The 68814-nt window shown below is 50.4% G+C and overlaps 2 protein-coding genes across 2 annotated transcripts; both read left to right on the top strand.

The window, feature by feature from the left end:
* The first annotated feature begins 38663 nt into the window (after nt 1-38663).
* Nucleotides 38664-49184, top strand: LOC141919005 (hydrocephalus-inducing protein homolog). Its single transcript, XM_074813984.1, has 13 exons — nt 38664-38753; nt 39281-39493; nt 40175-40384; nt 40447-40608; nt 41380-41587; nt 41851-42069; nt 42543-42796; nt 42980-43178; nt 44853-45133; nt 45480-45699; nt 46538-46730; nt 48554-48704; nt 49128-49184. The coding sequence occupies exons 1-11, from the start codon at nt 38701-38703 to the stop codon at nt 46634-46636; spliced, it is 2118 nt and encodes a 705-aa protein (XP_074670085.1). The 5' UTR covers nt 38664-38700; the 3' UTR covers nt 46637-46730; nt 48554-48704; nt 49128-49184.
* On the top strand, nt 47900-51276 carry LOC141919004 (hydrocephalus-inducing protein-like). The gene is given in 7 exon segments (XM_074813983.1): nt 47900-47974; nt 48366-48704; nt 49128-49358; nt 49983-50206; nt 50387-50423; nt 50696-50885; nt 50888-51276. Coding segments are annotated over 7 exon segments (1377 nt in total). The 3' UTR covers nt 51169-51276.
* Nucleotides 51277-68814: the final 17538 nt, after the last annotated feature.

Here is a 68814-nt window from a genome sequence, read left to right as displayed (position 1 = left end):
TCAAAGCACTGCAGGACATGCCTGAGAGGAGTCTTGGGTGGGTTCTGGAGCAAAACTCTTGCTTTACAGGAGAAAAAAAATCCTGGGTATCTTCCTTGGAGGAGTCTGGGGTTGCAACCCAGGATTAGGCCTGCCTTAAAGCTGGCGTCAAAGCACTGCAGGACATGCCTGAGAGGAGTCTTGGGTGGGTTCTGGAGCAAACCTCTTGCTTTACAGGAGAAAAAAAATCCTGGGTATCTTCCTTGGAGGAGTCTGGGTTGCAACCCAGGATTAGGCCTGCCTTAAAGCTGGGGTCAAAGCACTGCAGGACATGCCTGAGAGAAGTCTTGGGTGGGTTCTGGAGCAAAACTCTTGCTTTACAGGAGAAAAAAAATCCTGGGTATCTTCCTTGGAGGAGTCTGGGGTTGCAACCCAGGATTAGGCCTGCCTTGAAGCTGGGGTCAAAGCACTGCAGGACATGCCTGAGAGGAGTCTTGGGTGGGTTCTGGAGCAAACCTCTTGCTTTACAGGAGAAAAAAAATCCTGGGTATCTTCCTTGGAGAGTCTGGGTTGCAACCCAGGATTAGGCCTGCCTTAAAGCTGGGGTCAAAGCACTGCAGGACATGCCTGAGAGGAGTCTTGGGTGGGTTCTGGAGCAAACCTCTTGCTTTACAGGAGAAAAAAAATCCTGGGTATCTTCCTTGGAGGAGTCTGGGGTTGCAACCCAGGATTAGGCCTGCCTTAAAGCTGGGGTCAAAGCACTGCAGGACATGCCTGAGAGGAGTCTTGGGTGAGTCCTGGAGCAAAACTTTTCCTTTTCAGGAGAAAAGACATCCCAGGAAGCTTCCTTGGGGGAGTCTAGTGCTGCTACCTGAGACCTCAGGTCCCTAAAGCAGAGTCGAAGATACTGGGAGCTGCCTGGGAGGAGTGTGGTGTGGATGTTGGAGGTAAGAGCTTTCCCCAATACTAAAAAATATTCCATGTGTCTTCCTTGGAGGAGTCTAAGAGTTTTACCTGGGATCTCAGGTCCCTGAAGCAGGGCTCAAGACAGTGTGGACATGTCTGTGAGGAATCTTGGGCAGATGCCAGAGAAGAGAGCGTCCTTTGAGGGAAAAAATCCTTTGGGTATCTTCCTTGGAGGAGTCTGGGGTTGCAACCCAGGATTAGGCCTGCCTTAAAGCTGGGGTCAAAGCACTGCAGGACATGCCTGAGAGGAGTCTTGGGTGGGTTCTGGAGCAAACCTCTTGCTTTACAGGAGAAAAAAAATCCTGGGTATCTTCCTTGGAGGAGTCTGGGTTTGCAACCCAGGATTAGGCCTGCCTGAAGCTGGGGTCAAAGCACTGCAGGACATGCCTGAGAGGAGTCTTGGGTGGGTTCTGGAGCAAAACTCTTGCTTTGCAGGAGAAAAGAAATCCTGGGTATCTTCCTTGGAGGAGTCTGGGGTTGCAACCCAGGATTAGGCCTGCCTTAAAGCTGGGGTCAAAGCACTGCAGGACATGCCTGAGAGGAGTCTTGGGTGGGTTCTGGAGCAAAACTCTTGCTTTACAGGAGAAAAAAATCCTGGGTATCTTCCTTGGAGGAGTCTGGGGTTGCAACCCAGGATTAGGCCTGCCTTAAAGCTGGGGTCAAAGCACTGCAGGACATGCCTGAGAGGAGTCTTGGGTGGGTTCTGGAGCAAAACTCTTGCTTTACAGGAGAAAAAAAATCCTGGGTATCTTCCTTGGAGGAGTCTGGGGTTGCAACCCAGGATTAGGCCTGCCTTAAAGCTGGGGTCAAAGCACTGCAGGACATGCCTGAGAGGAGTCTTGGGTGGGTTCTGGAGCAAAACTCTTGCTTTACAGGAGAAAAAAAATCCTGGGTATCTTCCTTGGAGGAGTCTGGGGTTGCAACCCAGGATTAGGCCTGCCTTAAAGCTGGGGTCAAAGCACTGCAGGACATGCCTGAGAGGAGTCTTGGGTGGGTTCTGGAGCAAACCTCTTGCTTTACAGGAGAAAAAAAATCCTGGGTATCTTCCTTGGAGGAGTCGGGTTGCAACCCAGGATTAGGCCTGCCTTAAAGCTGGGGTCAAAGCACTGCAGGACATGCCTGAGAGGAGTCTTGGGTGGGTTCTGGAGCAAACCTCTTGCTTTACAGGAGAAAAAAAATCCTGGGTATCTTCCTTGGAGGAGTCTGGGGTTGCAACCCAGGATTAGGCCTGCCTTAAAGCTGGGGTCAAAGCACTGCAGGACATGCCTGAGAGGAGTCTTGGGTGGGTTCTGGAGCAAAACTCTTGCTTTACAGGAGAAAAAAAATCCTGGGCATCTTCCTTGGAGGAGTCTGGGTTGCAACCCAGGATTAGGCCTGCCTTAAAGCTGGGGTCAAAGCACTGCAGGACATGCCTGAGAGGAGTCTTGGGTGGGTTCTGGAGCAAACCTCTTGCTTTACAGGAGAAAAAAAATCCTGGGTATCTTCCTTGGAGGAGTCTGGGGTTGCAACCCAGGATTAGGCCTGCCTTAAAGCTGGGGTCAAAGCACTGCAGGACATGCCTGAGAGGAGTCTTGGGTGGGTTCTGGAGCAAACCTCTTGCTTTACAGGAGAAAAAAAATCCTGGGTATCTTCCTTGGAGGAGTCTGGGGTTGCAACCCAGGATTAGGCCTGCCTTAAAGCTGGGGTCAAAGCACTGCAGGACATGCCTGAGAGGAGTCTTGGTGGGTTCTGGAGCAAAACTCTTGCTTTACAGGAGAAAAAAAATCCTGGGTATCTTCCTTGGAGGAGTCTGGGTTGCAACCCAGGATTAGGCCTGCCTTAAAGCTGGGGTCAAAGCACTGCAGGACATGCCTGAGAGGAGTCTTGGGTGGGTTCTGGAGCAAACCTCTTGCTTTACAGGAGAAAAAAAATCCTGGGTATCTTCCTTGGAGGAGTCTGGGGTTGCAACCCAGGATTAGGCGTGCCTTAAAGCTGGGGTCAAAGCACTGCAGGACATGCCTGAGAGGAGTCTTGGGTGGGTTCTGGAGCAAACCTCTTGCTTTACAGGAGAAAAAAAATCCTGGGTATCTTCCTTGGAGGAGTCTGGGGTTGCAACCCAGGATTAGGCCTGCCTTAAAGCTGGGGTCAAAGCACTGCAGGACATGCCTGAGAGGAGTCTTGGGTGGGTTCTGGAGCAAACCTCTTGCTTTACAGGAGAAAAAAAATCCTGGGTATCTTCCTTGGAGGAGTCTGGGGTTGCAACCCAGGATTAGGCCTGCCTTAAAGCTGGGGTCAAAGCACTGCAGGACATGCCTGAGAGGAGTCTTGGGTGGGTTCTGGAGCAAAACTCTTGCTTTACAGGAGAAAAAAAATCCTGGGTATCTTCCTTGGAGGAGTCTGGGGTTGCAACCCAGGATTAGGCCTGCCTTAAAGCTGGGGTCAAAGCACTGCAGGACATGCCTGAGAGGAGTCTTGGGTGGGTTCTGGAGCAAACCTCTTGCTTTACAGGAGAAAAAAAATCCTGGTATCTTCCTTGGAGGAGTCGGGTTGCAACCCAGGATTAGGCCTGCCTTAAAGCTGGGGTCAAAGCACTGCAGGACATGCCTGAGAGGAGTCTTGGGTGGGTTCTGGAGCAAACCTCTTGCTTTACAGGAGAAAAAAAATCCTGGGTATCTTCCTTGGAGGAGTCTGGGGTTGCAACCCAGGATTAGGCCTGCCTTAAAGCTGGGGTCAAAGCACTGCAGGACATGCCTGAGAGGAGTCTTGGGTGGGTTCTGGAGCAAAACTCTTGCTTTACAGGAGAAAAAAAATCCTGGGCATCTTCCTTGGAGGAGTCTGGGGTTGCAACCCAGGATTAGGCCTGCCTTAAAGCTGGGGTCAAAGCACTGCAGGACATGCCTGAGAGGAGTCTTGGGTGGGTTCTGGAGCAAAACTCTTGCTTTACAGGAGAAAAAAAATCCTGGGTATCTTCCTTGGAGGAGTCTGGGGTTGCAACCCAGGATTAGGCCTGCCTTAAAGCTGGGGTCAAAGCACTGCAGGACATGCCTGAGAGGAGTCTTGGGTGGGTTCTGGAGCAAACCTCTTGCTTTACAGGAGAAAAAAAATCCTGGGTATCTTCCTTGGAGGAGTCTGGGGTTGCAACCCAGGATTAGGCCTGCCTTAAAGCTGGGGTCAAAGCACTGCAGGACATGCCTGAGAGGAGTCTTGGGTGGGTTCTGGAGCAAAACTCTTGCTTTACAGGAGAAAAAAAATCCTGGGTATCTTCCTTGGAGGAGTCTGGGTTTGCAACCCAGGATTAGGCCTGCCTTAAAGCTGGGGTCAAAGCACTGCAGGACATGCCTGAGAGGAGTCTTGGGTGGGTTCTGGAGCAAACCTCTTGCTTTACAGGAGAAAAAAATCCTGGGTATCTTCCTTGGAGGAGTCTGGGGTTGCAACCCAGGATTAGGCGTGCCTTAAAGCTGGGGTCAAAGCACTGCAGGACATGCCTGAGAGGAGTCTTGGGTGGGTTCTGGAGCAAACCTCTTGCTTTACAGGAGAAAAAAAATCCTGGGTATCTTCCTTGGAGGAGTCTGGGGTTGCAACCCAGGATTAGGCCTGCCTTAAAGCTGGGGTCAAAGCACTGCAGGACATGCCTTAAGAGGAGTCTTGGGTGGGTTCTGGAGCAAACCTCTTGCTTTACAGGAGAAAAAAAATCCTGGGTATCTTCCTTGGAGGAGTCTGGGGTTGCAACCCAGGATTAGGCCTGCCTTAAAGCTGGGGTCAAAGCACTGCAGGACATGCCTGAGAGGAGTCTTGGGTGGGTTCTGGAGCAAAACTCTTGCTTTACAGGAGAAAAAAAATCCTGGGTATCTTCCTTGGAGGAGTCTGGGGTTGCAACCCAGGATTAGGCCTGCCTTAAAGCTGGGGTCAAAGCACTGCAGGACATGCCTGAGAGGAGTCTTGGGTGGGTTCTGGAGCAAAACTCTTGCTTTACAGGAGAAAAAAAATCCTGGGTATCTTCCTTGGAGGAGTCTGGGGTTGCAACCCAGGATTAGGCCTGCCTTAAAGCTGGGGTCAAAGCACTGCAGGACATGCCTGAGAGGAGTCTTGGGTGGGTTCTGGAGCAAACCTCTTGCTTTACAGGAGAAAAAAAATCCTGGGTATCTTCCTTGGAGGAGTCTGGGTTGCAACCCAGGATTAGGCCTGCCTTAAAGCTGGGGTCAAAGCACTGCAGGACATGCCTGAGAGGAGTCTTGGGTGGGTTCTGGAGCAAACCTCTTGCTTTACAGGAGAAAAAAAATCCTGGGTATCTTCCTTGGAGGAGTCTGGGGTTGCAACCCAGGATTAGGCCTGCCTTAAAGCTGGGGTCAAAGCACTGCAGGACATGCCTGAGAGGAGTCTTGGGTGGGTTCTGGAGCAAAACTCTTGCTTTACAGGAGAAAAAAAATCCTGGGTATCTTCCTTGGAGAGTCTGGGGTTGCAACCCAGGATTAGGCCTGCCTTAAAGCTGGGGTCAAAGCACTGCAGGACATGCCTGAGAGGAGTCTTGGGTGGGTTCTGGAGCAAAACTCTTGCTTTACAGGAGAAAAAAAATCCTGGGTATCTTCCTTGGAGGAGTCTGGGGTTGCAACCCAGGATTAGGCCTGCCTTAAAGCTGGGGTCAAAGCACTGCAGGACATGCCTGAGAGGAGTCTTGGGTGGGTTCTGGAGCAAACCTCTTGCTTTACAGGAGAAAAAAAATCCTGGGTATCTTCTTGGAGGAGTCTGGGGTTGCAACCCAGGATTAGGCCTGCCTTAAAGCTGGGGTCAAAGCACTGCAGGACATGCCTGAGAGGAGTCTTGGGTGGGTTCTGGAGCAAAACTCTTGCTTTACAGGAGAAAAAAAATCCTGGGTATCTTCCTTGGAGGAGTCTGGGTTGCAACCCAGGATTAGGCCTGCCTTAAAGCTGGGGTCAAAGCACTGCAGGACATGCCTGAGAGGAGTCTTGGGTGGGTTCTGGAGCAAACCTCTTGCTTTACAGGAGAAAAAAAATCCTGGGTATCTTCCTTGGAGGAGTCTGGGTTGCAACCCAGGATTAGGCGTGCCTTAAAGCTGGGGTCAAAGCACTGCAGGACATGCCTGAGAGGAGTCTTGGGTGGGTTCTGGAGCAAACCTCTTGCTTTACAGGAGAAAAAAAATCCTGGGTATCTTCCTTGGAGGAGTCTGGGGTTGCAACCCAGGATTAGGCCTGCCTTAAAGCTGGGGTCAAAGCACTGCAGGACATGCCTGAAGAGGAGTCTTGGGTGGGTTCTGGAGCAAACCTCTTGCTTTACAGGAGAAAAAAAATCCTGGGTATCTTCCTTGGAGGAGTCTGGGGTTGCAACCCAGGATTAGGCCTGCCTTAAAGCTGGGGTCAAAGCACTGCAGGACATGCCTGAGAGGAGTCTTGGGTGGGTTCTTGGAGCAAAACTCTTGCTTTACAGGAGAAAAAAAATCCTGGTATCTTCCTTGGAGGAGTCTGGGGTTGCAACCCAGGATTAGGCCTGCCTTAAAGCTGGGGTCAAAGCACTGCAGGACATGCCTGAGAGGAGTCTTGGGTGGGTTCTGGAGCAAACCTCTTGCTTTACAGGAGAAAAAAAATCCTGGGTATCTTCCTTGGAGGAGTCTGGGGTTGCAACCCAGGATTAGGCCTGCCTTAAAGCTGGGGTCAAAGCACTGCAGGACATGCCTGAGAGGAGTCTTGGGTGGGTTCTGGAGCAAAACTCTTGCTTTACAGGAGAAAAAAAATCCTGGGCATCTTCCTTGGAGGAGTCTGGGGTTGCAACCCAGGATTAGGCCTGCCTTAAAGCTGGGGTCAAAGCACTGCAGGACATGCCTGAGAGGAGTCTTGGGTGGGTTCTGGAGCAAACCTCTTGCTTTACAGGAGAAAAAAAATCCTGGGTATCTTCTTGGAGGAGTCTGGGGTTGCAACCCAGGATTAGGCCTGCCTTAAAGCTGGGGTCAAAGCACTGCAGGACATGCCTGAGAGGAGTCTTGGGTGGGTTCTGGAGCAAACCTCTTGCTTTACAGGAGAAAAAAAATCCTGGGTATCTTCCTTGGAGGAGTCTGGGGTTGCAACCCAGGATTAGGCCTGCCTTAAAGCTGGGGTCAAAGCACTGCAGGACATGCCTGAGAGGAGTCTTGGGTGGGTTCTGGAGCAAAACTCTTGCTTTACAGGAGAAAAAAAATCCTGGGTATCTTCCTTGGAGGAGTCTGGGGTTGCAACCCAGGATTAGGCCTGCCTTAAAGCTGGGGTCAAAGCACTGCAGGACATGCCTGAGAGGAGTCTTGGGTGGGTTCTGGAGCAAACCTCTTGCTTTACAGGAGAAAAAAAATCCTGGGTATCTTCCTTGGAGGAGTCTGGGGTTGCAACCCAGGATTAGGCCTGCCTTAAAGCTGGGTCAAAGCACTGCAGGACATGCCTGAGAGGAGTCTTGGGTGGGTTCTGGAGCAAACCTCTTGCTTTACAGGAGAAAAAAAATCCTGGGTATCTTCCTTGGAGGAGTCTGGGGTTGCAACCCAGGATTAGGCCTGCCTTAAAGCTGGGGTCAAAGCACTGCAGGACATGCCTGAGAGGAGTCTTGGGTGGGTTCTGGAGCAAAACTCTTGCTTTACAGGAGAAAAAAAATCCTGGGTATCTTCCTTGGAGGAGTCTGGGGTTGCAACCCAGGATTAGGCCTGCCTTAAAGCTGGGGTCAAAGCACTGCAGGACATGCCTGAGAGGAGTCTTGGGTGGGTTCTGGAGCAAAACTCTTGCTTTACAGGAGAAAAAAAATCCTGGGTATCTTCCTTGGAGGAGTCTGGGGTTGCAACCCAGGATTAGGCCTGCCTTAAAGCTGGGGTCAAAGCACTGCAGGACATGCCTGAGAGGAGTCTTGGGTGGGTTCTGGAGCAAAACTCTTGCTTTACAGGAGAAAAAAAATCCTGGGTATCTTCCTTGGAGGAGTCTGGGGTTGCAACCCAGGATTAGGCCTGCCTTAAAGCTGGGGTCAAAGCACTGCAGGACATGCCTGAGAGGAGTCTTGGGTGGGTTCTGGAGCAAACCTCTTGCTTTACAGGAGAAAAAAAATCCTGGGTATCTTCCTTGGAGGAGTCTGGGGTTGCAACCCAGGATTAGGCCTGCCTTAAAGCTGGGGTCAAAGCACTGCAGGACATGCCTGAGAGGAGTCTTGGGTGGGTTCTGGAGCAAAACTCTTGCTTTACAGGAGAAAAAAAATCCTGGGTATCTTCCTTGGAGGAGTCTGGGGTTGCAACCCAGGATTAGGCCTGCCTTAAAGCTGGGGTCAAAGCACTGCAGGACATGCCTGAGAGGAGTCTTGGGTGGGTTCTGGAGCAAAACTCTTGCTTTACAGGAGAAAAAAAATCCTGGGTATCTTCCTTGGAGGAGTCTGGGGTTGCAACCCAGGATTAGGCCTGCCTTAAAGCTGGGGTCAAAGCACTGCAGGACATGCCTGAGAGGAGTCTTGGGTGGGTTCTGGAGCAAACTCTGCTTTACAGGAGAAAAAAAATCCTGGGTATCTTCCTTGGAGGAGTCTGGGGTTGCAACCCAGGATTAGGCCTGCCTTAAAGCTGGGGTCAAAGCACTGCAGGACATGCCTGAGAGGAGTCTTGGGTGGGTTCTGGAGCAAAACTCTTGCTTTACAGGAGAAAAAAAATCCTGGGTATCTTCCTTGGAGGAGTCTGGGGTTGCAACCCAGGATTAGGCCTGCCTTAAAGCTGGGGTCAAAGCACTGCAGGACATGCCTGAGAGGAGTCTTGGGTGGGTTCTGGAGCAAACTCTTGCTTTACAGGAGAAAAAAAATCCTGGGTATCTTCCTTGGAGGAGTCTGGGGTTGCAACCCAGGATTAGGCCTGCCTTAAAGCTGGGGTCAAAGCACTGCAGGACATGCCTGAGAGGAGTCTTGGGTGGGTTCTGGAGCAAAACTCTTGCTTTACAGGAGAAAAAAAATCCTGGGCATCTTCCTTGGAGGAGTCTGGGGTTGCAACCCAGGATTAGGCCTGCCTTAAAGCTGGGGTCAAAGCACTGCAGGACATGCCTGAGAGGAGTCTTGGGTGGGTTCTGGAGCAAACCTCTTGCTTTACAGGAGAAAAAAAATCCTGGGTATCTTCCTTGGAGGAGTCTGGGGTTGCAACCCAGGATTAGGCCTGCCTTAAAGCTGGGTCAAAGCACTGCAGGACATGCCTGAGAGGAGTCTTGGGTGGGTTCTGGAGCAAACCTCTTGCTTTACAGGAGAAAAAAAATCCTGGGTATCTTCCTTGGAGGAGTCTGGGGTTGCAACCCAGGATTAGGCCTGCCTTAAAGCTGGGGTCAAAGCACTGCAGGACATGCCTGAGAGGAGTCTTGGGTGGGTTCTGGAGCAAACCTCTTGCTTTACAGGAGAAAAAAAATCCTGGGTATCTTCCTTGGAGGAGTCTGGGGTTGCAACCCAGGATTAGGCCTGCCTTAAAGCTGGGGTCAAAGCACTGCAGGACATGCCTGAGAGGAGTCTTGGGTGGGTTCTGGAGCAAAACTCTTGCTTTACAGGAGAAAAAAAATCCTGGGTATCTTCCTTGGAGGAGTCTGGGGTTGCAACCCAGGATTAGGCCTGCCTTAAAGCTGGGGTCAAAGCACTGCAGGACATGCCTGAGAGGAGTCTTGGGTGGGTTCTGGAGCAAACCTCTTGCTTTACAGGAGAAAAAAAATCCTGGGTATCTTCCTTGGAGGAGTCTGGGGTTGCAACCCAGGATTAGGCCTGCTTAAAGCTGGGGTCAAAGCACTGCAGGACATGCCTGAGAGGAGTCTTGGGTGGGTTCTGGAGCAAACCTCTTGCTTTACAGGAGAAAAAAAATCCTGGGTATCTTCCTTGGAGGAGTCTGGGGTTGCAACCCAGGATTAGGCCTGCCTTAAAGCTGGGTCAAAGCACTGCAGGACATGCCTGAGAGGAGTCTTGGGTGGTTCTGGAGCAAAACTCTTGCTTTACAGGAGAAAAAAAATCCTGGGTATCTTCCTTGGAGGAGTCTGGGGTTGCAACCCAGGATTAGGCCTGCCTTAAAGCTGGGGTCAAAGCACTGCAGGACATGCCTGAGAGGAGTCTTGGGTGGGTTCTGGAGCAAAACTCTTGCTTTACAGGAGAAAAAAAATCCTGGGTATCTTCCTTGGAGGAGTCTGGGGTTGCAACCCAGGATTAGGCCTGCCTTAAAGCTGGGGTCAAAGCACTGCAGGACATGCCTGAGAGGAGTCTTGGGTGGGTTCTGGAGCAAACCTCTTGCTTTACAGGAGAAAAAAAAATCCTGGGCATCTTCCTTGGAGGAGTCTGGGGTTGCAACCCAGGATTAGGCCTGCCTTAAAGCTGGGTCAAAGCACTGCAGGACATGCCTGAGAGGAGTCTTGGGTGGGTTCTGGAGCAAAACTCTTGCTTTACAGGAGAAAAAAAATCCTGGGCATCGTCCTTGGAGGAGTCTGGGGTTGCAACCCAGGATTAGGCCTGCCTTAAAGCTGGGGTCAAAGCACTGCAGGACATGCCTGAGAGGAGTCTTGGGTGGGTTCTGGAGCAAAACTCTTGCTTTACAGGAGAAAAAAAATCCTGGGTATCTTCCTTGGAGGAGTCTGGGGTTGCAACCCAGGATTAGGCCTGCCTTAAAGCTGGGGTCAAAGCACTGCAGGACATGCCTGAGAGGAGTCTTGGGTGGGTTCTGGAGCAAAACTCTTGCTTTACAGGAGAAAAAAAATCCTGGGTATCTTCCTTGGAGGAGTCTGGGGTTGCAACCCAGGATTAGGCCTGCCTTAAAGCTGGGGTCAAAGCACTGCAGGACATGCCTGAGAGGAGTCTTGGGTGGGTTCTGGAGCAAAACTCTTGCTTTACAGGAGAAAAAAAATCCTGGGTATCTTCCTTGGAGGAGTCTGGGGTTGCAACCCAGGATTAGGCCTGCCTTAAAGCTGGGGTCAAAGCACTGCAGGACATGCCTGAGAGGAGTCTTGGGTGGTTCTGGAGCAAAACCTCTTGCTTTACAGGAGAAAAAAAATCCTGGGTATCTTCCTTGGAGGAGTCTGGGGTTGCAACCCAGGATTAGGCCTGCCTTAAAGCTGGGGTCAAAGCACTGCAGGACATGCCTGAGAGGAGTCTTGGGTGGGTTCTGGAGCAAAACTCTTGCTTTACAGGAGAAAAAAAATCCTGGGTATCTTCCTTGGAGGAGTCTGGGGTTGCAACCCAAGATTAGGCCTGCCTTAAAGCTGGGGTCAAAGCACTGCAGGACATGCCTGAGAGGAGTCTTGGGTGGGTTCTGGAGCAAAACTCTTGCTTTACAGGAGAAAAAAAATCCTGGGTATCTTCCTTGGAGGAGTCTGGGGTTGCAACCCAGGATTAGGCCTGCCTTAAAGCTGGGGTCAAAGCACTGCAGGACATGCCTGAGAGGAGTCTTGGGTGGGTTCTGGAGCAAAACTCTTGCTTTACAGGAGAAAAAAAATCCTGGGTATCTTCCTTGGAGGAGTCTGGGGTTGCAACCCAGGATTAGGCCTGCCTTAAAGCTGGGGTCAAAGCACTGCAGGACATGCCTGAGAGGAGTCTTGGGTGGGTTCTGGAGCAAAACTCTTGCTTTACAGGAGAAAAAAAATCCTGGGTATCTTCCTTGGAGGAGTCTGGGGTTGCAACCCAGGATTAGGCCTGCCTTAAAGCTGGGGTCAAAGCACTGCAGGACATGCCTGAGAGGAGTCTTGGGTGGGTTCTGGAGCAAAACTCTTGCTTTACAGGAGAAAAAAAATCCTGGGTATCTTCCTTGGAGGAGTCTGGGGTTGCAACCCAGGATTAGGCCTGCCTTAAAGCTGGCGGTCAAAGCACTGCAGGACATGCCTGAGAGGAGTCTTGGGTGGGTTCTGGAGCAAAACTCTTGCTTTACAGGAGAAAAAAAATCCTGGGCTATCTTCCTTGGAGGAGTCTGGGGTTGCAACCCAGGATTAGGCCTGCCTTAAAGCTGGGGTCAAAGCACTGCAGGACATGCCTGAGACGGAGTCTTGGGTGGGTTCTGGAGCAAAACTCTTGCTTTACAGGAGAAAAAAAATCCTGGGCATCTTCCTTGGAGGAGTCTGGGGTTGCAACCCAGGATTAGGCCTGCCTTAAAGCTGGGGTCAAAGCACTGCAGGACATGCCTGAGAGGAGTCTTGGGTGGGTTCTGGAGCAAAACTCTTGCTTTACAGGAGAAAAAAAATCCTGGGCATCTTCCTTGGAGGAGTCTGGGGTTGCAACCCAGGATTAGGCCTGCCTTAAAGCTGGGTCAAAGCACTGCAGGACATGCCTGAGAGGAGTCTTGGGTGGGTTCTGGAGCAAACCTCTTGCTTTACAGGAGAAAAAAAATCCTGGGTATCTTCCTTGGAGGAGTCTGGGGTTGCAACCCAGGATTAGGCCTGCCTTGAAGCTGGGGTCAAAGCACTGCAGGACATGCCTGAGAGGAGTCTTGGGTGGGTTCTGGAGCAAACCTCTTGCTTTACAGGAGAAAAAAAATCCTGGGTATCTTCCTTGGAGGAGTCTGGGGTTGCAACCCAGGATTAGGCCTGCCTTAAAGCTGGGGTCAAAGCACTGCAGGACATGCCTGAGAGGAGTCTTGGGTGGGTTCTGGAGCAAACCTCTTGCTTTACAGGAGAAAAAAAATCCTGGGTATCTTCCTTGGAGGAGTCTGGGGTTGCAACCCAGGATTAGGCCTGCCTTAAAGCTGGGGTCAAAGCACTGCAGGACATGCCTGAGAGGAGTCTTGGGTGGGTTCTGGAGCAAACCTCTTGCTTTACAGGAGAAAAAAAATCCTGGGTATCTTCCTTGGAGGAGTCTGGGGTTGCAACCCAGGATTAGGCCTGCCTTAAAGCTGGGGTCAAAGCACTGCAGGACATGCCTGAGAGGAGTCTTGGGTGGGTTCTGGAGCAAAACTCTTGCTTTACAGGAGAAAAAAAATCCTGGGTATCTTCCTTGGAGGAGTCTGGGGTTGCAACCCAGGATTAGGCCTGCCTTAAAGCTGGGGTCAAAGCACTGCAGGACATGCCTGAGAGGAGTCTTGGGTGGATTCTGGAGCAAAACTCTTGCTTTACAGGAGAAAAAAAATCCTGGGTATCTTCCTTGGAGGAGTCTGGGGTTGCAACCCAGGATTAGGCCTGCCTTAAAGCTGGCGTCAAAGCACTGCAGGACATGCCTGAGAGGAGTCTTGGGTGGGTTCTGGAGCAAAACTCTTGCTTTACAGGAGAAAAAAAATCCTGGGTATCTTCCTTGGAGGAGTCTGGGGTTGCAACCCAGGATTAGGCCTGCCTTAAAGCTGGGGTCAAAGCACTGCAGGACATGCCTGAGAGGAGTCTTGGGTGGGTTCTGGAGCAAACCTCTTGCTTTACAGGAGAAAAAAAATCCTGGGTATCTTCCTTGGAGGAGTCTGGGGTTGCAACCCAGGATTAGGCCTGCCTTAAAGCTGGGGTCAAAGCACTGCAGGACATGCCTGAGAGGAGTCTTGGGTGGGTTCTGGAGCAAACCTCTTGCTTTACAGGAGAAAAAAAATCCTGGGTATCTTCCTTGGAGGAGTCTGGGGTTGCAACCCAGGATTAGGCCTGCCTTAAAGCTGGGGTCAAAGCACTGCAGGACATGCCTGAGAGGAGTCTTGGGTGGGTTCTGGAGCAAAACTCTTGCTTTACAGGAGAAAAAAAATCCTGGGTATCTTCCTTGGAGGAGTCTGGGGTTGCAACCCAGGATTAGGCCTGCCTTGAAGCTGGGGTCAAAGCACTGCAGGACATGCCTGAGAGGAGTCTTGGGTGGGTTCTGGAGCAAAACTCTTGCTTTACAGGAGAAAAAAAATCCTGGGTATCTTCCTTGGAGGAGTCTGGGGTTGCAACCCAGGATTAGGCCTGCCTTAAAGCTGGCGTCAAAGCACTGCAGGACATGCCTGAGAGGAGTCTTGGGTGGGTTCTGGAGCAAAACTCTTGCTTTACAGGAGAAAAAAAATCCTGGGTATCTTCCTTGGAGGAGTCTGGGGTTGCAACCCAGGATTAGGCCTGCCTTAAAGCTGGGGTCAAAGCACTGCAGGACATGCCTGAGAGGAGTCTTGGGTGGGTTCTGGAGCAAAACTCTTGCTTTACAGGAGAAAAAAAATCCTGGGTATCTTCCTTGGAGGAGTCTGGGGTTGCAACCCAGGATTAGGCCTGCCTTAAAGCTGGGGTCAAAGCACTGCAGGACATGCCTGAGAGGAGTCTTGGGTGGGTTCTGGAGCAAACCTCTTGCTTTACAGGAGAAAAAAAATCCTGGGTATCTTCCTTGGAGGAGTCTGGGGTTGCAACCCAGGATTAGGCCTGCCTTAAAGCTGGGGTCAAAGCACTGCAGGACATGCCTGAGAGGAGTCTTGGGTGGGTTCTGGAGCAAACCTCTTGCTTTACAGGAGAAAAAAAATCCTGGGTATCTTCCTTGGAGGAGTCTGGGGTTGCAACCCAGGATTAGGCCTGCCTTAAAGCTGGGGTCAAAGCACTGCAGGACATGCCTGAGAGGAGTCTTGGGTGGGTTCTGGAGCAAAACTCTTGCTTTACAGGAGAAAAAAAATCCTGGGTATCTTCCTTGGAGGAGTCTGGGGTTGCAACCCAGGATTAGGCCTGCCTTAAAGCTGGGGTCAAAGCACTGCAGGACATGCCTGAGAGGAGTCTTGGGTGGGTTCTGGAGCAAAACTCTTGCTTTACAGGAGAAAAAAAATCCTGGGTATCTTCCTTGGAGGAGTCTGGGGTTGCAACCCAGGATTAGGCCTGCCTTGAAGCTGGGGTCAAAGCACTGCAGGACATGCCTGAGAGGAGTCTTGGGTGGGTTCTGGAGCAAACCTCTTGCTTTACAGGAGAAAAAAAATCCTGGGTATCTTCCTTGGAGGAGTCTGGGGTTGCAACCCAGGATTAGGCCTGCCTTAAAGCTGGGGTCAAAGCACTGCAGGACATGCCTGAGAGGAGTCTTGGGTGGGTTCTGGAGCAAACTCTTGCTTTGCAGGAGAAAAAAAATCCTGGGTATCTTCCTTGGAGGAGTCTGGGGTTGCAACCCAGGATTAGGCCTGCCTTAAAGCTGGGGTCAAAGCACTGCAGGACATGCCTGAGAGGAGTCTTGGGTGGGTTCTGGAGCAAACCTCTTGCTTTACAGGAGAAAAAAAATCCTGGGTATCTTCCTTGGAGGAGTCTGGGGTTGCAACCCAGGATTAGGCCTGCCTTAAAGCTGGCGTCAAAGCACTGCAGGACATGCCTGAGAGGAGTCTTGGGTGGGTTCTGGAGCAAACCTCTTGCTTTACAGGAGAAAAAAAATCCTGGGTATCTTCCTTGGAGGAGTCTGGGGTTGCAACCCAGGATTAGGCCTGCCTTAAAGCTGGGGTCAAAGCACTGCAGGACATGCCTGAGAGGAGTCTTGGGTGGGTTCTGGAGCAAAACTCTTGCTTTACAGGAGAAAAAAAATCCTGGGCATCTTCCTTGGAGGAGTCTGGGGTTGCAACCCAGGATTAGGCCTGCCTTAAAGCTGGGGTCAAAGCACTGCAGGACATGCCTGAGAGGAGTCTTGGGTGGGTTCTGGAGCAAAACTCTTGCTTTACAGGAGAAAAAAAATCCTGGGCATCTTCCTTGGAGGAGTCTGGGGTTGCAACCCAGGATTAGGCCTGCCTTAAAGCTGGGGTCAAAGCACTGCAGGACATGCCTGAGAGGAGTCTTGGGTGGGTTCTGGAGCAAAACTCTTGCTTTACAGGAGAAAAAAAATCCTGGGTATCTTCCTTGGAGGAGTCTGGGGTTGCAACCCAGGATTAGGCCTGCCTTAAAGCTGGGGTCAAAGCACTGCAGGACATGCCTGAGAGGAGTCTTGGGTGGGTTCTGGAGCAAAACTCTTGCTTTACAGGAGAAAAAAAATCCTGGGTATCTTCCTTGGAGGAGTCTGGGGTTGCAACCCAGGATTAGGCCTGCCTTAAAGCTGGGGTCAAAGCACTGCAGGACATGCCTGAGAGGAGTCTTGGGTGGGTTCTGGAGCAAAACTCTTGCTTTACAGGAGAAAAAAAATCCTGGGTATCTTCCTTGGAGGAGTCTGGGGTTGCAACCCAGGATTAGGCCTGCCTTAAAGCTGGGGTCAAAGCACTGCAGGACATGCCTGAGAGGAGTCTTGGGTGGGTTCTGGAGCAAAACTCTTGCTTTACAGGAGAAAAAAAATCCTGGGTATCTTCCTTGGAGGAGTCTGGGGTTGCAACCCAGGATTAGGCCTGCCTTAAAGCTGGGGTCAAAGCACTGCAGGACATGCCTGAGAGGAGTCTTGGGTGGATTCTGGAGCAAAACTCTTGCTTTGCAGGAGAAAAAAAATCCTGGGTATCTTCCTTGGAGGAGTCTGGGGTTGCAACCCAGGATTAGGCCTGCCTTAAAGCTGGCGTCAAAGCACTGCAGGACATGCCTGAGAGGAGTCTTGGGTGGGTTCTGGAGCAAACCTCTTGCTTTACAGGAGAAAAAAAATCCTGGGCATCTTCCTTGGAGGAGTCTGGGGTTGCAACCCAGGATTAGGCCTGCCTTAAAGCTGGGGTCAAAGCACTGCAGGACATGCCTGAGACGAGTCTTGGGTGGGTTCTGGAGCAAAACTCTTGCTTTACAGGAGAAAAAAAATCCTGGGCATCGTCCTTGGAGGAGTCTGGGGTTGCAACCCAGGATTAGGCCTGCCTTAAAGCTGGGGTCAAAGCACTGCAGGACATGCCTGAGAGGAGTCTTGGGTGGGTTCTGGAGCAAACCTCTTGCTTTACAGGAGAAAAAAAATCCTGGGTATCTTCCTTGGAGGAGTCTGGGGTTGCAACCCAGGATTAGGCCTGCCTTAAAGCTGGGGTCAAAGCACTGCAGGACATGCCTGAGAGGAGTCTTGGGTGGGTTCTGGAGCAAAACTCTTGCTTTACAGGAGAAAAAAAATCCTGGGCATCTTCCTTGGAGGAGTCTGGGGTTGCAACCCAGGATTAGGCCTGCCTTAAAGCTGGGGTCAAAGCACTGCAGGACATGCCTGAGAGGAGTCTTGGGTGGGTTCTGGAGCAAACCTCTTGCTTTACAGGAGAAAAAAAATCCTGGGTATCTTCCTTGGAGGAGTCTGGGGTTGCAACCCAGGATTAGGCCTGCCTTAAAGCTGGGGTCAAAGCACTGCAGGACATGCCTGAGAGGAGTCTTGGGTGGATTCTGGAGCAAAACTCTTGCTTTGCAGGAGAAAAAAAATCCTGGGTATCTTCCTTGGAGGAGTCTGGGGTTGCAACCCAGGATTAGGCCTGCCTTAAAGCTGGCGTCAAAGCACTGCAGGACATGCCTGAGAGGAGTCTTGGGTGGGTTCTGGAGCAAACCTCTTGCTTTACAGGAGAAAAAAAATCCTGGGCATCTTCCTTGGAGGAGTCTGGGGTTGCAACCCAGGATTAGGCCTGCCTTAAAGCTGGGGGTCAAAGCACTGCAGGACATGCCTGAGACGAGTCTTGGGTGGGTTCTGGAGCAAAACTCTTGCTTTACAGGAGAAAAAAAATCCTGGCATCGTCCTTGGAGGAGTCTGGGGTTGCAACCCAGGATTAGGCCTGCCTTAAAGCTGGGGTCAAAGCACTGCAGGACATGCCTGAGAGGAGTCTTGGGTGGGTTCTGGAGCAAACCTCTTGCTTTACAGGAGAAAAAAAATCCTGGGTATCTTCCTTGGAGGAGTCTGGGGTTGCAACCCAGGATTAGGCCTGCCTTAAAGCTGGGGTCAAAGCACTGCAGGACATGCCTGAGAGGAGTCTTGGGTGGGTTCTGGAGCAAAACTCTTGCTTTACAGGAGAAAAAAAATCCTGGGCATCTTCCTTGGAGGAGTCTGGGGTTGCAACCCAGGATTAGGCCTGCCTTAAAGCTGGGGTCAAAGCACTGCAGGACATGCCTGAGAGGAGTCTTGGGTGGGTTCTGGAGCAAACCTCTTGCTTTACAGGAGAAAAAAAATCCTGGGTATCTTCCTTGGAGGAGTCTGGGGTTGCAACCCAGGATGATTAGGCCTGCCTTAAAGCTGGGGTCAAAGCACTGCAGGACATGCCTGAGAGGAGTCTTGGGTGGGTTCTGGAGCAAACCTCTTGCTTTACAGGAGAAAAAAAATCCTGGGTATCTTCCTTGGAGGAGTCTGGGGTTGCAACCCAGGATTAGGCCTGCCTTAAAGCTGGGGTCAAAGCACTGCAGGACATGCCTGAGAGGAGTCTTGGGTGGGTTCTGGAGCAAAACTCTTGCTTTACAGGAGAAAAAAAATCCTGGGTATCTTCCTTGGAGGAGTCTGGGGTTGCAACCCAGGATTAGGCCTGCCTTAAAGCTGGGGTCAAAGCACTGCAGGACATGCCTGAGAGGAGTCTTGGGTGGGTTCTGGAGCAAACCTCTTGCTTTACAGGAGAAAAAAAATCCTGGGTATCTTCCTTGGAGGAGTCTGGGGTTGCAACCCAGGATTAGGCCTGCCTTAAAGCTGGGGTCAAAGCACTGCAGGACATGCCTGAGAGGAGTCTTGGGTGGGTTCTGGAGCAAACCTCTTGCTTTACAGGAGAAAAAAAATCCTGGGTATCTTCCTTGGAGGAGTCTGGGGTTGCAACCCAGGATTAGGCCTGCCTTAAAGCTGGGGTCAAAGCACTGCAGGACATGCCTGAGAGGAGTCTTGGGTGGGTTCTGGAGCAAAACTCTTGCTTTACAGGAGAAAAAAAATCCTGGGTATCTTCCTTGGAGGAGTCTGGGGTTGCAACCCAGGATTAGGCCTGCCTTAAAGCTGGGGTCAAAGCACTGCAGGACATGCCTGAGAGGAGTCTTGGGTGGGTTCTGGAGCAAAACTCTTGCTTTACAGGAGAAAAAAAATCCTGGGCATCTTCCTTGGAGGAGTCTGGGGTTGCAACCCAGGATTAGGCCTGCCTTAAAGCTGGGGTCAAAGCACTGCAGGACATGCCTGAGAGGAGTCTTGGGTGGGTTCTGGAGCAAAACTCTTGCTTTACAGGAGAAAAAAAATCCTGGGTATCTTCCTTGGAGGAGTCTGGGGTTGCAACCCAGGATTAGGCCTGCCTTAAAGCTGGGGTCAAAGCACTGCAGGACATGCCTGAGAGGAGTCTTGGGTGGGTTCTGGAGCAAAACTCTTGCTTTACAGGAGAAAAAAAATCCTGGGTATCTTCCTTGGAGGAGTCTGGGGTTGCAACCCAGGATTAGGCCTGCCTTAAAGCTGGGGTCAAAGCACTGCAGGACATGCCTGAGAGGAGTCTTGGGTGGGTTCTGGAGCAAAACTCTTGCTTTACAGGAGAAAAAAAATCCTGGGTATCTTCCTTGGAGGAGTCTGGGGTTGCAACCCAGGATTAGGCCTGCCTTAAAGCTGGGGTCAAAGCACTGCAGGACATGCCTGAGAGGAGTCTTGGGTGGGTTCTGGAGCAAAACTCTTGCTTTACAGGAGAAAAAAAATCCTGGGTATCTTCCTTGGAGGAGTCTGGGGTTGCAACCCAGGATTAGGCCTGCCTTAAAGCTGGGGTCAAAGCACTGCAGGACATGCCTGAGAGGAGTCTTGGGTGGGTTCTGGAGCAAAACTCTTGCTTTACAGGAGAAAAAAAATCCTGGGTATCTTCCTTGGAGGAGTCTGGGGTTGCAACCCAGGATTAGGCTGCCTTAAAGCTGGGGTCAAAGCACTGCAGGACATGCCTGAGAGGAGTCTTGGGTGGATTCTGGAGCAAAACTCTTGCTTTGCAGGAGAAAAAAAATCCTGGGTATCTTCCTTGGAGGAGTCTGGGGTTGCAACCCAGGATTAGGCCTGCCTTAAAGCTGGCGTCAAAGCACTGCAGGACATGCCTGAGAGGAGTCTTGGGTGGGTTCTGGAGCAAACCTCTTGCTTTACAGGAGAAAAAAAATCCTGGGCATCTTCCTTGGAGGAGTCTGGGGTTGCAACCCAGGATTAGGCCTGCCTTAAAGCTGGGGTCAAAGCACTGCAGGACATGCCTGAGACGAGTCTTGGTGGGTTCTGGAGCAAAACTCTTGCTTTACAGGAGAAAAAAAATCCTGGGCATCGTCCTTGGAGGAGTCTGGGGTTGCAACCCAGGATTAGGCCTGCCTTAAAGCTGGGGTCAAAGCACTGCAGGACATGCCTGAGAGGAGTCTTGGGTGGATTCTGGAGCAAAACTCTTGCTTTGCAGGAGAAAAAAAATCCTGGGTATCTTCCTTGGAGGAGTCTGGGGTTGCAACCCAGGATTAGGCCTGCCTTAAAGCTGGCGTCAAAGCACTGCAGGACATGCCTGAGAGGAGTCTTGGGTGGGTTCTGGAGCAAACCTCTTGCTTTACAGGAGAAAAAAAATCCTGGGCATCTTCCTTGGAGGAGTCTGGGGTTGCAACCCAGGATTAGGCCTGCCTTAAAGCTGGGGTCAAAGCACTGCAGGACATGCCTGAGACGAGTCTTGGGTGGGTTCTGGAGCAAAACTCTTGCTTTACAGGAGAAAAAAAATCCTGGGCATCGTCCTTGGAGGAGTCTGGGGTTGCAACCCAGGATTAGGCCTGCCTTAAAGCTGGGGTCAAAGCACTGCAGGACATGCCTGAGAGGAGTCTTGGGTGGGTTCTGGAGCAAACCTCTTGCTTTACAGGAGAAAAAAAATCCTGGGTATCTTCCTTGGAGGAGTCTGGGGTTGCAACCCAGGATTAGGCCTGCCTTAAAGCTGGGGTCAAAGCACTGCAGGACATGCCTGAGAGGAGTCTTGGGTGGGTTCTGGAGCAAAACTCTTGCTTTACAGGAGAAAAAAAATCCTGGGCATCTTCCTTGGAGGAGTCTGGGGTTGCAACCCAGGATTAGGCCTGCCTTAAAGCTGGGGTCAAAGCACTGCAGGACATGCCTGAGAGGAGTCTTGGGTGGGTTCTGGAGCAAACCTCTTGCTTTACAGGAGAAAAAAAATCCTGGGTATCTTCCTTGGAGGAGTCTGGGGTTGCAACCCAGGATTAGGCCTGCCTTAAAGCTGGGGTCAAAGCACTGCAGGACATGCCTGAGAGGAGTCTTGGGTGGGTTCTGGAGCAAACCTCTTGCTTTACAGGAGAAAAAAAATCCTGGGTATCTTCCTTGGAGGAGTCTGGGGTTGCAACCCAGGATTAGGCCTGCCTTAAAGCTGGGGTCAAAGCACTGCAGGACATGCCTGAGAGGAGTCTTGGGTGGGTTCTGGAGCAAAACTCTTGCTTTACAGGAGAAAAAAAATCCTGGGTATCTTCCTTGGAGGAGTCTGGGGTTGCAACCCAGGATTAGGCCTGCCTTAAAGCTGGGGTCAAAGCACTGCAGGACATGCCTGAGACGAGTCTTGGGTGGGTTCTGGAGCAAAACTCTTGCTTTACAGGAGAAAAAAAATCCTGGGTATCTTCCTTGGAGGAGTCTGGGGTTGCAACCCAGGATTAGGCCTGCCTTAAAGCTGGGGTCAAAGCACTGCAGGACATGCCTGAGAGGAGTCTTGGGTGGGTTCTGGAGCAAACCTCTTGCTTTACAGGAGAAAAAAAATCCTGGGTATCTTCCTTGGAGGAGTCTGGGGTTGCAACCCAGGATTAGGCCTGCCTTAAAGCTGGGGTCAAAGCACTGCAGGACATGCCTGAGAGGAGTCTTGGGTGGGTTCTGGAGCAAAACTCTTGCTTTACAGGAGAAAAAAAATCCTGGGTATCTTCCTTGGAGGAGTCTGGGGTTGCAACCCAGGATTAGGCCTGCCTTAAAGCTGGGGTCAAAGCACTGCAGGACATGCCTGAGAGGAGTCTTGGGTGGGTTCTGGAGCAAAACTCTTGCTTTACAGGAGAAAAAAAATCCTGGGTATCTTCCTTGGAGGAGTCTGGGGTTGCAACCCAGGATTAGGCCTGCCTTGAAGCTGGGGTCAAAGCACTGCAGGACATGCCTGAGAGGAGTCTTGGGTGGGTTCTGGAGCAAACCTCTTGCTTTACAGGAGAAAAAAAATCCTGGGTATCTTCCTTGGAGGAGTCTGGGGTTGCAACCCAGGATTAGGCCTGCCTTAAAGCTGGGGTCAAAGCACTGCAGGACATGCCTGAGAGGAGTCTTGGGTGGGTTCTGGAGCAAAACTCTTGCTTTGCAGGAGAAAAAAAATCCTGGGTATCTTCCTTGGAGGAGTCTGGGGTTGCAACCCAGGATTAGGCCTGCCTTAAAGCTGGGGTCAAAGCACTGCAGGACATGCCTGAGAGGAGTCTTGGGTGGGTTCTGGAGCAAACCTCTTGCTTTACAGGAGAAAAAAAATCCTGGGTATCTTCCTTGGAGGAGTCTGGGGTTGCAACCCAGGATTAGGCCTGCCTTAAAGCTGGCGTCAAAGCACTGCAGGACATGCCTGAGAGGAGTCTTGGGTGGGTTCTGGAGCAAACCTCTTGCTTTACAGGAGAAAAAAAATCCTGGGTATCTTCCTTGGAGGAGTCTGGGGTTGCAACCCAGGATTAGGCCTGCCTTAAAGCTGGGGTCAAAGCACTGCAGGACATGCCTGAGAGGAGTCTTGGGTGGGTTCTGGAGCAAAACTCTTGCTTTTACAGGAGAAAAAAAATCCTGGGCATCTTCCTTGGAGGAGTCTGGGGTTGCAACCCAGGATTAGGCCTGCCTTAAAGCTGGGGTCAAAGCACTGCAGGACATGCCTGAGAGGAGTCTTGGGTGGGTTCTGGAGCAAAACTCTTGCTTTACAGGAGAAAAAAAATCCTGGGCATCTTCCTTGGAGGAGTCTGGGGTTGCAACCCAGGATTAGGCCTGCCTTAAAGCTGGGGTCAAAGCACTGCAGGACATGCCTGAGAGGAGTCTTGGGTGGGTTCTGGAGCAAACCTCTTGCTTTACAGGAGAAAAAAAATCCTGGGTATCTTCCTTGGAGGAGTCTGGGGTTGCAACCCAGGATTAGGCCTGCCTTAAAGCTGGGGTCAAAGCACTGCAGGACATGCCTGAGAGGAGTCTTGGGTGGGTTCTGGAGCAAAACTCTTGCTTTACAGGAGAAAAAAAATCCTGGGTATCTTCCTTGGAGGAGTCTGGGGTTGCAACCCAGGATTAGGCCTGCCTTAAAGCTGGCGTCAAAGCACTGCAGGACATGCCTGAGAGGAGTCTTGGGTGGGTTCTGGAGCAAAACTCTTGCTTTACAGGAGAAAAAAAATCCTGGGTATCTTCCTTGGAGGAGTCTGGGGTTGCAACCCAGGATTAGGCCTGCCTTAAAGCTGGGGTCAAAGCACTGCAGGACATGCCTGAGAGGAGTCTTGGGTGGGTTCTGGAGCAAACCTCTTGCTTTACAGGAGAAAAAAAATCCTGGGTATCTTCCTTGGAGGAGTCTGGGGTTGCAACCCAGGATTAGGCCTGCCTTAAAGCTGGGGTCAAAGCACTGCAGGACATGCCTGAGAGGAGTCTTGGGTGGGTTCTGGAGCAAAACTCTTGCTTTACAGGAGAAAAAAAATCCTGGGTATCTTCCTTGGAGGAGTCTGGGGTTGCAACCCAGGATTAGGCCTGCCTTAAAGCTGGGGTCAAAGCACTGCAGGACATGCCTGAGAGGAGTCTTGGGTGGATTCTGGAGCAAAACTCTTGCTTTGCAGGAGAAAAAAAATCCTGGGTATCTTCCTTGGAGGAGTCTGGGGTTGCAACCCAGGATTAGGCCTGCCTTAAAGCTGGCGTCAAAGCACTGCAGGACATGCCTGAGAGGAGTCTTGGGTGGGTTCTGGAGCAAACCTCTTGCTTTACAGGAGAAAAAAAATCCTGGGCATCTTCCTTGGAGGAGTCTGGGGTTGCAACCCAGGATTAGGCCTGCCTTAAAGCTGGGGTCAAAGCACTGCAGGACATGCCTGAGACGAGTCTTGGGTGGGTTCTGGAGCAAAACTCTTGCTTTACAGGAGAAAAAAAATCCTGGGCATCGTCCTTGGAGGAGTCTGGGGTTGCAACCCAGGATTAGGCCTGCCTTAAAGCTGGGGTCAAAGCACTGCAGGACATGCCTGAGAGGAGTCTTGGGTGGGTTCTGGAGCAAACCTCTTGCTTTACAGGAGAAAAAAAATCCTGGGTATCTTCCTTGGAGGAGTCTGGGGTTGCAACCCAGGATTAGGCCTGCCTTAAAGCTGGCGTCAAAGCACTGCAGGACATGCCTGAGAGGAGTCTTGGGTGGGTTCTGGAGCAAAACTCTTGCTTTACAGGAGAAAAAAAATCCTGGGCATCTTCCTTGGAGGAGTCTGGGGTTGCAACCCAGGATTAGGCCTGCCTTAAAGCTGGCGTCAAAGCACTGCAGGACATGCCTGAGAGGAGTCTTGGGTGGGTTCTGGAGCAAACCTCTTGCTTTACAGGAGAAAAAAAATCCTGGGTATCTTCCTTGGAGGAGTCTGGGGTTGCAACCCAGGATTAGGCCTGCCTTGAAGCTGGGGTCAAAGCACTGCAGGACATGCCTGAGAGGAGTCTTGGGTGGGTTCTGGAGCAAACCTCTTGCTTTACAGGAGAAAAAAAATCCTGGGTATCTTCCTTGGAGGAGTCTGGGGTTGCAACCCAGGATTAGGCCTGCCTTAAAGCTGGGGTCAAAGCACTGCAGGACATGCCTGAGAGGAGTCTTGGGTGGGTTCTGGAGCAAACCTCTTGCTTTACAGGAGAAAAAAAATCCTGGGTATCTTCCTTGGAGGAGTCTGGGGTTGCAACCCAGGATTAGGCCTGCCTTAAAGCTGGGGTCAAAGCACTGCAGGACATGCCTGAGAGGAGTCTTGGGTGGGTTCTGGAGCAAACCTCTTGCTTTACAGGAGAAAAAAAATCCTGGGTATCTTCCTTGGAGGAGTCTGGGGTTGCAACCCAGGATTAGGCCTGCCTTAAAGCTGGGGTCAAAGCACTGCAGGACATGCCTGAGAGGAGTCTTGGGTGGGTTCTGGAGCAAAACTCTTGCTTTACAGGAGAAAAAAAATCCTGGGTATCTTCCTTGGAGGAGTCTGGGGTTGCAACCCAGGATTAGGCCTGCCTTGAAGCTGGGGTCAAAGCACTGCAGGACATGCCTGAGAGGAGTCTTGGGTGGATTCTGGAGCAAAACTCTTGCTTTACAGGAGAAAAAAAATCCTGGGTATCTTCCTTGGAGGAGTCTGGGGTTGCAACCCAGGATTAGGCCTGCCTTAAAGCTGGCGTCAAAGCACTGCAGGACATGCCTGAGAGGAGTCTTGGGTGGGTTCTGGAGCAAAACTCTTGCTTTACAGGAGAAAAAAAATCCTGGGTATCTTCCTTGGAGGAGTCTGGGGTTGCAACCCAGGATTAGGCCTGCCTTAAAGCTGGGGTCAAAGCACTGCAGGACATGCCTGAGAGGAGTCTTGGGTGGGTTCTGGAGCAAACCTCTTGCTTTACAGGAGAAAAAAAATCCTGGGTATCTTCCTTGGAGGAGTCTGGGGTTGCAACCCAGGATTAGGCCTGCCTTAAAGCTGGGGTCAAAGCACTGCAGGACATGCCTGAGAGGAGTCTTGGGTGGGTTCTGGAGCAAACCTCTTGCTTTACAGGAGAAAAAAAATCCTGGGTATCTTCCTTGGAGGAGTCTGGGGTTGCAACCCAGGATTAGGCCTGCCTTAAAGCTGGGGTCAAAGCACTGCAGGACATGCCTGAGAGGAGTCTTGGGTGGGTTCTGGAGCAAAACTCATGCTTTACAGGAGAAAAAAAATCCTGGGTATCTTCCTTGGAGGAGTCTGGGGTTGCAACCCAGGATTAGGCCTGCCTTGAAGCTGGGGTCAAAGCACTGCAGGACATGCCTGAGAGGAGTCTTGGGTGGATTCTGGAGCAAAACTCTTGCTTTACAGGAGAAAAAAAATCCTGGGTATCTTCCTTGGAGGAGTCTGGGGTTGCAACCCAGGATTAGGCCTGCCTTAAAGCTGGCGTCAAAGCACTGCAGGACATGCCTGAGAGGAGTCTTGGGTGGGTTCTGGAGCAAAACTCTTGCTTTACAGGAGAAAAAAAATCCTGGGTATCTTCCTTGGAGGAGTCTGGGGTTGCAACCCAGGATTAGGCCTGCCTTAAAGCTGGGGTCAAAGCACTGCAGGACATGCCTGAGAGGAGTCTTGGGTGGGTTCTGGAGCAAAACTCTTGCTTTACAGGAGAAAAAAAATCCTGGGTATCTTCCTTGGAGGAGTCTGGGGTTGCAACCCAGGATTAGGCCTGCCTTAAAGCTGGGGTCAAAGCACTGCAGGACATGCCTGAGAGGAGTCTTGGGTGGGTTCTGGAGCAAACCTCTTGCTTTACAGGAGAAAAAAAATCCTGGGTATCTTCCTTGGAGGAGTCTGGGGTTGCAACCCAGGATTAGGCCTGCCTTAAAGCTGGGGTCAAAGCACTGCAGGACATGCCTGAGAGGAGTCTTGGGTGGGTTCTGGAGCAAACCTCTTGCTTTACAGGAGAAAAAAAATCCTGGGTATCTTCCTTGGAGGAGTCTGGGGTTGCAACCCAGGATTAGGCCTGCCTTAAAGCTGGGGTCAAAGCACTGCAGGACATGCCTGAGAGGAGTCTTGGGTGGGTTCTGGAGCAAAACTCTTGCTTTACAGGAGAAAAAAAATCCTGGGTATCTTCCTTGGAGGAGTCTGGGGTTGCAACCCAGGATTAGGCCTGCCTTAAAGCTGGGGTCAAAGCACTGCAGGACATGCCTGAGAGGAGTCTTGGGTGGGTTCTGGAGCAAAACTCTTGCTTTACAGGAGAAAAAAAATCCTGGGTATCTTCCTTGGAGGAGTCTGGGGTTGCAACCCAGGATTAGGCCTGCCTTGAAGCTGGGGTCAAAGCACTGCAGGACATGCCTGAGAGGAGTCTTGGGTGGGTTCTGGAGCAAACCTCTTGCTTTACAGGAGAAAAAAAATCCTGGGTATCTTCCTTGGAGGAGTCTGGGGTTGCAACCCAGGATTAGGCCTGCCTTAAAGCTGGGGTCAAAGCACTGCAGGACATGCCTGAGAGGAGTCTTGGGTGGGTTCTGGAGCAAAACTCTTGCTTTGCAGGAGAAAAAAAATCCTGGGTATCTTCCTTGGAGGAGTCTGGGGTTGCAACCCAGGATTAGGCCTGCCTTAAAGCTGGGGTCAAAGCACTGCAGGACATGCCTGAGAGGAGTCTTGGGTGGGTTCTGGAGCAAACCTCTTGCTTTACAGGAGAAAAAAAATCCTGGGTATCTTCCTTGGAGGAGTCTGGGGTTGCAACCCAGGATTAGGCCTGCCTTAAAGCTGGCGTCAAAGCACTGCAGGACATGCCTGAGAGGAGTCTTGGGTGGGTTCTGGAGCAAACCTCTTGCTTTACAGGAGAAAAAAAATCCTGGGTATCTTCCTTGGAGGAGTCTGGGGTTGCAACCCAGGATTAGGCCTGCCTTAAAGCTGGGGTCAAAGCACTGCAGGACATGCCTGAGAGGAGTCTTGGGTGGGTTCTGGAGCAAAACTCTTGCTTTTACAGGAGAAAAAAAATCCTGGGCATCTTCCTTGGAGGAGTCTGGGGTTGCAACCCAGGATTAGGCCTGCCTTAAAGCTGGCGTCAAAGCACTGCAGGACATGCCTGAGAGGAGTCTTGGGTGGGTTCTGGAGCAAAACTCTTGCTTTACAGGAGAAAAAAAATCCTGGGCATCTTCCTTGGAGGAGTCTGGGGTTGCAACCCAGGATTAGGCCTGCCTTAAAGCTGGGGTCAAAGCACTGCAGGACATGCCTGAGAGGAGTCTTGGGTGGGTTCTGGAGCAAACCTCTTGCTTTACAGGAGAAAAAAAATCCTGGGTATCTTCCTTGGAGGAGTCTGGGGTTGCAACCCAGGATTAGGCCTGCCTTAAAGCTGGGGTCAAAGCACTGCAGGACATGCCTGAGAGGAGTCTTGGGTGGGTTCTGGAGCAAAACTCTTGCTTTACAGGAGAAAAAAAATCCTGGGTATCTTCCTTGGAGGAGTCTGGGGTTGCAACCCAGGATTAGGCCTGCCTTAAAGCTGGGGTCAAAGCACTGCAGGACATGCCTGAGAGGAGTCTTGGGTGGGTTCTGGAGCAAACCTCTTGCTTTACAGTAGAAAAAAAATCCTGGGTATCTTCCTTGGAGGAGTCTGGGGTTGCAACCCAGGATTAGGCCTGCCTTAAAGCTGGGGTCAAAGCACTGCAGGACATGCCTGAGAGGAGTCTTGGGTGGGTTCTGGAGCAAACCTCTTGCTTTACAGGAGAAAAAAAATCCTGGGTATCTTCCTTGGAGGAGTCTGGGGTTGCAACCCAGGATTAGGCCTGCCTTAAAGCTGGCGTCAAAGCACTGCAGGACATGCCTGAGAGGAGTCTTGGGTGGGTTCTGGAGCAAACCTCTTGCTTTACAGGAGAAAAAAAATCCTGGGTATCTTCCTTGGAGGAGTCTGGGGTTGCAACCCAGGATTAGGCCTGCCTTAAAGCTGGGGTCAAAGCACTGCAGGACATGCCTGAGAGGAGTCTTGGGTGGGTTCTGGAGCAAAACTCTTGCTTTTACAGGAGAAAAAAAATCCTGGGCATCTTCCTTGGAGGAGTCTGGGGTTGCAACCCAGGATTAGGCCTGCCTTAAAGCTGGGGTCAAAGCACTGCAGGACATGCCTGAGAGGAGTCTTGGGTGGGTTCTGGAGCAAAACTCTTGCTTTACAGGAGAAAAAAAATCCTGGGCATCTTCCTTGGAGGAGTCTGGGGTTGCAACCCAGGATTAGGCCTGCCTTAAAGCTGGGGTCAAAGCACTGCAGGACATGCCTGAGAGGAGTCTTGGGTGGGTTCTGGAGCAAACCTCTTGCTTTACAGGAGAAAAAAAATCCTGGGTATCTTCCTTGGAGGAGTCTGGGGTTGCAACCCAGGATTAGGCCTGCCTTAAAGCTGGGGTCAAAGCACTGCAGGACATGCCTGAGAGGAGTCTTGGGTGGGTTCTGGAGCAAAACTCTTGCTTTACAGGAGAAAAAAAATCCTGGGTATCTTCCTTGGAGGAGTCTGGGGTTGCAACCCAGGATTAGGCCTGCCTTAAAGCTGGGGTCAAAGCACTGCAGGACATGCCTGAGAGGAGTCTTGGGTGGGTTCTGGAGCAAACCTCTTGCTTTACAGGAGAAAAAAAATCCTGGGTATCTTCCTTGGAGGAGTCTGGGGTTGCAACCCAGGATTAGGCCTGCCTTAAAGCTGGGGTCAAAGCAGTGCAGGACATGCCTGAGAGGAGTCTTGGGTGGGTTCTGGAGCAAACCTCTTGCTTTACAGGAGAAAAAAAATCCTGGGCATCTTCCTTGGAGGAGTCTGGGGTTGCAACCCAGGATTAGGCCTGCCTTAAAGCTGGGGTCAAAGCACTGCAGGACATGCCTGAGAGGAGTCTTGGGTGGGTTCTGGAGCAAACCTCTTGCTTTACAGGAGAAAAAAAATCCTGGGTATCTTCCTTGGAGGAGTCTGGGGTTGCAACCCAGGATTAGGCCTGCCTTAAAGCTGGGGTCAAAGCACTGCAGGACATGCCTGAGAGGAGTCTTGGGTGGGTTCTGGAGCAAAACTCTTGCTTTTACAGGAGAAAATAAATCCTGGGCATCTTCCTTGGAGGAGTCTGGGGTTGCAACCCAGGATTAGGCCTGCCTTGAAGCTGGGGTCAAAGCACTGCAGGACATGCCTGAGAGGAGTCTTGGGTGGGTTCTGGAGCAAAACTCTTGCTTTACAGGAGAAAAAAAATCCTGGGTATCTTCCTTGGAGGAGTCTGGGGTTGCAACCCAGGATTAGGCCTGCCTTGAAGCTGGGGTCAAAGCACTGCAGGACATGCCTGAGAGGAGTCTTGGGTGGGTTCTGGAGCAAACCTCTTGCTTTACAGGAGAAAAAAAATCCTGGGTATCTTCCTTGGAGGAGTCTGGGGTTGCAACCCAGGATTAGGCCTGCCTTAAAGCTGGGGTCAAAGCACTGCAGGACATGCCTGAGAGGAGTCTTGGGTGGGTTCTGGAGCAAACCTCTTGCTTTACAGGAGAAAAAAAATCCTGGGTATCTTCCTTGGAGGAGTCTGGGGTTGCAACCCAGGATTAGGCCTGCCTTAAAGCTGGGGTCAAAGCACTGCAGGACATGCCTGAGAGGAGTCTTGGGTGGGTTCTGGAGCAAACCTCTTGCTTTACAGGAGAAAAAAAATCCTGGGTATCTTCCTTGGAGGAGTCTGGGGTTGCAACCCAGGATTAGGCCTGCCTTAAAGCTGGGGTCAAAGCACTGCAGGACATGCCTGAGAGGAGTCTTGGGTGGGTTCTGGAGCAAAACTCTTGCTTTACAGGAGAAAAAAAATCCTGGGTATCTTCCTTGGAGGAGTCTGGGGTTGCAACCCAGGATTAGGCCTGCCTTAAAGCTGGGGTCAAAGCACTGCAGGACATGCCTGAGAGGAGTCTTGGGTGGGTTCTGGAGCAAACCTCTTGCTTTACAGGAGAAAAAAAATCCTGGGTATCTTCCTTGGAGGAGTCTGGGGTTGCAACCCAGGATTAGGCCTGCCTTAAAGCTGGGGTCAAAGCACTGCAGGACATGCCTGAGAGGAGTCTTGGGTGGGTTCTGGAGCAAACCTCTTGCTTTACAGGAGAAAAAAAATCCTGGGCATCTTCCTTGGAGGAGTCTGGGGTTGCAACCCAGGATTAGGCCTGCCTTAAAGCTGGGGTCAAAGCACTGCAGGACATGCCTGAGAGGAGTCTTGGGTGGGTTCTGGAGCAAACCTCTTGCTTTACAGGAGAAAAAAAATCCTGGGTATCTTCCTTGGAGGAGTCTGGGGTTGCAACCCAGGATTAGGCCTGCCTTAAAGCTGGGGTCAAAGCACTGCAGGACATGCCTGAGAGGAGTCTTGGGTGGGTTCTGGAGCAAACCTCTTGCTTTACAGGAGAAAAAAAATCCTGGGTATCTTCCTTGGAGGAGTCTGGGGTTGCAACCCAGGATTAGGCCTGCCTTAAAGCTGGGGTCAAAGCACTGCAGGACATGCCTGAGAGGAGTCTTGGGTGGGTTCTGGAGCAAACCTCTTGCTTTACAGGAGAAAAAAAATCCTGGGTATCTTCCTTGGAGGAGTCTGGGGTTGCAACCCAGGATTAGGCCTGCCTTAAAGCTGGGGTCAAAGCACTGCAGGACATGCCTGAGAGGAGTCTTGGGTGCGTTCTGGAGCAAACCTCTTGCTTTACAGGAGAAAAAAAATCCTGGGTATCTTCCTTGGAGGAGTCTGGGGTTGCAACCCAGGATTAGGCCTGCCTTAAAGCTGGCGTCAAAGCACTGCAGGACATGCCTGAGAGGAGTCTTGGGTGGGTTCTGGAGCAAACCTCTTGCTTTACAGGAGAAAAAAAATCCTGGGCATCTTCCTTGGAGGAGTCTGGGGTTGCAACCCAGGATTAGGCCTGCCTTAAAGCTGGGGTCAAAGCACTGCAGGACATGCCTGAGAGGAGTCTTGGGTGGGTTCTGGAGCAAAACTCTTGCTTTACAGGAGAAAAAAAATCCTGGGCATCTTCCTTGGAGGAGTCTGGGGTTGCAACCCAGGATTAGGCCTGCCTTAAAGCTGGGGTCAAAGTACTCCTGTACTCCCATTTTACTACATTTCAATTAAACTCTATTGTAGTTTAATTACATTCTGCTCCTTTTAGTATTTTCTGTACTGTTTGGTTGTATTTTAATTACATTCCAATGCCTCTGAACAGTTTTTTTTCCTGTCTGATTTTACTTAAACTTTGTGCTAACAGCTGTGTTTGAAGCAGGGTAGCATGCTGGGTTCTCCATGCTGGACCAGCAGCAGTGCGTTGTCAATCCACATGCCACCCTGTACCCACACCAGTGGGGTTGTGTTCTGTGTTCCCTTTTCTTAGTTGATGATAGACCTGTTGGATGAAGGGGGAGTTTTCTTCTTGAAAGCCAGGCCCGCCACACACTGCATCTACCAAGCTGCAGGCATGGAGGAGGACGCTCCTGGAGAAGGTAAATTCAATAACCATCAAGTGTGGTCAGTCATTGGGAAGATGTGTGCCCTGCTCTTGGCTTGGCCAAGCAGCAGCCAGATGTTAGACACAGTTTCTTTCCTGGGGCTCTCTGTACCCCTAGTTTTTCATGTGGATGCTTTGTAGGGTTTCCTCCTAACAAGTTGTAGGAAGTTTTTCTGTTCTTCTGGACATGGTGGGGTTGAGTTGTGGGGGACTATCACCACTTCAGTGAGGTCTTCGCTGCATTTGGGAAGTTACCAGCCTGAATGGAGGCAGCCCTTGAGCCCACAGCCAGCCAACAGAAATCAAAACCACCCTTTGACTCAGCTTTATGTATAGCAGGAGCTGGCTGGGTGCAGTTTGAGTGAGAGCTGGGTGTTACCCTGAGGTTAAGACACTTTAGCAGTGATATGCACAGTGGTGTCATAGTCTTGTGACCATAGGAGGAGGGTCTGGAACCATCGGTGGGAGAACCTGTGCTTAGAGACAGCTGGGTTTCAACCTCTTACTCCTCCTATACCCCATGGAAATATTTTTCTCTCTACAGCTGTATCACTTTTCTCTGATTTCCATTGTTGTGCAGAGAGGAGGCCTCACACCGCTTCCTTGGTCCTGCATCACGGGGAATCAGCAGAGTTTGATGTGCTTTTCAAACCCACCCTGGCCCAATGTGTGGAAGCGAGGATCCACCTATCAGTGGTGGACAACCCCTACGAAGAAACCAACATTCAGCTGGTGGGTGAAGGCTACGAGGATGACTTCATGCTAGATAACATCCATGAACTAATGGCAAACAGCGAGGAGAACACTGAGGGCAATATGGAGGAAGACATAATTGAGGGTAAGAGAGGAGAGACTGACAAGATGGAGCAAGGAATAGGAAAATCCACATTTCTGCTCACCTTGTGCTGGTGCAGGTGTGGTCCAACCTTAGGAGACAGATCCTGTTGCCTTTTGTAGCCTGGAGAGCAGCCACACTTGAGAACAAAGGGAAGATCCTCTGTCAAGGGAGAAGCTTACAGGCTAGTAGGGTGGGGTCAGAGATACCAGCATTCAGCTGAGTATCTCTAAAAGGAGGTCTGCTCGCCCGTGGGATATTGTGGAGATGAAGACCGTGTATGATAATCTGTGTCCTCTATATGAGCAGGCCTGTGCTGTCACCCAGCGGAGCTGGCGGTCTGTGAGCGTGCCAGCCGTGTGCACAGAGGCAGTGCAGGCTGTACTGCATGTCTCTGCACAGCTGCAACCACATGTTTAGGGATGTGTCAGGGCGTTTCCCTGAAAGTGGTAGGATGGGGAGCAGCTGCATCTCCCAGGGGGAGGAAGGTTTGGAGCAAGGAAGAGTTGGACATAACGTGTCTGTAGATGGGGGGGGGGCAGATGGACCTCACCACACACTGAGATCCCTTGCTCTCATTGTTAACAGCTGCCAGAGGTGGATCACATGCAGTTCGGGGACTGTCACATCGGGACACCCTACACCGTGAGCTTCACAATCACCAATCGCAGCAGGACGGAGGCGATGTGGTTTGAGTGGCTGGCAGGCGCCCTGTTTCACTTCTCCCCCCAGGTGAGCTTGGACAGCTCTGCCTTTCCCCGCTGCTCAAGCAGTGCCCGGCGGGTTCCCGGGAGCTCGCAGGGAGTCCCCACAGACCAGTGAGAGCCCGGCTCAGAGCCATGTAGGAGCTGCGATCCCTGGCTTTGCTGGGGCAGGGCTGTCTGCCCCACAGAAAAGGCTCCATGTTACGGGAGGTGGCATCTTTTGTTTGTACTTTATCAAACTTCAGATAGATACACAGTAAGACGCAGATTCCTGGCACAGCTGCTCAGCACATCAGTCCCTTTGCTGTCAGTCCTGCCCTTGCCAAGGATTCCAGTTTGGTCTTCGGTCTCTGGTTCTGCCTAGGTGGGACACCTCCATGCTGGCTGTGCTAAGAACATCACAGTGACCCTGAGATCGGACATTGCAGTCGCCTTCAAAAAGCACCCTGTGAGGTGTAAGGTGGCTCGGATCGCTTTGCAGCTGCTGCCAGAGCAGGTTCCCGACTGGGACGACTGCCTGCACACCGTCAAGTGGGTGGATGCCATGAGGGGCCCGGCAGCCACATGGCCTGTCAAGAAGAAGGTAAGAAGCACAATAGCAAAAGCTAACTGAGCATCCACAAGAAGAACAGCCAACGGCAGCAGGCTGCCATCTCTGCTGGCTAAGCAGTTCCTGCCTCCTCCTGACATTTAATCCACCTGTGCGGTTAACCAGCAGTGCATTTCAGGAGAGGTGGATGCACGGTGGCCTGATACACCCCCACAAGATGGGGAAGTCTTTTTGACAAGAGACATTTTGCCACTTGCAAACTATTGGTCTCTGCCAAAAGCAGAAGTGTTGCAGCCTGTGTTGAATGCCACATTTTATGATAATACATTTTATGGTGTTAAAATCTCTTCACCTGATTCAGTACCTTTTCACCAACAAGGAGTTAAATCCACTGTGCTCTGTCTCTTGTTCTGAAGTGGAGAGCAACACTAGTGCTCTTCTGTGTGTGCTGGCTAGCCCACCAGCACGCTGTGGGCGAGCTCTGAGCTCTGCCTACACTGGTACCAGAGGTTCTGGTTGTGGTCTCTGTATGGTGTAGGATGTCTCATTATGGAGCAGCCCAGGTACTGTATGGCAGTCACGCAGGAGTCTGGAGAAGTGTCATCTCCAGAAACTCTTGCTTTTACTATTGTTGTTGCCAGACACATTTATCTTGGGTGATGGTTCTTCCCCAGTTTCTGAACCATTTTAAGACCTGTAAACCGAACTTCTTCCCCATCAGAGCATCAGCAGTCGGAGACTTTCCTAGTGAGTTCACTCCCATCCCAAAATGCCCATCCCCAGCCACCACCAGTGTGGCTGTTGCCCCGCACATGACATCTGGAAAGCACTTTCTCCTGAGACAAGAAGGAAAAGGTGCTTTCTAGGTTTGTTCAGTCTTGGGGTTCTCCATCCACAGAGCTCCAGCAGGGGAACTTAATCCTGATTTGGAAGCCTGCTGGACTTGTAGGAGGCCAGGAAAAAGGTCAGACACTACAGGGTTGAAACACAGAGGCTGATACCCGGTCATAGTCCCCATGGGTGTATTCACAGTCGTGGTGACTGCTGTGATCAGTAGGTAGAAACAAATACTATAGCGGAAGGGTCAAATTTGGTTATCTTTCGAGGGAAATAAATGGGAATGGTCCTTTCTAGCCCTTATATGTGGCTGATTTTAGAGGCCAAAAGATTCCCTGCTCAGCCTGGCTTTCTGGGCTCTGGTCAGTGATTCTTCCCTCTCCTGTTTGGAGGTGATCGAGACCGACCCAGAACCAGCTCACACTGTCCTGGAGAAGAGCATCCGTGAGGTGGAACTTCGCCTCAGTGCTGTCGTTGACTATGCCAAGTTCAAGCTGAAGACGGACATGATTGAGTTCAAGGAGACCTTGCTCTTCCAGACGAGGATGTTCACATGAGTGCCAGACAGGGACCTACAAGTGGGGACTGCCTTTGCCCAGGGCTGACCCATGTCTGCTTCCCCAGAGCTGCGCTGTGCTCTCCGGTGGCCACTGCTTTTCCTTCTACTCATGGTCCTGTGCCCGCTAAAGTTACACTGACATGTTTATTGCTCAGCCACTTAATAAACCTCTTCTGATTTCTAACAGGCTGATCAGCCTTAGAGGGGGGTGCTCCTGCCTGCTGAGTCTGAGGTTTCAGCTTCCACACATAATCTGGCACATCCCAGGGCCTGGAGATCTCCCACATGTGGACCTGAGTCCCTTCTCGGGCTTTACATTCAGTCTCACCTGCTGTTCATCCTTTTAAACAAATCCTTTATTGTTTCATCCTTTCCAAGTCCTGGCTGGGTGCTGGGGCCCATATATATGCACAGAAAGCCAAGCAGGAGATGGTGGCTGCCATTGCACCAAGGCGTGCCAGCAGAGGTTCAATTCTGCTGTGCCTTTCTGCTGAGAACAGCCGTGGTTTTGCTTTCATTGCATGGTGCCTGTCCTTATCTGCTCAAGGACGGGTTTGCAGTCAAAATAATGTGAAACGGAGACGTAAGACCAGAATAAGTCTCCTGGGCACCATGTCTGCCCTTTCCTCTGTAACTTCCAAACTCGGAAATACTTCTGGGGCAGCCCAGGGCAGCAATCTAGATGTGGCAGAGTTGTCTGGGAAAGAAGATGCTACTCAGCATAAAGAAAGGGGTGTCAGGAGCCCACCACACAGTGTTACTTCTCTACTCACTTTGTATTTATTAGGCTTTTTCTTTTTTTTTTTTTTTAAACTCCTCCTTGCTTTCCAGTTTCCAGCTGTCCAATACAGGGAATGTGGCCCTGGAATACACCTGGATGGCGGCCATGGAGGATGAAAGTGCAGTGAGCCATGCTGGGGAGCCGCTCCCACCCAGTCTGGATGGTAAGGGACTGGCTCTGTGTGACAGCTCAGGGTGCCCAGGGCATTTTGGCTGGCAGCTGAGGGCTTGGGGAGATGACCATGCCGCTTCCCCCCAAAACATGAATTTCTTTTTTGTCCCTGTCTGGTTGTCCACTTTCATCAGCATCTTCCCAGCTGCAGCTGGAGACTTTTTCCCTGCCCCTTCTCTACCTTTCAGAGCCTCCTGTGAGTGTTCTGACACTTGTGCTCTGCACGGGAGCTGAGCCTGGCTCGGGGGAGAGCCACGTGGTGGGTCAGGTCTGGGAAGGGGGAGATTCGGGCACCTCTTTGGGAAGTCTCTGAGACTGGGGAAAATTCATGGTGTAACGACGAGTTAGCTGACCTGCAGTCACTGTCCGTGTGCAATTCCCTGATCCAGGGAAAATGCGACGTCACTGTCGAAAACTAACCCTCTTAACTCGGGCAGGGGAGTGTTTGCTGCAGGCAGAGCCCCTGCTCACAGCAGCCATTGGAGCTCAATGGCGGGGCCGTGACTCACCAACCCGCAGTAACGCGGTTGTGTCTGAGCGCACAGTCTGCTTGGGAGCAGCGTGGTTCTACAGGGAAACAGGGCTGTGTGTCCAAGAGGTCTCATCAGAAACAGGAGTGAGGAGAGCTGGCAACCCATGTGTTTCCTAGCACAGGCAGCTTGCCTGATGGTCAAGATGGGACAACTCAGCCCAAGTCCTTGATGCCCTGAACATGCTTATCTCCCTCCTCTGTGCGTCCTGGCATTGGCTCTTCCCCGGCACAGGGCACACTTGTGCTGAAGCCAGTCTGCTGGGCTGTGCCATCAGCTCTCTGGTCATTGGTTATGAAAGCCCGACAAAGAGGAAGGGGGGAAAGGGTGTGAAGGTCAGAGCAGCGCTGTTCCCCAAAGCCTTCTCTCCACCACATGTAACAAACAAAACTCAATTCTGCAGGCGACAGGGGAGCAGGACTTAATGCTGTCCTTAATGAACATATCCTTAATGCTAAGCACTGAGGCTTGTATCGGCAGTAGCGTGGCCAGCAGGGACAGGGAAGTGATCTTCCCCCTGTGCTCGGCACTTGTGAGGCCGCACCTCAATTACTGTGTTCAGTTTTGGGCCCCTCACTACAAAAAGGACATTGAATTACTCGAGCATTGTGGCATTGCTGGAGAACAACGGACATGTTGTGAGCGATCCAGACCGAGGGGCCTCACTGTAACAGCAAGCTGCAGCTGTGTTCAAGGACATAAACAAGGCCGAGATGGCCTGAGAAACTACATTCCTGGCCAAGAGATAAAGATGTTGGAATGTCGAAAACAGGGGGTCTACCTGGGGGGAGAGCAGCGCATGGACACCACACCGGGACCAATCATAGAGGGCAGAAGGGCGAGTGAACAAGTAGCTTTAGCCTATTAACAAGAAGATAGCGCTGCGTGAAGCTTCTGATAGTGTATAAATTGATGTGTATCCTGTAATAAAGTGGCATCAACTTGATCAAATTGGTCGTATAAGTTGTGTCCGGGACTTCCACGTCAGCAGAGCGTGTCCAGAGAAGGGCAACGAAGCTGGTGAAGGGTCTGGAGCACATGTCGTACGAGGAGCGGCTGAGGGAACTGGGGTTGTTTAGTCTGGAGAAGAGGAGGCTGAGGGGAGACCTCATCACCCTCTACAACTCCCTGAAAGAAGGTTGCAGAGAACTGGGGATGAGTCTCTTTAACCAAGTCATAGACAATAGGACAAGAGGGAATGGCCTCAAGTTGCACCAGGGAAGGTTTAGACTAGATATTAGGAAGTATTTCTTTCCAGAAGGGGTTGTTGGGCGTTGGAATGGGCTGCCAGGGAGGTGGTGGAGTTCCCATCCCTGGAGGTGTTTAAGAGTAGAGTCGACATAGCGCTTAGGAATATGATGTAGTTGGGAACTGTCAGTGCTAGGTTAACGGTTGGACTGGATGATCTTCAAGGTCTTTTCCAATCTAGATGATTCTGTGATTCTGAGGCTGGCTGTACTGGGACATGAAATGATGCCCAGAAATTTATCCAGGTGCTGTAACACACACACATCTCTACTGTTAGTTCCTGGACATGATTCGGGAATGAAAGCTGGCCAGAAACCATTCTGCAGAAGTTTGCATTAGGTCCCCAGTCCTGGAGATGGAGAGAGTTTAACAGACTGGAGTGAAGCAGTTGACTTCAGTCCTGGGCCTGTTGAATTTGCTAACATACACTTTCCCTTTGCTTCACTGGGAGTCCTGCTGAAAACCCTTGGCCAGAGGTGCTCCAAGTGCATCCCAGCTCCCTTCTGTCCACCTGCAGCAGGAGGCAGAGTTGCTGGGAACAAAGGATTTTCTCCTTGAAAGAAGATGTCATGCTATAACCTCTTCCTTTACTGCAGGGGGTTTCCTCGCCTCCACTTCTGGTGCCTCTGTGAAGCTCCAGTCTAGCCGCTGTTCGAGCCAGCTGGGCCGCGCTCTGGAGCAGGTCTCTTCCTCCCTGAGCTCGTCTCTGAACACCGTCAGTGCCTCCTCACTGTTCTCTGTCAAGCCCCGCAGCAGCACCATCCCTGCAGGACAGGAGCAGCTCTTGTAGATGAAGTTCTCTCCGGTGTACGTGGGGGACTTTGAGAGCCGTATGCTCTGCAGGTAGGAAGCATCCAGGCACTTTTCAACTCGTGCTACTGCTGGGTAGTTGTGGTATTGCCTGTGATTGGGGTGGGTGGGAGTGCAGACCTGGGGACAGCCAGCCCCAGTGAGGCAGCAGAAACAACCAACATACAGGAGCAAAGGCAAATTATCATCCAGCCTTGGTAGAAGCAGGTATGGAGACACTGGGACAAGACACTGTATGAAATACTAAGCTTCCGGAGGGTTCCAAAATCTGGAACGAGAGATCCAGAAAGGCTGTCAAGGGGCCAGCTAGTCCCTAGCTATGCTTTCTTATCAGACAAGCATGGCCACCTTATCTACCTAGAAACCTGTGTGCTGCAGTCAGTCTCTGTGTTTCTGCCATTTCACCTCCACTGCCTCTGGTGGGGAGTGCAGTTCTGTTTGATTTGCTGATCGGTGCTTGCATGGAGAGAGGATGCAACACTGTGCTGCACAAGGAGATAAACAAGCAGCTGGCTGGCTGGAAATGTTAGTCTGGCTAATACTGGTCCCTTTCTTTCTAGTATTCCTAACCTGAGGCCAAATCAGAAGGGCCCGGAGGTGGCTGTGAAGGGGAGAAGCCTGATGTCACTTTGCCACTTTGAGCTGGAAGACTCTGACTACATCACTGCAAAAAGGCGTGTACCAGAGTTGCAGGGACCAAAGGGGGCAACGTTAGATCTCAACACAAGAGTGATTGAGTTTGAGGCAATTGGAGTGCGTGGCAGGCACAGCAGGTAAGTGTGTGGACATGGCTTCTCCTGATGACCGTCTCCTGGTCACCCTTCTTAACCAGAGACCTCTCCAGCTGCTCTTCCAAGCCTCAGGGCACATTTGTGCCTTGTCTCTGATCTGCTGACCCTTGGCCATGAGTCTGTTTTGGACCTGGCACAAGGTGGTCACTGAAGTCCAACTGGCCCATTTTTTGTTCTCTTTGTCCCTTTCTTCAATAAGGTATGGGTCAGTCTGGGACGACCACGTAACCCCAGCTTGTGCAATAGGGCCAGTACAACCTTCGTCCCTTTGAAGAGCATCCTTGGGACATTCTTGCTCTTTTGAGATACCAGTCAGACATGGTCAATGAAGGCTGCAACCACAACCAAGAGTACCATCTTCCAAAGGAGTCTGACTGGACTTGATTTTACCATTTTCGCTTGATCTTATCGTTTTAGCATGCAAGACTTTGGCTATATCCTTGCGAATTTCTTTGTCAATAGACGTTAATCTGTAGCCACCCAGGAAACAGACAGGGCCCTTATAAAGCAGATGAAATGTTTGTGCTCCCAATCTTGTTCCACTGTACCAAATAACTCCTTCCGGGTAGTGTCGAGGACGGGCAGTGCCTGATGTCTGCTGCAGGACAGAGTCACTAATGTCCCAGCACCACCTTAGTAGTCCTTTTTGCTTTGTGTTCCCAGGACCTTCATGGTTATGAACCCATCCAGTTCCACGTATTCCTTCCAGTGGACTTGCCAAGACCCTGAAGCCCCACCAGAACAGGTGGCCGCCTTCTGCCACACAGAGAGAGGTCGCATCCAGCCAGGGAAGCAAGCAGAGGTGGGTGCAGAAATTCAGGCTTTGGATCTTCTAGTTTTGGTGACAAAAGCATGTTTGGGGGTATTACCCCTGTGACCCCTGAGCCAGCAGCTCTAAGTGGGCAAGGTCTCCTCTCTTCCCTGTGTTCCTTTAGCGAGAAAGCCCACCATGCGCGGTCGGTGCAGGGCCAAAAACAACAAAGCACAGAAGCAGCACTGCAGGCAGCATTTGAGCCCGTCATGGGGGACAGCAACAGGCTTAGGCGACTAGCTGTGTTTTGCAGGATCACCTGTCAGAAAGCAGATGCTCTTTTCTTGTAAACTGCAGCCATGATTTGTGCTCAGACGTGATCGTGAGTTCAAGCGGTATAAGCAGTCACCAACTCATTTGCTGATCCATCATGGATGTCCCTGTGCCCACTCCCAGCCTGCCAGGGTGTAAGGAGAACACATTAGCTCCAGGCAGCTTTGCTGTGTCTTAAAAGATGCTGAATTTTGGCTTGCCACAGAGTGCAAGAAAGCATCCTGCATCAGTTACTGTGGCTCACCTGAGAAGTGGTAATTCCTTAAATCTCTGTAGTTTGTTTGGTTTTGATCACATACCCAGAAATTACCCACAAAAATTACAAAGAGGCAGTTTGGTGGCACCCACGCTGTGCTGCTGTCACGGGAGCTGGACGACTCCTCTTGGCAAAGAGGATGTTACTTACCCTTGTCATATAGATCAGAGAGACTGGGGGTCTCCAGGAGTGCCCTCCTTTGTGTCTGGGACAGAAGCGGGGTCTCGACCCGGTGGTGCCCTGTAGCACGTGGACAGGGCAGTAAGGTCAGCGTTAGCTCAGGGTTTGATGCCTTGTTGTTGTATCCTCTGGCATTTCATTGCATGGGATCATCGTACCCTAAGCAGGGCTGACCAGGGCTTGCTCCATAGTGGAAGGCCCTGGAAAGGCAGAGTGCTGCTCCTGCTTTCTCCCAGGCCTGGGGCCTCACCAGGGCCATTGCACAGCTGCTCTCCCATAGAGCAGGCAACGTGTGGCCAGGAAAGCCAAGAGATGGCAAATGGAGCAAAAAGGGTCTTCTCTCGCCAGGTTTCCCATTACAGTCTTCTTCACACCAACGCTAGAAGGAGAGGCGGTCTTCAGCCTCAAGTGCGATGTCAAGAGGAAGACCCAGCCCCTCTCCTTGAATATCAAGGCCACCGGCTATAGCGTGCACACGTCTGTCAGGTGTGAGGACAGCGACGGCTGTGTCACGGAGCTCAGTGCACAGGAGATCAACGTCATTGATTTCAAGGAGGTGAGCAGCACTGCTTCCCTGAACCATTTGCCCCACAAAGGCCTGCAACGTTGGGCCTGAACCAGGAGCTTCACAGAGATGTTTGAACACAAGGGAATGTTTTTCTTCATTTATGGGTCTCTGGAGGGAGGGAGATTGATCTTTCATACAGGTCATTAGCTGAATATGAAAAATGCAGGAGCACATTAGGGAGGAGCACTTGCTGGGCCAGCTGACACTTTGCATGTGCTCTAACCCCCAGTCCTCACTGCTTTTCCCTGCAGGTACAGCTGAACAAGAATGTCCAGCATCTCTTTAGCATCCACAATAACAGCAAGTTCAGCTTCACCTTCTCGTGGGAACTGAGTGGCCCCGCAGCCTGTAAGCAGGTCCTTACTGTCACCCCTCAGACAGTCTTGCAGGCGAAGGGGAAAGCAGAGACCCAGCTGGCTTTTCACCCACAGAGGATGTGCTCTTTAAAAGACGTAGAGCTGACGCTTCAGGTGAGGCACGAGGGTTTAATACGGGACCTTCACCTCCTACGCAGCAGCTTGGCAGCAGGAGCCCAGAGCTAGGGGTGAGCTCTGTCACTGAAGAGCCTGAACAAGGCAAAGAGGCTCCTGTTGCAGAAATAAAGAGCCTGACAGCTTCTGAATGGAGTATTTTAATAAGTGCTTACCCAGGATGACTTTGGGCAGCACTTTTGTGGCAGGGCATATCCCCCAGGCCCCCTCTGCCCCTAATCTGGGGGGGTCCTAGATGTGTGTGGAGATGGAGCTGTTTCTCCTTGCCAGGCCTCTGCTGCGCTGGTCCCACCGTGCAGAAAGGTCCTGCCAGCATGTGGCCGCACAGCTCAGCATGTGGCTGCACAAAGCAGGGCCACGACTCTCCAAAAACCCATTCCCTCTTGGACCAAGCCTTCTACCTTCTATTGCCATTCTGGAGTCTTTTGGCACTTGCTTTTCCTTATTGTCAGTGCAGCCAGCTGCCCCCCATCCTCTTCCTCGGTGTTTGCAGTTGTAGTTCCCATCTCTTCAGTGGGCTTATGCTGTCTTTCTCCTCGCCAGATCAACAAGGGTTTACCTGCGTGTTCCTGGCCACTGTGGTAGTGCCCACTGTCCACTTCTCCACTACCAGACTCAACTTTGGAACCTGCTTCATCTACTATGCTGGAATGGCACCTTCCCATCAGAGCCTCATCATCACGAACCAGCCAGATAAGGATGTGAGGTAGGCCTTCTCCACACACTCCTTCGGCCCTTGCTTAGCATGTGCCTGCTCCATGTCTTCATGAGCACTGTGGGTGACATCCTGAGGACGCAGGGAGAGGAGACAGGAGAGCCCTAAGTAGCCCTGATGTTGCACACACAGCCTTGTGACACCTCTGCTCCTCTCAGCTGTGCTTTCTGCCAGTCTGAGCTGCTTGTTCACCAGCACCTCACACCTCCATGTGGACTTCCCAGGGTACGTCCTACGCCCAGGAGGGACAGTGGCGGTGCCCATCACTTTCTATCCCAGAGAGATTGCGTCTTACCATGAGCTCATCCCTTTTGAAATCAACGGTCTTTGCCAGCAAACTATTGAGGTCCGAGGAAGGGGCACGGAAATGAAGGTGAGATGAAATCCAAATCTTAAAACCCCAGGTGGCACAGGCCGCGGGCACAGCTTTCTCGCTCGTTTTCCTCGTCTCTTCCCCAGCCTACCATGTTTTAGTTTTCTGCCACAAGGGTGTCAGAAAACCTTTTCTCCTTCTTTCCTTTTGCTTTATATTAATTTCTCCTGCCTTAGGTTGACGTTGTGGTGTTTTGCTGATTAGGGATATCAATTAAACTCAGACACCAGAGTGAAAAGAGCAGGCATATTTTACTAGAAATAACTAAATAATATAACAGAATAATACAGAAAACATACAGTAAGAAAAGACAGAATAGTGCATTTAAACAAATAGGAAAATACAGGGTAATGCATGAAATCATTACTACCTGAGAGAGAGAATAGTGATTAAGAAAGATCCATCACCACTTGCACCCGTTCCCACCATCCAGACCTGCAGGCGCTGGGCAGCCCCGGGTGCAGCGAGGATTTGTTGAGCCTGTCCCGGCGAGTGGGAAATCCTACGCAGTGCGTCCACCCATAGGTGAGGGACCCAAAGTCACTGTGAGCGGGTCCAGCCTTATATACCTAAAAATCAGCAAGCCAGAATAGCTGGCACCTTTGTTTTAAGTGGAAATATCTGGTTTAAATTTCACATTAGGTTCCCCCCAGAGCCTGGCCAGGGCTCAAGGAAGAAACTAAGGGAATTTCTCTGCTTATCGGATCGGATTATGCACAAGGTCTCACATCAGGCCTCGAGGACAGGCACCTGCCTCCATGACTCTGTTATTCTATTCATATACAAAGGAAGGGAAAGATACATCCAAGATAGCTCCATCCTCCATGCATATTTCATTAATGATTACATACTGAGTTAACAGTTTTGGTTCAGGGCCTGTTGCTCAGGCTTCAACACTTCCACCCTTTATATCAGAATAGGTGGTTTGTTATAACTTAGTATAATACCTGTTAGCACAATGGTTATAAAATATACAGGATTCATCTATAGGTCAACTCTGGCTTGGGCCTATGGTCCAAGCCTTAGCACTTCATGTGGAACCACAAGGAAAGGTGGTGAAGCTGGGAGCCCTCTCCATCGGACAGATGGTGAAGAAGATTGTCACCATAGCCAACAACAGTGCTGCTCCTCTCACTTTTAAGCTCAGTCTCAAGTCAACCATGCCAGAGCTGCAGGAAGGCCCCTTTCTTCACTGGAGAGCGCTTTGCTGTGCCTCCAGGGATGCCTGCAGGTAGCTGTGAGCTGCTCTGGGGGGAGCTAGTAGCTAATTACAGTTGTGTGCTGTCCTGTCCTCCCTGCTGGGCAGTGTGAGTGCCTCATCTGAGCCAGGTGTCAGGACTCCCCTCATAGCCAGAAGTGAGAAGAAGGTACCATTCCTCACCTGTTTCAGACACATATGTTAGGATGTATTAGGTATGGAAATGTAATCTTTAAAGACCAAGAGTTATGGCTCTCCTGGAGCTCAAGTGAAATTACTTTGGAAGACGTAGTCCAGCTCACCGTGGCTGGATGCACACATCACAGGAAAATTCCTTTGGTAGCTGAGGATGTGTACCTGGGAATGAGTAGGACTGGGGCAATGTTGATGGGAACAGAACAGGAATGGGAAGACTCTATGGAGGATTCACAGCTCGGTTGCCCGATGAAGTAGTCTCCACTCATTTCTTTGGGCAGGTTCTCTGCTTGAAGCCCACCAATGAACTAAGCCTGAAGCCCAAAGGAGAGACCTGTAAAGTGGAAGTGATCTTCTCCCCAAAGTGCTGCATCCAGCCGTTCACCGAAGAAGTGATGTTGGAGTGCAGTGGCCTGGTGCGTTCCCTCTTCATGGTGTGGGGCTCCTGCCAGGGCACCCACGTGAGCTTGGACCAGGAACACCTCAGCTTCGGAGTGGTGGTGCAGCAGAGCTACACATCCTGGCACCTCACCATGCAGAACACGGGCGACATAGGAGTCAAGTAATGCAAAGCCCTGTCCTCTCTGGTGGCCGAGAGCTTGGGTGAGGGTTGGATGGAGCTGTAGCTTGCCCAGAGAGTTGTCGTCTGCTTTTCCATTCCAGTGGGGAGTTGTGCAGCCAAGGCTGTGCAGTCAGGCCCTGGAACTTAGCAAGGGGTACAACCAAAAGCTTGTTTACGGATGGGTGCAGCTGAGTCCTGCCCAACCTGAAGCCTTAGTGCCAGGTGGCTCAGCACCCTGCCTGAGATGCTGTGGAAAAGCCCACAAGAGAATTAGAAATGGCACGTTGTGTTCGCAGCCTCCCGGTTGTTAATCGTTCCTTTCTGTCCTTGTGCTTTCCTTGGCAAGGTTTAAGTGGGACATCAAGAGCTTCAAGCCAGATTTCTGCATCAGCCCCACAAAGGGTTACATCTTCCCAGGAATGGACGTTCCCTTCGTTGTGACCTTCTGCCCCTCTAAGCTGAGCTGTGCTATCCAGTGCGAGGGCCTGCAGTGCTTCATCGAGGGCAGTGAGCCGCTCCAGCTTACGCTGGCAGGATGCTGCATGGAGACCCCTGTGTCCAAAGAGGTAACTGGAACAGAGACAGGACAGGTGCCCCCTTACCCCACCATTTGCACCACATCTCTCCCAGGGCAGGAACTAGAGGAATCTTACAGGCATAGAGTCACTCCTGCCTGTCATCCTGCCTGGGTGTCCTAGAGAGCTGAGAAAACCCCTGGGCAGGGTTCCCAAAATCTGTGAGCCCTGTAGTTGCCTTCCTCACCTATTAAAGGTGCTGTTCCTCCAGCGAGTACCTCAGCTGTCCTGGCTCTGCCCTGCAGCACCTTTGCCGTGGGGACACCCTGCAGGGCTTTTCTGAGACCCCCCCCACGTCCCCCAGAGCCACCCATCTATAGCCACAATATGGCACCGGCACCCACATTTTTCCTCCCTGTCGGGGCGGGGGAGGGCATTCAGCACTAGGAGCGGACAAGGCATCTGCATCCAGCTCCTGGGGAACAGGGATGCCACGTGAAGGACTCCTGGCCCTTACAGGCCTTGCAGGAGCATGCAGCTGGGAGGTGTTGGCTCTTGCTCCCAAGAGAGAATCAGGAACTGCTCGTCAGCCTGCCCACGAAGGGACTGCGCGGCTGCAGGACTTGTCCTTGCACAGGAGAGAGATCCTTCCAGGGCTTTCAGTTTTCTTTCTCCCCTCCTAGGGAGGCAGCAGCCCCCTTCACCCAGCATGCAAAAGACTCATTCCTCTTCCTTCTCTAAGAACCAACAATTTGATTTACGCCAAGATCTATGCTCAAATGGAAATTTGGTATACGACAAGGAAAAGCCTCTCCCTGTGCATAAAGCTAGTCAGAGTGGAAAGGGTTCCTCGCTGTGACCAAGCAGCCTCTGTGCTCCTCTGTTGCAGACGCTGACTTTCACGTGTGCCATGCGCGAGAAGCACAGTCAGACCATCCTCCTGTCCAACCCGAACAATAAGGACTTGCACTGTGCAAGGCGTCATTGAGGGGCAACACTGGAAGGGGCCTGAATTTTTCCACAAGCCCTACACGATCACTTACGAACCCCTAACCATGAGCTCTGAGAACAAGAAGCATCAGGTATGTGAGCTGTGCCAGCACGCTGACCCTCAGAGCATGACCCTCATTGCTTTGGGCAGGAGGTTGGACGAGATGACCTTCAGAGGTCCCCTATGAACAGAAATTATCCTGAGATCCTATGTTGGAAACTGGGTTTCTTGGTGGCTAGAGGCCAGGTGTAAGGGAAGTTCAGGTGGGAGGTCTGGACTGACCACTAAACGTACTGGAGCAGCTAACCTAAAAAGCCAGGCTGTCTGATGGTCCAGGAAATGAAGTTTGTTTTGTGCAGCTCCTGGTCGTTGCCTGTGCAGCCCAGGGGGGCTCAGAGACCCCTGTGCTCAGCCCTATGGGCTGCACAGGCTCCCCACGCCCTGGGCATGACCACTTCTGCCTGCACTGCCCTGCTGGGGCCCTTTTGCAGCACACAGGGAACTAGAGGGGAGAAGCTGCCTTGCCATTTCTCAGTGCCCCCCCCGGCCATGAGCAGCCAGGTGGGAAATGACACTGAGATCTCTCTTGACATCTCCTTCAGGAGCTTTGGAAAGAGCCCTTCCTGCAGGTCTGGGACTGGGCAGATGGGGGTGACTGGCCCCTCTGGTCGCATGGGCAGACCAGGGGCAAGCTCTTAAATCAAGGGGGTCAGTGCAGAAGGGCTCTGGGGTGCTGGAGCTGCTGGGGTCCTTGTCCCACTCCAGCTGACCTTCTCCCACACCAGAATTTAGGCCTGAGTGGAGGCTGGAGACTTGTGGGCACAATCTCCAGGGTGCTCAGCAGATCCGTGCCCTGTGGGGTTGGACATGCTCAGCATCTCTTTAACATACAGCCCTGCATGAAGAGTCCCACAGTTTTCAGCTGCTCTGGAGGCAGAGGAGATGCCCCAGGGTAGGTGGCTGTGACCCACTGGCACCCCAGATGAGGACTGGATATGAACTTTCCATGGCTCACCCTGGCTGGTGGGACCCTGCCGTGCCAGCTGACAGGCAGTAATGCTGGGGCAGTCGAGCTTAGCAGGGACTGCCACCCCCTTAGCACAGCTGTCCCTGCACGAGCACAGGGCTGGCAGCTGATGTGCCCAGGGAAAGGGGTGTTAGGATGGTCAGAGCAGCTCTGCTGCAGGGCCGCTGTGAGCTTGCTCTGCCCAGACATGCTGCCCGTGTCCTGTCACTGCGCCAGCCCCAGTGGGTACGACGATGCCATCTCCACCGGCGAAAGACACGGGGCTGCGGTCACAGGTCTGCCAGCTGGACCTGCCCAAAGCTGCTCAGGTGGCAGCCTGAGACATGGGACTGTCCAGGTGTGCTGAAGAGCCAGTAACTGGTCCAGGCAGAGAGCAGGCGAGCTCACTTACCCTATTTCTTGTCTCTAGGACTCCCTCTATTTCCCATTGCCAGATGGGACAGGCTTGTACTATCTCCTGCAAGGGACTGCTGAGACCCCAAAGTGTTCAGGGACCATTTCCAGCAGGTGCCATGTAGGACTTCCTACACTGAGCTCATCCCTGTCTCCAACTGGCTGAACAGGCCACACAGTGGTGACTCTAGCCCAGGAAGTCTCATCCCATCAGCAATCCCTGCAGTGGTGCAAGGAAGAGCTTCCCACTGCCTGGAAGCTCCTTCCTGCAAGCTTTTCACTCTCCTTGGCTATTTCTGCCTGTAGGTGTCTGGGATCACACTGGCCATGTTCTGCCTACGCAGACCCGTCCTGGAGGGCTTTCCTCCCAGGCAGATGAGAGCTGGCTCCCTCGGGGGCATTGAGGAAGAGAGGGGCTGGGTTGTACCCCACCATGAGGGGTGTCCTGTGGGAGTCCTTCCTGTTGACCTTCACTGCATTCTTCTCACCCACAGGTTCCTCGTGGTGGTAGACATGCTCAAACCAGAAAACCTGGAAAGCAGTTCTGTGCTGCAGGGGCTGGAATACATTGATGTGCCAGGCTCTGCCAAGAAGGACTACAAGCTCACCTTCCTCTCCTACAAGGAAGCAGTCTTTAACGCAATGGTAAGTGTGGACATGGGGCTGTGGGGCCTTCCAAGGAGCTGTTGACTTCCTGAGAAGCTACACGCCTGCTCTCATACCTCCCCGTGCCCACTGGTGGGACTGTAGGTGTCCTGGGTGGGTACTGAACAGCAGGCATCTCTCCACACCCCCCACTCACCTGTCAGTCTCTGTGAGGGTCCCACCGGGGGCTGCTAAGCACAGGTGGACCAGGACACTGGTGAGCTGGAATCAATGGGCAGTCGGGAGAGTATCAAGTAGAAATACCTCACACGCTTTCCCCAGCCTCGCACTCTTCCTCGGTGGCTGCTTACAGCCGTTCTTGGAAGCAGGGTGCTGAGCTTGGTGCTCTTGAGGCTGGCTTCAGCACAGCTGGTATATTTTTATGTGCAGAATGACCAGCGCTGCCCTTTTTCTCCGATTCAGGTGACCTTCCTCAACAAGGTGACCAAGGAGTACTTGTTCTACATGGTGACTTTCAAGGCCACTGCTTCAGGACCCATCAGCACTCTTGAAGTGACCGGTGCTGTTGGGCAGAGAGTGTCTGCCACCGTCAAGGTGGACAACCCTCTGCCTGTCCCGGTGACGTTTGCTGTACGTTGCAAAGTGCCCGACATCAGTGTTCCCCCACATTTCACTGTTCCTGCGCAGTCAGAGGTAGGAGCAAAGCTCATGCAGTGTGCTCTCCTCTCCTGCAGCCTTTCTGGGAGTGGGTGGTCCTGAGGGGTGATGCCCTGCATGAACCATCTGGGGCTTCTTCCCAAGGGTGACAGCTCCCACCTACTAATAATCTGGAGGGGAAGCAGAGTGTAAGAAGATGCCTAGTGGGAATCGCCCTGCGCTGGTGGAGTCTGCCATGCTACCCCTTCTGAGATGTTTCCATCAGGCCTCACAGGGCGGGTCCTTGTGCCACAGGCTCTGTATTTAGTGTGGGTATTTTCAGTTTAGAGTGGCTGCAGGGCATGCCTCACCCCACTGGCAGGGAGTTTGCAGCCTCGATCGATAGGTGTTTTTTGCCCTGGGGGAGTAGAGGGGCATTTTAGGGTGGGAAGCTTCTGGGATAGTGCTGGAGGGCTCTGAGCTGTTGGGGACGGTCCCCCGAGTGAACTGTCCCCCAGATGTAGCAAGGCTCTGCCCCAGAGAGAGGGACCTGGAGCAAGGGAGGGTGCTGGGCTGCCTTCCAGCACTGCTGGAGCACACCAGGGACCGATTTCCCCTGTTGCAGGCCCTGCTTTCCCCATCTCTGCCTGACTCAGTGGCTTCTCCTTTGGTTCCTCCCAGGATGATCTTGTCTTTGAGTATCAGCCTGTGAAAGTGGGTGAGAGCACCGGGTGCCTGGTGCTCCGGAGCAGCAGCTTGGGCTCTTTCTATTACAATCTGCACCTGAAAGCCACCATGAGTGGGCCGGAGAAGCCCCTCTACTTCTGCACCACACTGGGCTCTAGTCAGACCATGACCACCAAAATAATGAATTACGCCCAGCAGAAGACCAACTACCACTCCAGGTGACCCCAGCCTGCCCTGGGCCCTTGCTGGGAGGCAGCTTGTCTGGCCAGCATCAGCCCTCTCTGTCAAGGGATCCTACCCCTCTAGCTTGGCCTGGCTGAGCTGGGGTGGCCACATGAGCCTGCGGGTCTCCCCACCAATGCTGGGCTTGTCCCCAGCCGGCCTGTCTTCACTTGCAGATGTTCTCTGCTGCCCTTTCTGGAGCTGCTCTTGCAGGTTCCGTGGCCCATGCAAGACTTCCCCGTTACTGCCAGGGCTGGGGTTTAAGGTCCTCCAGAACTTGGGTGCAGGGTTGTCCCTGCTGGGCACGTTTGGACATTCCTGATGGCCATTCCTCACTGGCAAGTGGTGGGGGGGACAGGCGCAGTGACAGGCAAGGGACAGGGACCCTAGACAATGTGACGGTGGGGACCTTCTGTTTCTTCCTGAGGTGCTGGATCTGCTTTTGTGACCCGCCCCCTCCATGGTCTCTTCTCTCCCCTGTGCAGACCAACTGCGCCGGCTTCCTGACGAAAACCATCGGCGTGTCCCCTGCCAACCCGGGAGGCTCGGAGGTGAGCATGGATGTGACCTTCGAGCCCTGCCAGCTGGGTGAAGCCAGGGCCACACTGCAGCTCTCCTCCCTGCTTGGTGGGGAATACAGCATCCCCCTCTTGGGCCTGGCCCTCCCCCCAAGTCCCAGGGCCCCTCCCCCATCCAGGCTGATGACAGCACCTCCATCCCCTTCAAGAACATCTTCCTGCAGCCCATGGCCTTCCAGTACCGGGTGGAGCACCTGGCCTTCACCCTCAGGGCCCCCGAGAGCTTGCGCTCCAAGCAGACCACCTCCCTCTCCATCTCCTTCGAGGGTGGCCTGACCCCTGGCACAGCCCCCGTCACCCGCAAGATGGTGGTGTCCTGCACTGGGGCAGGGGGTGTCTCCTGGGTCTACTACCTCCGGGGCCTTCCCCCTCACAGGTGAGCTGTGCCCCCCCAGGAGCCCCTTGGGCTCAAGGCCGCAGCTGTTGGGGCGTGACCTGAGGGCGCAGTTACTGCTACAGCGGTTGCTCTGGACTAACCCCCTTCCCTTTGCAATAACCACGCTAGTTTTGGACTAAACCGTTGGTTTTGGACTAAACCTGCTTGCTTTGGAGTAAACCCAGAGCAGACCAGGGTGCGGGGCCGGTGGCGCCGGGGCTGGGGCAAGTGCAGGAGTCCTCCACACTGCGCAGGGGTGCTCTGCAGCATGGCGGAGGGGTCCAGTGGTGGCTGAGCGGGAGGCAGCGGTCGGGTGCTGAAATACGAGCTCTGCAGGGGGTGGAAGGTGGTGGCCTACAAGGCTGAGGAGATGGATGGGGGTGGCGGGAGCCGGCCCGTGCTGCTCGGCTCACACTGCTGGCTCACACTGAGCCTGCTGTCAGCCAGCGCCCCTGCATCCCTTTCTGCAGGGATGCTCTCCAGCCACTCCTCTCCCCATTATGCTTGTGCCTGACATAGTGCCCTCCCAAGTGCAGAAGCCGGTATTTTCATTTCTTAAATTTCATCCCATTAATGATTGCCCAGTGCTCCAATCTATCTAGATCCCTCTGCAAGGCCTCCTGTCCTTCAAGAGAGTCATCAGCACCTCCCAGTTTGGTATCACTGGCAAACTTGCCAGTGGTACATTCAACTCCTCCAGTGAGATCATTGATAAAATACTGAACAGAGCTGGCCCTAGGACTGAATCCTGAGGAACGCCGATGGTGGCTTGTCTCCAACCAGATGTAGCCTCAGTCACTACAAGGCTTTGAGCTCTGCCCTTCAACCAGTTCTTCACCCAGTGCACCATCAACCTGCTCATCCCACAGTCGGACAACTTGTCCAGAAGGATGCTATGAGGGACACTATCAAAAACCTTTACTAGAATCCAGAAGAACTACATCCACTGCCATCCCTTCACCACTAGGTGGGTGAAATGTCAAAACTTAGAAACTTTCTCAAGTCTCAAAAACATCTAAGAAGGAAATACAAAAAAAATTCTGAGATAAGAATCCACATTAGTATATTTGTGATAAGCTTTCTTCCCAGTCCTCCTGAGTTCAGTGTAACACAGTGAAGCCGGTAATATAGAAGGGGTTTTTTAACATGATGGCTAAGGATTTCAAAGTAAAACATATTTTTAACACATACAGTTAAATTAGAGAACATTTGCCAAATGACTTGTATGTGATCCTTTAAAGCGACTCGAGTTGCTGGATGATGCTGGCATCACCCCTGTGAAATCAGAGTTTCTGCTGTCACAAGCGTGATTTAACATTACCATGTCACCAATCCCTTCTTCAAAAACACTGATAATATTGTGCATGCTGACATCATTCACTGAACGAAACCCATTAATTCTCCTTACTAGAAATTAGGTTTGACCCTGTAAAACATTTCAATAAATAAAGTTATTAAAACGTAGATTTAACTAGGATGGTCTGATGCAGTTTTAAATGGTGACGCATAAATACATTCTTTCGAGTGAAGGAAGGCCTGGAACAACTGCAAAATTCATTTTGAAAAACTCATGGCTAAATGCTTCTGCAAGAATTTGAGAAAATGAGAATGCATCACATCTAGAAAACCACATTCTAGCCCCAAAAGAACGCTTAATGCGTCTAAACTAAGAGTTTAGTAATTCACAGTTTTCAGCATAATTAAAAAGGTCAAATACGTCTTTCTCTAAGTACCAAGTCAGAGAGAGAGAGAGACGGGGCTTTGCGAACAAGGCAGCCTGGCTCCCCGCAGGAGCGTCTGACCTTGTGTCTGCCGAGACGACCTCGTGTGACAGCGGGGAGGGAGTCAGACCTGTGTCACTGCAGGTGGCTTCTGGTTGCGTGGCTTGATCAGCGTCAATCCTAGCGGGGGGGGGGGGGGGGCGGGGGGGGGCGGGCGGCGCGTGGTGTGATCACCGTCAATCGTATGGGCATCCTCTCTATTCCAAAGACTGACAACTCATTGACACCAACACGCCTCCCGTCAACCAACTCAAGCCCCTGCTGGTAATCACGGCTCACCTCTCAGGAGGGGCAGAAGAAACCTTTCCCACCAGGAAAGCTGCTACTGCGCCAGTGCTCAAAATGCTCTTGCCAGAAATCATTCCCACATACACAACGCCTGGACCCAGAGGAGCCGGCCAGGATTCTCATTCCGCAGCAGCAATACTAAGCAACATTTGTCAAAGTTGAAGAATACAGCGACAGCTACATCCTCCACATCATCTGCAGTTCTCAGGACAGATGGAAAGAAGGAATAAATGACAAGTGCTAAAAAGATTAAAATAAAAGGTCTTAAAACATGGAGTAAGGTAGATCTGAAGTTTTATCTGAATTGGAGTTTGAATCTGAAATTTTAGGGATAGCGCTTTGGGATATTCCAAGTACCCCTAGCCAACCTCTGGGCTTCTCACCAGCAGAAAGAGCGTTTGGCAGGCACTGAGCTCCACCTGGGACCTTCGTCCCTGCTAGGACCAGCCTCCTCGATGGAGATGAACGGTTGAGCCAAGACGTCCTGTTATTAGGAAGCATTTGTTTGCCAAGAGGGAGGTCAAACACTGGAACAAAATTCCTGGAGAGGTGGTTGATGCCCCAAGCTTGTCAGTGTTTAAGAGGCATCTGGACAACGCCCTTAACAACAGGTTTTAACTTTTGGTCAGCCCTGAATTGATCAAGCAGTTGGACTGGATGGTCGCTGTACGTCCCTTCCACATGAAACAGTCTATTCTAGTCTGTTCTAAACGATATGACCTGTCTTTTTGGATGTGGCAGTCAGTGCAGTGATCGATTGATACTGAGCACTGTCTGGGAATGCAGTTAGTACTGCCAGAGTTAAATTCTTTCAGGATGTGCTATTTCAGCACCTCCTGGCCTTGCAGGGCCCTTGCAAAGAGGAAAGCATGCTCTTAAGATGCACTGCCTTGGAAACTGGTTCGTTTCCAAGTGTGACTCAAAGTGCAGGTTTTAGCTGATAAAGTAGATGTGGTTTGAAGTCCTGGCTCCTGACAGGCTGTCTTCTTCCTAACAGCCCTCTGCAGAGGGGGCACTCCTGGCAAGGGAACTCATCTCTAGCCTCACTCTGCCTGCTGCTCCATCAGAGCCATGTCTGGACAGGGGCGAGGGCCTGTCTCTTCACACCTGGCTGGCATCAAAATGTTGTGATTCTTTAACTGAGTCAACATAGCCTGGCAGCTTTCCGCCCTCATTTCACTAGTTTTGCAGACTGATTCATTACCAGGCATGTGCTAGAGGATTGGTTTATATCGTTGCTTTTATTAATTTAAAAGAAAACCAAAAAAAGCAGCTCCTTTGCATCTGAATAACCTCATCAGTAACTTCATCCCCCCACCATTCCAGGCGGTTTCAGCTGTGCCCAGTGCATGGCCACCAAGGGCAGGGACAGCCCCTGGGCCTCCTGGGCACAGCGACTGCCTCGGGGCCAGCACCCCAAAGGCTTCCTCTGAAGGGTGCTGGGCGGAGGGGGCGGGCGGGGCTGTGCGTGGGGGGCCCTGTCAGTCACCCCCACGTCACAATGCTGCCCCCACGTCACAATGTCACCCCCGGCAACGCAGCAGTCGCAGTGCCCCGGGGCAGTATAAAAGGGGGCACCTGCCAGTGTCCAGCTGTGCCAGAGCTGCCCCAGGGGCAGCCCAAAGACATCTGAGAGGAAGCCCTTGAGGAGAGGGTGGGATTACTGGGAGGGGGCTGAGGGAGGAAGGCTGGAACCTGCTCGAGGATGCTGGAGGTTCTCTGCTGCAAGGCCAGCTCCTGGCAGGGCCACCTTCAAATCTCATCTGACGGATGGAAATCCTGCTTCAAGCCTTCCGGGAACAGATGCAAACCCCTCAGGAGATGAGAAGAGCCACCAAGCGCTGGATGTGCCCTAGGCTATCAGGCCGTTTCTGCTGGAGAGCCGTGGCCAGCCGAAGGGAATGAATGCCGCCTTGAGGAGCACTGCAGAGCTCGCCGTCGCAGCCGTAAGAAATGGGATGCAGGGATGTTGTCAGGGGTCCCAGTGCTTTGGAGCACCCGCTAGACAGGCACAGGAAAGATTCTTGCCCCCAAGGTCAATCTGACCAGGGGCATTTGGCCACTCTCGGAAGCCCCTGAGATGGCTCCAAGGTGAGGGAGAACAGGGCTTGGGCATCTCCTGGGAGGCGTGACCAGCCTGTGGGATGAGGAGGCAGGTCTTGCTCACCTGCTCAGGGAATAGCCGATCGCCAGCACTCTGGGGTCAGGAAGGAATTTTCCCCCAGGGCACATTGGCACTGGTCCCCGGGGGTTTTTTGCCTTCCTCTGCAGCACTGAGCAGGACCACTTGCCAGGGCTCCTCCGGTCCCTTTTGGCTGGCTTACTGCCTGCTGCTCGTGCACCACGAAGATGGCCTCTCATGACCTTCAGCTGCGGGGAGGAAGGCTTTTTTCCCCCCACGGTGCGCTAGCAGGTGTCCCCTGGGGTTTTTTGCCTTCCTCTGCAGCGCTGAGCACGGCCCCTGGCCAGGGGTCTTGCTCCATGAAGGTGGCCCTCGTGCCCCGCATCCGGGGGGAGGAAGCTTTCTAGACTCCCAGGGTGGGCCCCAAGGGTGGCCCCCGGGGGTTGCTGCTTGTCCTCTGTAGCACTGAGCACAGCCCCTTGTCAGGGCTCCTCTGAGTCCTTTTGGCTCCGTCCTTGCCTGCGGCTCTGGCACCACCAAGCCAGAAACACCCCTCGTGCCCTGGCTCTCCTTCCCATGCCTGGCCCAGAAGCACAGCAGAGCAGGTTTTGGAGGGCCGAAAGTACGACTGGCGTTGGCAAGTGTAATACTTTGGAAAATACCACGTACCTCCTTCTTGCTCCTCCTCTTTTCAAAGTGTGTCATTGGTCCTGGTCCTCATTCTGCAGATTCTCGCTCTTGAGGAAACAGGGAATACCTGGCCTGCTTTCTTGCTGCCACTTTATCATCCTAAGTCAAATGTGGCATTGATGATAGCCCTTTCTTACAGTCTGAAACAAAGTATTTAGAAACACGAGAGCAAAACTAAGGATAAAAATAGTAAAAAAAGCCCAATTAAAAGAATAAAAGTAAAGAGGAAAATTAATAATAAAAATAGCCATTCAAATAGTTATAAAATAGTTATAGGAATAGCTATAAAAACAAATATAAAAAGCTATAAAATCGAATTATCAAAATGAAACAAAGAATTTAGAAACACGAGAGCAAAACTACGGATAAAAATAAATTAAAAGAATAAAAGTAAAGAGCAAAATTAATAAAAAAATAGCCATTCAAATAGTTATAAAATAGTTATAGGAATAGCTATAAAAACAAATATAAAAAGCTATAAAATCGAAATATCAAAATAGAATTCTAGAAATTATATAAATCAAAGGTAGCATTGATGATAGTCCTTTCTTACAGACTGAAACAATTTAGAAACACGAGACCAAAACTAAGGATAAAAATAATATAAAAAAAGCCCAATTAAAGAATAAAAAGTAAAGAGCAAAAATAATAATAAAAATAGCCATTCAAATAGTTATAAAATAGTTATAGGAATAGCTATAAAAACAAATATAAAAATCTATAAAATCGAATTATCAAAATAGAATTCTAGAAATTATTTACGTCAAACGTGGCATTGATGATCATCCTTTCTTACAGTCTGAAACAAAGGATTTAGAAACACGAGAGCAAAACTAAGGATAAAAATAGTAAAAAAAGCCCAATTAAAAGAATAAAAGTAAAGAGGAAAATTAATAAAAATAGCCATTCAAATAGTTATAAAATAGTTATAGGAATATCTATAAAAACAAATCTAAAAAGCTATAAAATCGAAATATCAAAATAGAATTCTAAAAATTATATAAATCAAACGTGGCATTGATGATAGTCCTTTCTTACAGTCTGAAACAAAGGATTTAGAAACACAAGAGCAAAACTAAGGATAAAAATAATTTAAAAAGCCCAATTAAAAGAATAACAAGTAAAGAGCAAAAATGATAATAAAAATAGCCATTCAAATAGTTATAAAAATAGTTATAGGAATACCTATAAAAACAAATATAAAAAGCTATAAAATCGAAATATCAAAATAGAATTCTAGAAATTATTTAAGTCAAATGTGGCATTGATGATCGTCCTTTCTTAGAGTCCGAAACAAAGGATTTACAAACACGAGAGCAAAACTAAGGATAAAAATAATTTTAAAAGCCCAATTAAAAGAATAAAAGTAAAGAGCAAAATTAATAATACAAACAGCCAAATAGTTATAAAATAGTTATAGGAAAAGCTATAAAAACAAATGTAAAAAGCTATAAAATCGAATTACCTTAATAGAATTCTAAAAAATTATATAAATCAAACAAGGCATTGATGATCATCCTTTCTTAGAATCTGAAACAAAGAATTTAGAAACACGAGAGCAAAATTAAGGATAAAAATAATTTTAAAAGCCCAATTAAAAGAATAAAAGTAAAGAGCAAAATTAATAATAAAAATAGCCATTCAAATAGTTATAAAATAATTATAGGAATAGCTATAAAAACAAATCTAAAAAGCTATAAAATCGAATTATCAAAATAGAATTCTAGAAATTATATAAATCAAAGGTGGCATTGATGATAGTCCTTTCTTACAGTCTGAAACAAAGAATTTAGAAACATGAGAGCAAAACTAAGGATAAAAATAATAAAAATAGCCCAATTAAAAGAATATAAAGTAAAGAGTAAAAATAATATTAAAAATAACCATTCAAATAGTTATAAAAATAGTTATAGGAATAGCTATAGAAACAAATATAAAAAGATATAAAATCGAATTATCAAAATAGAATTCTAGAAATTATTTAAGTCAAACGTGGCATTGATGATCGTCCTTTCTTACAGTCTGAAACAAAGAATTTAGAAACACGAGAGCAAAACAGGATAAAAATAATTAAAAAAGCCCAATTAAAAAAAAAATAAAGAGCAAAATTAATAATAAAAATAGCCATTCAAATAGTTATAAAATCGTTATAGGAATACCTATAAAAACAAATATAAACAGTTATGAAATCGAATTATAAAAATAGAATTCTAAAAATTATATAAATCAAACGTGGCATTGATGATAGTCCTTTCTTACAGTCTGAAACAAAGGATTTAGAAACACAAGAGCAAAACTAAGGATAAAAATAATTTAAAAAGCCCAATTAAAAGAATAACAAGTAAAGAGCAAAAATGATAATAAAAATAGCCATTCAAATAGTTATAAAAATAGTTATAGGAATACCTATAAAAACAAATATAAAAAGCTATAAAATCGAAATATCAAAATAGAATTCTAGAAATTATTTAAGTCAAATGTGGCATTGATGATCGTCCTTTCTTAGAGTCCGAAACAAAGGATTTACAAACACGAGAGCAAAACTAAGGATAAAAATAATTTTAAAAAGCCCAATTAAAAGAATAAAAAGTAAAGAGGAAAATTAATAATAAAAATAGCCATTCAAATAGTTATAAAATAGTTATAGGAATAGCTTTTAAAACAAATATAAACAGTTAAAACATCGAATTATACAAATATAATTCTAAAAATTATATAAATCAAATGTGGCATTGATGATCGTCCTTTCTTACAGTCTGAAAGAAAGGATGTAGAAACACGAGAGCAAAACTAAGGATAAAAATAATTTTAAAAGCCCAATCAAAAGAATAAAAAGTAAAGAGCAAAAAAATATAATAATAAAAAATAAAATTATAAAAATATAAATATTATTAAAATGTAATTATAAAAATATAAAAATAATTATAAACTAGGTGCAGGAATGTTTAGGTGGTTTTTGGATGCCAGGATGGAAATTCATGTGAAAATAGTTCATTCCCAAAAAAAGGGAGAAAGGTCACATTCTTAAAACTTTTCAGTTTGCTCTCAAGAGCACCTTCTCTGTGCATCAGTCAGTTATCTGCTTTCCTTTTTCCGGCAAAGATTAATATTTTCTTAACCATAATATCCACGCATCTGTCCCTCCACACGACGCAGGGCATTTGTGACTTTCTGTGGCTCTCACTTGCCTTTGCCAGGCTTCAAGTGATGTTTTTTTCAAGCTAAACCGAGGACTGCATCAGCCTGCTCCTGGCTACACATCTGCACCATGTTAATGCTTGTGACCTTTGCCCTTGTAACCTTTGTGATGCGTGTCCTTGAATGTGGTTTTGGAGCTCAAAAAGCCCTGACATTTCAGGCAAGCGACAGTCTCCTTGCTGTTCGTCTCACTGGGAGGGAAGTGGAAGTGGGGAAGGGAAATGGGAAATGGGGAAGGGAATGTATAGTTCAGCTGGAAGAAACCTACTAGGATTGTCCAGTCCCACTGCGTGACCACTTCAGTGCTGACCAAAAGTTAAAGCCTGTTGTTAAGGGCATTGTCCAGAGCCCTCTTAAACACTGACAGGCTTGGGGCATCAACCACCTCTGCAGGAATTTTGTTCCAGTGTTTGACCTCCCTCTTGGCAAACAAATGCTTCCTAATGTCCGCCCTAAACCTCCCCTGGCGCAGCTTTGAACCTTTCCCACACACCCTCGCCCTGGATACCAGGGAGAAGAGATCAGCACCTCCCCCTCCCCTTCCCCCTCCTCAGGAAGCTCTAGAGAACAATGAGGTCACACCTCAGCCTCCTTCTCACCAAGCCAAACAAACCCAAAGTCCCCCACTGCTCCTCACAGGATAGTCCTTCCAGCCCTTTCACCAGCTTGCTTGCCCTTCTCGGGACACATTCCAGGACCTTCACAGCCTTCTCAAATGGTGGGGCCCAGAACTACCACAGCACTCAAGGTGAGGCCGCAACAACGCTGAACACAGCAGGATAATCCCCTCTTTTGCCCGGCTGCTTATGCTGTGGCTGATGCACCCCAGGGTGCGGTTTCCGCTCTTGGCTGCCAGGGCGCACGCTGCTGGCTCACACTGAGCCTGCTGTCAGCCAGTGCCCCTGGATCCCTTTCTGCAGGGATGCTCTCCAGCCACTCCTCTCCCTATTATAATTGTGCCTGCCGTAGCGCCCTCCCAAGTGCAGAAGCCGGTATTTTCATTTCTTAAATTTCATCAAATTAACGATTGCCCAGTGCTCCAATCTATCTAGATCCCTCTGCAATGCCTCCTGTCCTTCAAGAGAGTCATCAGCACCTCACAGTTTGGTATCACTTGCACAAAAGCAATTCTGCAAAGCAATGGGAACACTTCTCCTTCGCAGGCACAGAGAAGATGCTAGCAGGGAATTCTCTGCCTGCCTTTCCCCAGTGCTCTGCAAGCTCTCCAGGACAACATAGAATCTGGGGCTCTGTGCTTTCTTTCCTTCTGAACAAGTGTTAGTGTTTTCTGCACAAAAGCGATTCTGCGAAGCAATGTGAACAGGCACAGAGAAGGTGCTAGCAGGGAATTCTCTGCCTGCCTTTCCCCAGTGCTCTGCAAGCTCTCCAGGACAACATAAAATCTGGGGCTCTGTGCTTTCTTTCGTTCTGAACAAGTGTTAGTGTTTTCTGCACAAAAGCGATTCTGCGAAGCAATGTGAACACTTCTGCTTCCCAGGCACAGAGAAGGTGCTAGCAGGGAATTCTCTGCCTGCCTTTCCCCAGTGCTCTGCAAGCTCTCCAGGACAACAGCAAATCTGGGGCTCTGTGCTTTCTTTCGTTCTGAACAAGTGTTAGTGTTTTCTGCACAAAAGCGATTCTGCGAAGCAATGTGAACAGGCACAGAGAAGGTGCTAGCAGGGAATTCTCTGCCTGCCTTTCCCCAGTGCTCTGCAAGCTCTCCAGGACAACATAAAATCTGGGGCTCATGCTTTCTTTCGTTCTGAACAAGTGTTAGTGTTTTCTGCACAAAAGCGATTCTGCGAAGCAATGTGAACAGGCACAGAGAAGGTGCTAGCAGGGAATTCTCTGCCTGCCTTTCCCCAGTGCTCTGCAAGCTCTCCAGGACAACATAAAATCTGGGGCTCTGTGCTTTCTTTCGTTCTGAACAAGTGTTAGTGTTTTCTGCACAAAAGCGATTCTGCGAAGCAATGTGAACACTTCTGCTTCCCAGGCACAGAGAAGGTGCTAGCAGGGAATTCTCTGCCTGCCTTTCCCCAGTGCTCTGCAAGCTCTCCAGGACAACATAAAATCTGGGGCTCATGCTTTCTTTCGTTCTGAACAAGTGTTACTGTTTTCTGCACAAAAGCGATTCTGCGAAGCAATGTGAACAGGCACAGAGAAGGTGCTAGCAGGGAATTCTCTGCCTGCCTTTCCCCAGTGCTCTGCAAGCTCTCCAGGACAACATAAAATCTGGGGCTCTGTGCTTCCTTTCGTTCTGAACAAGTGTTACTGTTTTCTGCACAAAAGCGATTCTTGCGAAGCAATGCGAACACTTCTGCTTCCCAGGCACAGAGAAGGTGCTAGCAGGGAATTCTCTGCCTGCCTTTCCCCAGTGCTCTGCAAGCTCTCCTGGACAACATAAAATCTGGGGCTCTGTGCTTTCTTTCGTTCTGAACAAGTGTTACTGTTTTCTGCACAAAAGCGATTCTGCGAAGCAATGTGAACACTTCTGCTTCCCAGGCACAGAGAAGGTGCTAGCAAGGAATTCTCTGCCTGCCTTTCCCCAGTGCTCTGCAAGCTCTCCAGGACAACAGCAAATCTGGGGCTCTGTGCTTTCTTTCGTTCTGAACGAGTGTTAGTGTTTTCTGCACAAAAGCGATTCTGCGAAGCAATGTGAACAGGCACAGAGAAGGTGCTAGCAGGGAATTCTCTGCCTGCCTTTCCCCAGTGCTCTGCAAGCTCTCCAGGACAACATAAAATCTGGGGCTCTGTGCTTTCTTTCGTTCTGAACGAGTGTTAGTGTTTTCTGCACAAAAGCGATTCTGCGAAGCAATGTGAACAGGCACAGAGAAGGTGCTAGCAGGGAATTCTCTGCCTGCCTTTCCCCAGTGCTCTGCAAGCTCTCCAGGACAACATAAAATCTGGGGCTCTGTGCTTTCTTTCCTTCTGAACAAGTGTTACTGTTTTCTGCACAAAAGCGATTCTGCGAAGCAATGTGAACACTTCTGCTTCCCAGGCACAGAGAAGGTGCTAGCAGGGAATTCTCTGCCTGCCTTTCCCCAGTGCTCTGCAAGCTCTCCAGGACAACATAGAATCTGGGGCTCTGTGCTTTCTTTCGTTCTGAACAAGTGTTACTGTTTTCTGCACAAAAGCGATTCTGCGAAGCAATGTGAACACTTCTGCTTCCCAGGCACAGAGAATGTGCTAGCAGGGAATTCTCTGCCTGCCTTTCCCCAGTGCTCTGCAAGCTCTCCAGGACAACAGCAAATCTGGGGCTCTGTGCTTTCTTTCGTTCTGAACGAGTGTTAGTGTTTTCTGCACAAAAGCGATTCTGCGAAGCAATGTGAACAGGCACAGAGAAGGTGCTAGCAGGGAATTCTCTGCCTGCCTTTCCCCAGTGCTCTGCAAGCTCTCCAGGACAACATAAAATCTGGGGCTCTGTGCTTTCTTTCGTTCTGAACAAGTGTTACTGTTTTCTGCACAAAAGCGATTCTGCGAAGCAATGTGCACACTTCTGCTTCCCAGGCACAGAGAAGGTGCTAGCAGGGAATTCTCTGCCTGCCTTTCCCCAGTGCTCTGCAAGCTCTCCAGGACAACATAAAATCTGGGGCTCTGTGCTTTCTTTCGTTCTGAACAAGTGTTACTGTTTTCTGCACAAAAGCGATTCTGCGAAGCAATGTGAACAGGCACAGAGAAGGTGCTAGCAGGGAATTCTCTGCCTGCCTTTCCCCAGTGCTCTGCAAGCTCCCCAGGACAACATAAAATCTGGGGCTCATGCTTTCTTTCCTTCTGAACAAGTGTTACTGTTTTCTGCACAAAAGCAATTCTGCGAAGCAATGTGAACAGGCACAGAGAAGGTGCTAGCAGGGAATTCTCTGCCTGCCTTTCCCCAGTGCTCTGCAAGCTCTCCAGGACAACAGCAAATCTGGGGCTCTGTGCTTTCTTTCGTTCTGAACAAGTGTTAGTGTTTTCTGCACAAAAGCGATTCTGCAAAGCAATATGAACAGGCACAGAGAAGGTGCTAGAAGAGAATTCTCTGCCTGCCTTTCCCCAGTGCTCTGCAAGCTCTCCAGGACAACATAGAATCTGGGGCTCTGTGCTTTCTTTCGTTCTGAACAAGTGTTAGTGTTTTCTGCACAAAAGCGATTCTGCGAAGCAATGTGAACAGGCACAGAGAAGGTGCTAGCAGGGAATTCTCTGCCTGCCTTTCCCCAGTGCTCTGCAAGCTCTCCAGGACAACATAAAATCTGGGGCTCTGTGCTTTCTTTCATTCTGAACAAGTGTTAGTGTTTTCTGCACAAAAGCGATTCTGCGAAGCAATCTGAACACTTCTGCTTCCCAGGCACAGAGAAGGTGCTAGCAGGGAATTCTCTGCCTGCCTTTCCCCAGTGCTCTGCAAGCTCTCCAGGACAACATAAAATCTGGGGCTCTGTGCTTTCTTTCGTTCTGAACAAGTGTTAGTGTTTTCTGCACAAAAGCGATTCTACGAAGCAATGTGAACAGGCACAGAGAAGGTGCTAGCAGGGAATTCTCTGCCTGCCTTTCCCCAGTGCTCTGCAAGCTCTCCAGGACAACAGCAAATCTGGGGCTCTGTGCTTTCTTTCTTTCTGAACAAGTGTTACTGTTTTCTGCACAAAAGCGATTCTGCCAAGCAATGTGAACACTTCTGCTTCCCAGGCACAGAGAAGGTGCTAGCAAGGAATTCTCTGCCTGCCTTTCCCCAGTGCTCTGCAAGCTCTCCAGGACAACAGCAAATCTGGGGCTCTGTGCTTTCTTTCGTTCTGAACAAGTGTTAGTGTTTTCTGCACAAAAGCGATTCTGCGAAGCAATGTGAACAGGCACAGAGAAGGTGCTAGCAGGGAATTCTCTGCCTGCCTTTCCCCAGTGCTCTGCAAGCTCTCCAGGACAACATAAAATCTGGGGCTCTGTACTTTCTTTCGTTCTGAACAAGTGTTACTGTTTTCTGCACAAAAGCGATTCTGCGAAGCAATGTGAACACTTCTGCTTCCCAGGCACAGAGAAGGTGCTAGCAGGGAATTCTCTGCCTGCCTTTCCCCGGTGCTCTGCAAGCTCTCCAGGACAACATAAAATCTGGGGCTCATGCTTTCTTTCTTTCTGAACAAGTGTTACTGTTTTCTGCACAAAAGCGATTCTGCGAAGCAATGTGAACAGGCACAGAGAAGGTGCTAGCAGGGAATTCTCTGCCTGCCTTTCCCCAGTGCTCTGCAAGCTCTCCAGGACAACATAAAATCTGGGGCTCTGTGCTTTCTTTCCTTCTGAACAAGTGTTACTGTTTTCTGCACAAAAGCGATTCTGCGAAGCAATGTGAACACTTCTGCTTCCCAGGCACAGAGAAGGTGCTAGCAAGGAATTCTCTGCCTGCCTTTCCCCAGTGCTCTGCAAGCTCTCCAGGACAACATCAAATCTGGGGCTCTGTGCTTTCTTTTGTTCTGAACAAGTGTTAGTGTTTTCTGCACAAAAGCGATTCTGCCAAGCAATGTGAACACTTCTGCTTCCCAGGCACAGAGAAGGTGCTAGCAGGGAATTCTCTGCCTGCCTTTCCCCAGTGCTCTGCAAGCTCTCCAGGACAACATAAAATCTGGGGCTCTGTGCTTTCTTTCCTTCTGAAGAAGTGTTACTGTTTTCTGCACAAAAGCGATACAGCGAAGCAATATGAACACTTCTGCTTCCCAGGCACAGAGAAGGTGCTAGCAAGGAATTCTCTGCCTGCCTTTCCCCAGTGCTCTGCAAGCTCTCCAGGACAACATAAAATCTGGGGCTCTGTGCTTTCTTTCGTTCTGAACAAGTGTTAGTGTTTTCTGCACAAAAGCAATTCTGCGAAGCAATGTGCACACTTCTGCTTCCCAGGCACAGAGAAGGTGCTAGCAAGGAATTCTCTGCCTGCCTTTCCCCAGTGCTGTGCAAGCTCTCCAGGGCAACATAGAATCCGGGGCTCTGTGCTTTCTTTCGTTCTGAACAAGTGTTACTGTTTTCTGCACAAAAGCGATTCTGCCAAGCAATGTGAACAGGCACAGAGAAGGTGCTAGCAGGGAATTCTCTGCCTGCCTTTCCCCGGTGCTCTGCAAGCTCTCCAGGACAACATAAAATCTGGGGCTCATGCTTTCTTTCTTTCTGAACAAGTGTTACTGTTTTCTGCACAAAATCGATTCTGCGAAGCAATGTGAACAGGAACAGAGAAGGTGCTAGCAAGGAATTCTCTGCCTGCCTTTCCCCAGTGCTCTGCAAGCTCTCCAGGACAACATAAAATCTGGGGCTCTGTGCTTTCTTTCGTTCTGAACAAGTGTTACTGTTTTCTGCACAAAAGCGATTCTGCCAAGCAATGTGAACACTTCTGCTTCCCAGGCACAGAGAAGGTGCTAGCAAGGAATTCTCTGCCTGCCTTTCCCCAGTGCTCTGCAAGCTCTCCAGGACAACATAAAATCTGGGGCTCTGTGCTTCATTTCGTTCTGAACAAGTGTTACTGTTTTCTGCACAAAAGCGATTCTGCGAAGCAATGTGAACAGGCACAGAGAAGGTGCTAGCAAGGAATTCTCTGCCTGCGTTTCCCAAGTGCTCTGCAAGCTCTCCAGGACAACATAAAATCTGGGGCTCTGTGCTTCCTTTCGTTCTGAACAAGTGTTAGTGTTTTCTATACAAAAGCGATTCTGCGAAGCAATGTGAACACTTCTGCTTCCCAGGCACAGAGAAGGTGCTAGCAAGTAATTCTCTGCCTGCCTTTCCCCAGTGCTCTGCAAGCTCTCCAGGACAACATAGAATCTGGGGCTCTGTGCTTTCTTTCCTTCTGAACAAGTGTTAGTGTTTTCTGCACAAAAGCGATTCTGCGAAGCAATGTGAACACTTCTGCTTCCCAGGCACAGAGAAGGTGCTAGCAAGGAATTCTCTGCCTGCCTTTCCCCAGTGCTCTGCAAGCTCTCCAGGACAACATAGAATCTGGGGCTCTGTGCTTTCTTTCGTTCTGAAGAAGTGTTACTGTTTTCTGCACAAAAGCGATTCTGCGAAGCAATGTGAACACTTCTGCTTCCCAGGCACAGAGAAGGTGCTAGCAGGGAATTCTCTGCCTGCCTTTCCCCAGTGCTCTGCAAGCTCTCCAGGACAACATAAAATCTGGGGCTCTGTGCTTTCTTTCCTTCTGAAGAAGTGTTACTGTTTTCTGCACAAAAGCGATACAGCGAAGCAATATGAACACTTCTGCTTCCCAGGCACAGAGAAGGTGCTAGCAAGGAATTCTCTGCCTGCCTTTCCCCAGTGCTCTGCAAGCTCTCCAGGACAACATAAAATCTGGGGCTCTGTGCTTTCTTTCGTTCTGAACAAGTGTTAGTGTTTTCTGCACAAAAGCAATTCTGCGAAGCAATGTGCACACTTCTGCTTCCCAGGCACAGAGAAGGTGCTAGCAAGGAATTCTCTGCCTGCCTTTCCCCAGTGCTGTGCAAGCTCTCCAGGGCAACATAGAATCCGGGGCTCTGTGCTTTCTTTCGTTCTGAACAAGTGTTACTGTTTTCTGCACAAAAGCGATTCTGCCAAGCAATGTGAACAGGCACAGAGAAGGTGCTAGCAGGGAATTCTCTGCCTGCCTTTCCCCGGTGCTCTGCAAGCTCTCCAGGACAACATAAAATCTGGGGCTCATGCTTTCTTTCTTTCTGAACAAGTGTTACTGTTTTCTGCACAAAATCGATTCTGCGAAGCAATGTGAACAGGAACAGAGAAGGTGCTAGCAAGGAATTCTCTGCCTGCCTTTCCCCAGTGCTCTGCAAGCTCTCCAGGACAACATAAAATCTGGGGCTCTGTGCTTTCTTTCGTTCTGAACAAGTGTTACTGTTTTCTGCACAAAAGCGATTCTGCCAAGCAATGTGAACACTTCTGCTTCCCAGGCACAGAGAAGGTGCTAGCAAGGAATTCTCTGCCTGCCTTTCCCCAGTGCTCTGCAAGCTCTCCAGGACAACATAGAATCTGGGGCTCTGTGCTTTCTTTCGTTCTGAAGAAGTGTTACTGTTTTCTGCACAAAAGCGATTCTGCGAAGCAATGTGAACACTTCTGCTTCCCAGGCACAGAGAAGGTGCTAGCAAGGAATTCTCTGCCTGCCTTTCCCCAGTGCTCTGCAAGCTCTCCAGGACAACATAGAATCTGGGGCTCTGTGCTTTCTTTCGTTCTGAACAAGTGTTAGTGTTTTCTGCACAAAAGCGATTCTGCGAAGCAATGTGAACACTTCTGCTTCCCAGGCACAGAGAAGGTGCTAGCAGGGAATTCTCTGCCTGCCTTTCCCCAGTGCTCTGCAAGCTCTCCAGGACAACATAAAATCTGGGGCTCTGTGCTTTCTTTCCTTCTGAACAAGTGTTACTGTTTTCTGCACAAAAGCGATTCTGCGAAGCAATGTGAACACTTCTGCTTCCCAGGCATAGAGAAGGTGCTAGCAGGGAATTCTCTGCCTGCCTTTCCCCAGTGCTCTGCAAGCTCTCCAGGACAACATAAAATCTGGGGCTCTGTGCTTTCTTTCGTTCTGAACAAGTGTTACTGTTTTCTGCACAAAAGCGATTCTGCGAAGCAATGTGAACACTTCTGCTTCCCAGGCACAGAGAAGGTGCTAGCAAGGAATTCTCTGCCTGCCTTTCCCCAGTGCTCTGCAAGCTCTCCAGGACAACATAAAATCTGGGGCTCTGTGCTTCATTTCGTTCTGAACAAGTGTTACTGTTTTCTGCACAAAAGCGATTCTGCGAAGCAATGTGAACAGGCACAGAGAAGGTGCTAGCAGGGAATTCTCTGCCTGCCTTTCCCCAGTGCTCTGCAAGCTCTCCAGGACAACATAAAATCTGGGGCTCTGTGCTTCCTTTCGTTCTGAACAAGTGTTACTGTTTTCTGCACAAAAGCGATTCTGCGAACTAATGTGAACACTTCTGCTTCCCAGGCACAGAGAAGGTGCTAGCAAGTAATTCTCTGCCTGCCTTTCCCCAGTGCTCTGCAAGCTCTCCAGGACAACATAGAATCTGGGGCTCTGTGCTTTCTTTCCTTCTGAACAAGTGTTAGTGTTTTCTGCACAAAAGCGATTCTGCGAAGCAATGTGAACACTTCTGCTTCCCAGGCACAGAGAAGGTGCTAGCAAGGAATTCTCTGCCTGCCTTTCCCCAGTGCTCTGCAAGCTCTCCAGGACAACATAGAATCTGGGGCTCTGTGCTTTCTTTCGTTCTGAAGAAGTGTTACTGTTTTCTGCACAAAAGCGATTCTGCGAAGCAATGTGAACACTTCTGCTTCCCAGGCACAGAGAAGGTGCTAGCAAGGAATTCTCTGCCTGCCTTTCCCCAGTGCTCTGCAAGCTCTCCAGGACAACACAGAATCTGGGGCTCTGTGCTTTCTTTCGTTCTGAACAAGTGTTAGTGTTTTCTGCACAAAAGGGATTCTGCGAAGCAATATGAACACTTCTGCTTCCCAGGCACAGAGAAGGTGCTAGCAAGGAATTCTCTGCCTGCCTTTCCCCAGTGCTCTGCAAGCTCTCCAGGACAACATAAAATCTGGGGCTCTGTGCTTCATTTCGTTCTGTACAAGTGTTACTGTTTTCTGCACAAAAGCGATTCTGCGA

Source organism: Strix aluco, unplaced genomic scaffold (genome assembly GCF_031877795.1).
Source record: "Strix aluco isolate bStrAlu1 unplaced genomic scaffold, bStrAlu1.hap1 HAP1_SCAFFOLD_39, whole genome shotgun sequence".
Lineage (NCBI taxonomy): Eukaryota > Metazoa > Chordata > Aves > Strigiformes > Strigidae > Strix > Strix aluco.
This window is presented reverse-complemented; position numbering and strand designations above follow the sequence as displayed.

Excerpts from the sequence above, each read along its gene's own strand:
- LOC141919005 (XM_074813984.1), top strand. The coding sequence starts at position 38,701 with ATGAAGTTCTCTCCGGTGTACGTGGGGGACTTTGAGAGCCGTATGCTC. Across the intron at positions 41,588-41,850 it reads ACGTCATTGATTTCAAGGAG|GTACAGCTGAACAAGAATGT; the intron begins GTGAGCAGCACT and ends TTTTCCCTGCAG. Across the intron at positions 45,700-46,537 it reads AGACCCCTGTGTCCAAAGAG|ACGCTGACTTTCACGTGTGC; the intron begins GTAACTGGAACA and ends CCTCTGTTGCAG.